Source organism: Nothoprocta perdicaria, unplaced genomic scaffold (genome assembly GCF_003342845.1).
Source record: "Nothoprocta perdicaria isolate Ctin4 unplaced genomic scaffold, notPer1 scaffold_228, whole genome shotgun sequence".
NCBI classification, from domain to species: domain Eukaryota; kingdom Metazoa; phylum Chordata; class Aves; order Tinamiformes; family Tinamidae; genus Nothoprocta; species Nothoprocta perdicaria.
In genome coordinates this window covers 217,787-287,091 of record NW_020455450.1, presented here as the reverse complement: position 1 = coordinate 287,091, position 69,305 = coordinate 217,787, and the positions used below count along the sequence as shown (strand labels likewise).

The window sequence follows — 69,305 nt, the reverse complement described above, 5'->3', positions numbered from 1 at the left end:
GCCGCCGGCTACCAGGCCCTGCTGGCGTCCGCGCTGGACGAGGCGCCGCCGCCGCCGCCACCACCGCCCAAGCTGGCATCGCTGCAGCCCGTCTACATCCCGCACGCCAAGCCCGAGAGCGCTGCCGAGGTGCCCGCCGCCTACGCGCCGCACAAGTACCGGCCCGAGGGCGCCGCGCCGCACGCCTACGCGGCCCAGGCCGAGCCGCCCGCGCGCTACCACACGTACACGGGCCAAGGCAAGAGCGCCGGCACCCTCGCCGCCCGGCCCCGCGGCCGCACTGCCGCCCCGCCGTGCGCTGCCTACGCCGACGAGGCGCCCCCGTACCCCTCCATCCGCAGGGTGCAGTCGCTGCACGCGCCGCCGCCGCCTCCGCCCGCCGCCGCCATCCGCTCCGTGCCCATCTCGCGCACCGAGGTGCCCCCGGACGACGAGCCCCTCTACTGCCCGCGGCCCCTCTACCAGTACAAAGCCTACGCGCCCCACTGCGACTACCACGTGACGCAGCTGCAGCCCTACTTCGAGAACGGGCGCGTGCATTACCGCTACAGCCCTTACTCCAGCTCCTCCTCTTCCTCCTATTACGCCGCCGCCGACGGCGCTTTCTACGAGCTGGAGCCCTACAGCACCATGCGGGCCCGGCCCTGGCACCCCCTGCCCAGCCGCGACGCCGCCTCCTACCCGGCGCGCCTGCCCAGCCGTGGCCTCTACCGCTACGCCGGCCTCCCCGCCTACCCGCGCGGCGCCGGCGGGCACCTCGTGGGCAAGGAGCACAGCTTCGTGAGCCGCGACGTGCCGCCCGCCGCCGACGCCAAGCCCCCGTACGCCTCGTGGGACCTGGAGGACATGGACAGGTACCGGCTGCAGTCGCTGCGGCGCGAGAGCCGCGCGCGCCAGAAGGCCAAGGGCCCCGTCACGTCGCAGTACGACAACGTGGCGCCGCTGCTGCCACCCATGGAGGAGCTGCCCGGCGGCCTCGACGTCGTCCACCTGCGCAGCAAGTCGGACCCGGGCAAGAGCGGCCTCCTCGCCGTGGCCGAGGCCAAGGAGGGCAGGTACGTGGCCAAGGCGCCCGACGGCGACGAGCGCTACTACGCACCGCTGCCCGGCGAGCCGGAGCCCGACCGGGGCCACTACCCGGGCGCCTTCGGCAACGGGCAGCCCGAGAAGCCGTCGCTGCCGCAGAAGCAGAGCGGCGCGCGCGGCCGCAAGGCGCACGAGGCGCCCGAGCCCGCCAAGAACGGCGGCCCCTACGCCGAGTACCGGCCCAAGGCGGCGCCCGAGCCCGCCAAGTACCTCCCGGCGGCCGCCGAGAGCCTCCGCCACAGCGCCAAGGAGAAGCACTCGCGGGACTGCTACGAGGAGCACGCGGCGCCGCCCAAGCCCGAGCGCAGCCACAGCCTGCGCGCGCCGGCCGCCGAGAGGGACTCGGCGCCGCTCTACGCGCCCTACCAGACGCTGGGCAAGCGGCACGTGACGCTGCTGGCCCACTACGAGGGCGCCGAGCAGCACCCCAGGGCCTTCGCCCACGCGCACGGCCGGACTTACGCCACGGCCCTGGGCCAGGGCGCCTTCCTGCCCGCCGAGCTGTGCTTGCAGCGGCCCGACGCCGAGGTGCACGTCGAGTGAGCGGCCGCGCGCCGCGGGGGGACCCGGGGGATAGAGCCTAAGCAGCCTCTGCTGGACAGCGGACTGTTTTATTTTTTCAGATAAAAAATAGAAAAAAAAAAAAAAAAAAACACAAAAAGAGACACGTCCCCACCCCAAGGAGCAAAGCGAACCCCTCCACGCGGGTCCCTCCCAGGCCATCATCACTCAGTGTTTTGATGTAGGCGAAATTTAGCTGGCCGAGGCGCTCGGCGAGGTTTGGAGATAAGCAGGGAAGAGAAACAGGCAGCAGGGAAGGAAAAGAGGAATTATTTCCCTTCCCCAGCTGCCTCGTACGGCCGTTCCCACCACGGGCTTCCAAGGACGGGTCCCCATGCCACCCCCGGCGGGGAACCTCTGCTCGGCCTCCCCTGGAGGTTACACAGAAGGAGCTGGGCGGAAAGACACCAGGATTTTTCCCCTAGGTGAATGCCGAGGTCCTGCCTCCCTCCCTAAGGAATCCAGAGTGGCGGAAGAGCCTTTGGAAGCGGTGCCCAAACCGCCTCCGTCCCGAGGCTCTCTCGAGAAGCCAAGTCAGGCAGGCTTCCTCATTCCCAAAGAGAGTAAAAAGGCCCTGGGAGCAGCACCCCCATTTCCCACCAATTCCCCCCTTCTCCTGCCGAGCTCTTACACCCAACATCCCGTCACAAGTGGCTGCCCTTGCTCCCCACAGCCTCACCATAGTGGTACAGCCACCTCCTAAAGCCGAGCACAAATTCCCAGCCCAATTTCCCTTCCCCACGTGCCCTCGGCCGCATCCCGCTGCCCGGAGCTGGGGCGACCGCGGCCTCCCAGCCTGGCGCAGAGGAGGAGCCCCTGGAATCACTTGGCCTCCCGTAGGAGCCAGAAATGTCCACTGGGAAACACCAAGGCCCTTCCCTCTTCTCTGTGCTCCGAGACCTTTTTCCACCTGCTTGGAATTAACCCGGAGAGCCCCAGGGAGCTTCTCCCCCGTGAACCCAAAGCTTCACGGCCATTTAGGGGCTTTGAAAGCGTGAGGAAAACCTGCTTCCCGGCGCTTGTTTGGGGTTTTTTTCCCCATTTTTGTTTTATTTTAGGGCTCCCCCGTCATAGCACAGTCTGCCCCCGGTCCCTGCTGAGGCCGCCGCTAGAGCCAGGGCCGCGCGTTCGCTTCGGGATTCAGGTAACGAGAGCTGGAGGTGAAGCCTCTCTCTCCACGAAAGCCTTAACTGCCCCCTCCTGCTGCCCAGCGAATCCTCCTCCTCCTCCTCCTCCTCAGCCCCAGTTTTGGCCTTACGTTAACCAGGACCATCTTCCTCCCCAGGGGCTCCCCCCCGCTGCAGACGCCTCCGTTCCTGCCCAAAGCCACCAGCCATTCCCGGCTCATTCCTCTTCCTTCCAGCCTCCTGCTGCCCAAGCCTGGGGGCTCCTCAGCTCCCACGTGCCACCAAGTGCCCCCCAGGACACAACCCCAGGGCACAACAGGACCCATGAAGTCACCCCAAGCCCCCCAGCTAACTCCCCTACCCCCAGGCACCACCAGGCTACGGCAGCAGGTGACACAACCCACCCCGTCTCTCGGTGTCCAGGTCCCCCACGTCCACCCCACGAAAGCCATATAGTGAACTATGCAGTTCTGCTCTTGCACTGTGGTCAAGCCGATGCTCGATAGCCAGGCAGGTTCCCCATCCCTGGAGTCAAGGATAGCCGGAATCCCGGCCCAGGGGGGCAGGTGGCACCGGGCGATTAACCCCGATGGGTGACGCAGAGGGAGAGCAGGAGGTGGGTCCTTCGCGAGGAAGAGGAGCGAGGGCAGAGCCAGGCAAGCACCAGCGTTGACCACAAGGCCAGTTCTGCTCAGGTTGAGTCATCTGCTGCCTGACCCCATCCCCTGCAAGGTGACCAGTCTTATGCTCTTAAATAATTCCCTTACCCTCGCCAGGAGCTACCTGTGATTTACAAATTGCTGCTTCCTGAAGCTGCCAGCTGCGTTGTTCCCTAGCGCCTCCAGGGTTCCATATTCCACCTCGGAGCAGGACACGTAGGAGACCTTTGCTGGAGAAGGGGGAGCGCAGGCATTAGGTGAGTCCCTGTGAAGTCTTAAAGCATTAATTGACAATTAACTAGGAGTCTCATCAGGTGAAATCCATGTGAACATGACTGAACACCCACAACTTCGTGCCTATGTCTTCCCAGAGAGCCCCGTCTTGTGGTCCTCGTATGGAGAGGGTCCCTCAGAGGAACCAAAACCCCCTTCCAAACACGTCGCTCCTCCCAAACCTCAGGCCGAGAGCGCCCCGAGGGCCCCAGGTCCTTGTCCAGGGGGGCATTGTCCAAGGGACATTGTCCAGGGAATGCCCAGGTCATGGGAAGGTGGGGAGAAAAGGGCAGTTTTGCAGTTCATTTTCCTGCTGTAGAAGACTTGAGTTTTTCTTCTTTCCCTGAGCTGCATGAGAGAAGCGTCCCAGAAAGTCTTGGGTTACCCTCAGAGTTCCCTTCTCTTTAATTTATATAGTGTCCTTTTTTTTTTTTTTTTTTTTTTTTTGAACTGGTGTAAAATGTATATGCCGACAAGCTCCTGTATTTTTATGTAAATATTTTTTGTGGTTTCCCCACTCCCCCTCTGTAAATATTTAGACTTCTCCTCACCTTGTAAGATGCAGACGTGGGTTTGTTTCCGTTCTTTTTTTTTTTTATTTGTACTGTAATGCAACAATCCAGACTGAAGTGTCTTGTGGTATTAAACAAAAGCAACAGCCCCACTGAGCCCACGCTCAGATGTACAACTTGACAGCGTTAATTAAGCCAGGTTAAAAACTGCTCCTTTGTGTCCGCCTGCGTTTGTGCCTCTGCCTCCTTAATTAATAGCGTGGTAAGGACCGGCCGGGAGCGGAGGAGCTGGAATCCCTGCAGATCCAGGATGGGTAAGTGGGATTTCAGGTGCTAAATCCATCACAGAATTGCTCCCCAAAGGCCTCTCCTGCTCCTTAGCCATCCAGTTCTATGCGAGGAGGAACCACTTCATAAAATGAGGAAGAAAAACACACCCAACGAACCAAGTGAGCAACGGAAGCGCCGTGACTTCCCTCTCCCGCAGGATCCCATGCGGGATACCGAGCTTGGACCAGCAAATGGCACCGACCGCCCCAGCCTCAGGCACCCAGCGCGGGATCCCAGCCCTGCAGAAGCATTATTAGGAGTTAATTAATGTTGGAATAGGAGCAGTAATCAAGATATTGGTGCAATCTGCTCCTTTGGACAGCCCCAAGGCGCTGCGCTACCTGCTCTGCTGCCCAGGGCCGCTGCAGGCTTGCTTGCAGACACCCACTTTCATAGGGTGTTTGGCAGCACCCCTTCCTGCACCCTGTGTTCACCTCAGGGCCACGATTAAACCACCAAGACTCCAGTTTCTGCACAAGGAAAGAGCAGAGACCCAAATGCAGGGTCCCCTTGCAGCCTTTTAGCCGAAAAAGAAGCAAACCAGACCCTACCCCTCCTCCTGACAGCCCTCCACGTGGACATCTGCTTCCAAAATAGGCTAACCAAGTAAGAAAAGAGCCATTTTAAAGCATCAATAAAACCAAATTCGGGAGGTTTCCTTTGCCTGAAGAGCCGTCTCCACCAGGTAGCGCTGTGCAGCAGCGTTTGCTGGCAAAATCCAGCTTTTTTTTAAAAGGATTATGCTCATTTCTAACACACAAATAGCAGGGCTGCTTTTCTTGCACCGAGGCAGCCTCTCCTAGGCTCCAAAGGGAGATCAAAGGCAAAACACAGCAGCAAGGCTCCCAAATCCAAACAGTGCTTCCCTGCCTCTCGCCCATCCCACCAGGATGAGCACGGTGCTCTGGAGAAGCACCTGGAATTGCTTCCCAAATCTGCCTGGAAATGCAGACGGAAGCCGCGTAACTTTGCCCTGTTGGGTTCCCGCCATCCATGGCTTAATTTACCCGGGTAATTTTCACATTAGGCTCAGAGCCTCAGACGGATCATTAGGAGAACGGAGAAATGCCCCTTCTGAGAGCCAGGGACGTTAATTACTGCTTGGGAGACATGGAGATACCAAAGCAATCGACACCACAGACCAGGGAGGACATCAACCGCTCCCTGAATAGAGCTGAGGAGAAACATCAAGCCAGGCTAGCAAAATGCAGAGCAATGAACCCGAGCTCCACGGAGAGGACAGCGTGGCTGCAAGTAAAGACTATATCAAAACACATATACATGACAGGGCAAACGGAGGGTGACCAGAGACCTCTTCTCTAGTATCTCCAGCTTTTAAGTGCTTCACTCTGGCATTTTAATGGCTTTTTTTTGTGGGTTTCTCTTAGAGCTGCAACCTCTGGGCACGCATTAGCGCGCGTTGCACGTTCTTGCACAGAGCACGGTGCTCTCCCGACCTCGAATTTAGCATCCTGGCATCGTTTCCATGGCTTGATCCTCATATCCCGGAGGAAGGATAACAGAGCAGGGAAGAGGAGGAGAAGGGAGTACATGGACCCCTTTGGACACTCACACCAGAGCCTTGGAAGTCAAGAACACCAACCTTGCTGCCTTGATGCAAGGAAATAAGTTCAAAAAAAAAAGAAAAAAAAACACTTAAAAGTGGGATTTATTTTATTTCATAGCACAGCCCTGTGTTTCTCCCCTTGTTATGTAGGGAGCTGAACCTTGGTGCAAACCTGAGACACGCTGGCAGAGCAGATCCGCCCTCTTTATTCCCCGGAGTATCCCGCTCCCCGGAGGCTTCTTTCCATGTGGATGCTCAGGGCAGTTAATCGGAATAAGATTTGGAGAGATAAACTGAATTGAATCCCCACGCGGACACATTTCCCCCAGAATTACGAGCAGGCTTCATTTAATTTAGCTTTGAAGTAAACAATCAAATTAAGGGCACTTTAATTCCGAGCAAGAGCATCCACAGGCCAGCGCAGCTTAATCCACTTGGAATTCATGCCGTTGGTTAATTGGGATTAATTTGCACCCGAGTATCCCTGTCTAAATGAGCACGAATATGCCCGGGCCTGCTTGAACTCCTTCCTCTGGATGATTTGAGGGCAACCAACACGATCCAACAGGATCCTCCTCCAGCAAGCAGTGACATTGGGCCACTTGGGAGAACTATTTTAACTCCATCCGTGACCAAGAGAGGTGACTTTTTTACCTCTTTTTTTTGCCTCCATTCCATAAACACAAATACCAACCCATGTGAGTATGAGACAGCTTTTACCCTTCCCTTTAAAATGAGGAAAAGAACAAAAAAAAACAAAAAAACCCACAGATATATTAACATTTTTAACCACAAGAATCCAAGCTTCACTGCTCCTGCTACTCACAAGACAGCTTGTTTAGAAACTCCTGTCCTACATCATGTGCAAATCCTTATTACTACACGTGCAATCAGTTTATATAAACCGGGATTAAACCTGCGCCTACAGTAGAAACTTCTGGTTAATGAATGAGCCCAACTTTTGGGCCAGTGTGGCTAAACGAGCACTTATTTCCAAGCATAAACAAGGCCGTAGGTTAAGCACAGCTGTTCCATCAAGTACAAGCATTAAAAAAACCCTGCCTATTAGTGTCTGAGCTAAGAGAATAATTAGTTTTACCTTTTTTCTGCTCACAAATGCTTGGCAGGAGCTTAGAATTTTCTCGGATTTATTTATGAGGGAAAATTTGCACAATTATTCCTGCAAATAATTAGTTATTGATCCTCAGGTTCACTCAGGGAAAAGCATTCGGAAATAAATCCATCCATTATCTGAGCAGGATTTGGTGCTGGGGGATTCGTGGCAGTGGAGCCACAGTTTCAGTCAACTATTCACTGAACAAAACTCTGCAAATCAGTAACTTTTCCTCCCCATCCAGAAACCTTTTACAGAAGGACTCAAAACTTTTGTTTTCCAACATTTCAGCGAATGTTTTTTCCTGTATTAGCTTAAAAGGTTCTTTCCTGGCAAAAAAAAAAAATGCAGTAATTTTATAAATATTCATAGGAGCATTTTCCCAGCATTTGATTGTTTTTAACCAATATAACTGCAGTAAGAGAGACCTTGATTTCTTCCCGAACCTGCCGAACACAAGGACGACTTCAGATTCATGCCCCTATTTCAAGGAGTGCTTAAATGCAACCCCGAGACAGCCAGACTTCCAGTCTGCAGTAATTATAAAGCAATAATTAAACAAATGAGGTGCCAGGTCTTTGCTTGGTGCTTCCCCACCCTTTATCTAGAAGGAACTACCAGCATCTGCTGCAAGAGCTTGTGATTTAATAGAAATGAGCTCTGCTTCCAGCAACTCCCTGTCTAACATGGAAGAAAGAGATGTCAAAAAGGGAAAATCCGCCCCAAAAGTCATCCAAAGACCCCTGCCCTTGCTGGCAGCGCAAGCAGCTTCGCAAATCCAAGCTTAATTACGCCAGCAGTTTAGCCTTAGGTTAGTACGAGCCCGAAGCTGAGCTTTAGTGAACAAGGAACACAGAACTAGTGTATTAATAGGAGCAAATTGCATCAAATGGTGTATTTGATGTAATTAATTATATCTTACAAGGTGCCTCTGTGTAATTTAGGCAGGCACCATTAGTTCTGCTATACAGGAGGGGGAAATTGGGACACAGATGTCCCCGAGGCCACAGGACAACCTGTAGCAGGGGAAGGTAACAGCGCTCAGGGCTCAGGATTTTCTTCCAGATCCCAATTTCCCTCCGTGTCAACCAACAGCGAGGAAAAACTGAACCTAAAACTGAACAAATCCAACAAATCTGCACGTCTAGAAACACTAAATCACAGAGGCGCCCGAGTAAGGAACATCCCAAACCCAGTTAAGTCATAACCTGGGTGCTCTACAGCGAGACGATACTTTATAATCCTTAATAAACTCCCAAAACCTGCTCTGCTGAATTCCCCACTAAATTAACCGGCCTCATCGCCTCGCTATCAGAGCAGATAGCCGGGATTGCTGCAAAATTACCCTGCTGTTCTGCCCCAGATAAGCTCATCACCAGCGAATCCTTCCACCCTTGCTCATATTAACACTCTCCATCATCGTAAGGATTCTTCCCCGCTGCCCAAACTCAATTTTCACTATTTACTTTAATGACTTCATTTGTCATCTTCGCATGCGGAGCCACCTCTGGGACTGCGGCCCGTCAGTCTGCCAGAAGGCCTCATTTACAGTTTGCTCTTTCATTATTATTTTTAAAGATTAAATTGCTTCCCTTTCAAGGCAAACAGGCTGGAAGGCTCCCACAGCCCGGAGCTTATCAAGAAACACTCATACATTTGATCAATATGTTTTAGCCTTACATACATCTCTGCCCCCGCCACGCCACCATCCATCTATTTCCATCACCTTTCACTTCGTTATTCCTTTTAATCTCCGGAAAAAAAAGATGCTAGTCGTGACATTTAAATATTGCCTCAACATTTCAAGTTGTGGGAGGAATTTTTAAATTTGTAATTTCTTAATTTTTGAGGGGAAGAAGAGCGTGGAAATTTCCCTCCCCATTGCCTTGAGCTTCGTTTGCCTGTTCCAAGCCACATTTTTGACTTCACAGCTTGACTCTTCCTCAGAGGTGAATCCCTTCCTATTAGATTATATTTCTCTCTTACGGTGTGTCTCAAATTCTGGCATGCTCGGGAAAATCCAGTGTTAATTAAGGCATTTAAATAGGTTAGGGAAGAACATAATACTTCATGTTTCATTATCCTACACATTAGATGCAAGCAGCAGTACCCAAGAGCTGAACACAGAGGAAGGCTCCAAAATGTAGAGCCAGCATCAAACCCCAAAGCACAATCTGCCATTGGAAACGAGCAGAGACTCACAGCAAACCATTCCTGAGCTCATTGCCAAATCTTTAAAAGAAAATTATTATAAACCATATTTTTGCCTTGCTTGTTAGTAACCGCTCCATCCATTTGCCTCCTGCTTCGGCCTCCAACACCCAGCTGGGATGAGTCCAGTTTAAAACACTCCTTAAAGCCTCCTCTGGCTGACAGTGACCTCTCTTTTCACCCAAAAAAAGCAAAATGTGAACTCCCACAGCACAAATTCCTTAATATCAAAGTTCTTTCAAAGCTACTGAGCAGCCATCCCACTTTTTGCAGCCCACACAACTCCCAAACCCGTCTTCTTTCTTGCTTTCCTCGCGCTGCGAGCGTTTGTCTCAAGTAAATCCCAGCAAACATTACAGCAACATCTTTTATGTGTCCCCATTAGGGATTCCCAGTAAACTGGTGCTTCTTCAGAAGCTCTTTCGCTGAACAAATTGCTCCGAAACTAACAGTATTTTTATATAAAGATACATCCATGCTTGAGACTCCCTCTAAAAGCTTTTAAGCGGAGTTGAAGACAAAAAACCACCATCTTCTCCACATATATTTGAGGTCTAAGGAAAAACAGTTGACACCATCAGAGCAGCAGGAACACGTAGAAGATTTGCTAGGACGGTCCAAGATCGCTCCCTAACCGGGTGTCATCAGAACCACTGGGAACACCAGCAGGTATTGCCAGAGATGCAGCTATTTTGGAGGCCGTGCATGACTTTTACCCCAATTTCTTTGCCCCCAATTTCTCCCCCATTTTCTTTTGCACCTTTTTTTGCTATGTCTGGGAAGGACAAGGGGTTTTTTAGCCAAAAAAAGCCCTTTGCAAAAGCCCTTTTCCAAAGGGCACCAGCCTCTCCTGCTCACCAGGTTCTTACACCTCTTCTAACCGTATAGGAGAATATTTGTAGTCGCAGCAGGTAAACGAGCTGTGGACAGGGAACACAACTAATTTAATAGCATGAATTATTTACAGATACATTCAGAAAAGCCATCTTGCTACACAGCAGGCCCAGCAGCGGGGATTATTAATTTATAACCCAACTGCAGCTACATTAAACACAACGAGGCTTCCACAAAGCCCTAGCCATGGAGGCGTGTGGGAAAACAGAGCCCAGCTCATCCAGGGAGTGGTGGAGAAAGACTGGGAATGTCTGAGGTTCGGGGAGGAATTGGGGAATGTCATGGGGGGAGCAAGGCAAGGATAAGGAAATAGGGCAAAGCAGAGCTAGCACGGAGCCAACAGAAGTGGCATCAGCAACAAGGAAGTCACCAACACAGGGAATCCGGGCAGGAGGGGCAAAGGAAAACAGAGTCAGATCTTACCTCCTTTCTCATCCATGGCTCTTGCTCTTTTTCCTTGAAGAAGCAGGACGGAAGGGCACCAAAAACCCCAAGCTGAGCAGCAGGGAAGCCGAGGAGCACATCCCATGCCCATGGCCAAAGCTGCTTCCTTCTCAACTCAACTCTCAGCAGCATAGACCAAAAAACATCCTCAGGTCCCCTTTGCTCTTGACCTTGCCATCCTTCCCATCACAGAAAGTGGACAACAACCCACACCTCCTGCTCCTTCATTAGCGATCAGGAGCATTAAGAGGTTCCTCCTGGGGGCCTGGGAGGAGTAACGTGGTTCTCCTGCCAACCCAACCAGTGCCTCACTTACCCCTGAGTGCCCTGCGGAGTTGAGGTCCTCCCAAATAATTCACCAGGAGTTTGGATTAATCAGGAGAACAGCAATCAAGTTCCTAGCACTTCAGGAACAGCAGCACAAATAAATTTTCCCTGTTCTTCTCCCCAGTGCCTGCACTTGCAATGGGAAAGTTTCCTGGCGATGCTTTTCAGTTAGCAGCGGTGCCACTGAAGTACCAACGTGTTGTGGTACACCAGGGACTCGCTCATTTTTCTCTTCTCCTCTGAAATCCCTCTTGTAAAAATTTATGCACTTAGAGCTGACGCCTTGTTAGGAAGAAAAGCAAGGAAAAAAACCCTTTTTTTTTGGCAAATAGGCTGTATTTTGGATTTACAGCCGCGCTTTCAACACTGAGCCCTGGTCAAAAGGGAGCTGGGGGTTTCTGCCTTATTCAGCAAAGAATGCCGACCTGTGATCCTGCCTACTGTGATTCCTGCCCTTTTGCCAAAGAGGGAATTAGTGTATCAAATTAGGGAATTAATGCATCCAATCTTGACTGTTCTCACGGCGGCCGTGCAGAAAGAAGCCTGGAAAAATCTGTATTTAGCTGCTTCTGTCAAGCTCAAGCCAATACAATCGTGACAGGGAGTGAGGGTGGACAAGCACATTGCAGAGTCCTTGTGTGTGTCCAAGCAGATCCGGACGTGTTTGTCTCTGGAACAGCGGGAAACCCACGGGAACCCATGCCCTTCACAGCGAGTATTAATGGGGGCCACGCGGAGCATCTGTCCGACTCCTCGTGGACATTGCTCCAGGCAGCTGGTGATGGAGGTAATTAAAGCTGGTCCCCAAATACATAAATCAAAGACAGAAAGACCTTGAAAGGAGGAGCAAAAAAAGAGGAAAAAAAGGTCAGAGAACCCAGAGAGGTTTTTCCAGACAGAGCAGTGTTTCAGCACCATGCCCAGACCGTGCAAGCTACCTGGCCATCCAAGAGGGAAGGGAGGCATTAAATCCCCGGGTGTTTTGGGACTCTGGGAGCTTTGCTGTTGAAGCACAGCCCTTCCTTCCCACGTGGCATTCCAGGAAAAAAGAAAGCAGACGACGATGGTTCCCCAAGGAAAAGCTGCTGAGACGGGAGGACGTGACAGGCTGTGAGGAAACGTCTAGGGAGATGTTTCCTTGCAGCCCAGCTGCACAAGGGAAAACATTTAATCCCACCAGTTGTACAAGTGGATCCACCGCTGCTGGGTGGATGGTGGCTCACACTGATGAACTGCGTCAACGGGTGATGTCCAAGAAGAAGGGACGCTCTTGTATCCTTGGGAATTTCAGATTAATTGTAGGTGGCTCCATGTCCAAGAGGTGCTGGAATTAATCATGTCTTATAAGACGAGGCATCGTGCTTTATTTTTCCCTCCCCAAGACCTTTTCTCCTGCTCTCTCCCAGTGCAGAGCTGAGGAGCTTTATTCTGTTAACTATTTCCTACTCCAGTTTCCATGGAAAATGGGAAGTCACGTGCAGCATCGCCCGTGAGATCATAGAAATGCCTCTAGTCTTAACGATCCTACTGGCCCTTAACAAATGTGGCCAGAAAAACAACAACACAAAAAGGAGCAAGATGCAAAATAGGGATTTCAAGCCCATCTGTTCAAGTTCATCCTGAGCAGAAAAGTGACATATAATGTCTGCCAAAAGCAACAGATTTTAGAAAATACTGGTGGAAAAGATGGTAGACATTTTAAAAATAATAAAAGGCTGAAAAAGATTGCAGGTGTTGATGGAGGTCCATACTGAGGTATATTTTAACAAAGAAGGGCAAAACCGCACATTTTTAACATTCTCTGTTACTGGAATACTTTGGGGAAGTTTAATATAGTGTAATTTAAAGCTTTTGATCCTGTTTTTCCCTAGTGCCAGCCCTGGAAAGGCAGGGTCCTCTATTTACAGCTGCAGGAATCATTTCTTCCTCTCCCAAAGATCTTGCCTTTTGGGTGCTGAAAATAATGGATTCTCTTTGAAGGCTGTAGCGTTTCTGTGCACTTTTCTACTAAAAACACTGCCCGAATTTCAAAGGTTTGGGTCAGGATCTCAGCGGTGACACTAGTACCTGGCCTTTCTAAAGCCTAGCTTTTCCCTGGAGGCACCTGCAGATTCTCCTATAACATACGAACATCAGAAAGACACTTGATGGCCTCTGAACTCCTAGAAATATAAACATAAATATTATCTGCAGACTGCTATGCAATTCCTTTCTTTGCAGGCAGCTAGTCGGGGTTTCATTATTCGGTTTTAGGCTAAAATCAGCTCTCTTTTTGGTAGTCCCACCCAACATTTACCCTATGTCCTATAAAGCCAGAGGGTTTAACGAGAACAAAAGCAGCGAAGACGCCAAGGTTCGAGCAGCTGCAGGTTAGACGAGGCCGTTTTAAAAATAAAAGCTGTTTTTCTGTGCGCCAGGCAGCGTGGGGCTTGGCTGGGGACGCGTTCCGGGGAGTCTATCCGGAATCAAAGCAGAATCCTTAATGAAACAGAAATACGGCGGCTCTAAATTTAGCTGCGCTACGAACGCTTTTAAATTTTAAGTGCATCCATAGCCATGGGGTGTCTGGAGGGTCCCGCGCTCCCAGCGGGCCCAAGCTGGTGGCCAAAACGCTGCTGATTTTGCATGGCCCGAGGCCTGATGCTCCTCTCGTGGTCTGGGTGCCCGCTCAGCAGCGCTCGCCCACGTGGCGAGCTCTGTTTTTATCACTTGTCATTTCCTTTTGCTCTTCCTTGGCAGGAAAGGAGGAAGGTTGGAGCTCGCCCGGTGGTTGCCTGGATGAGACAGCAAAACACGGAGCAGGCCAAGGAGTGTAGATCCAAAGGAGCTGTTCATCTTCTCCCTGTCAGGTCTGGTAGTCTGATACTCCTTGTTTGCCTTGCAAGACAGGCTTCCTGATTGCCCTGCAGCTACCTTTACATTGCACGTGCCATATATCACACCTAATAACAACAAGGCAGCAAGCACGACTTGCCTTGCCGTATATCACACCTAATAATAATGCAGCCTTGCCTGCAAAGCCTCTTCGTGCGTGTAACACGCCGATCTCCATGGGATGTGAACGGCTGAGGAGCGGGGATTGAAGGCACCCTTGCAATCTGTAGTGTGACGGATACACACGAGTGTTGCTCCTATCAGAATCAGGCAGCTATTTGCCATTTATTCCACATAAGGCCCAATTTCTAAGGGTTTCACCCCAGAAAAATGCTCCCCCACAACAAGCCCACCGAATCCAAGGGGGAAGAGACTGTTAATAAAACACAAGCCCAACACTTGTCAGTCACTGCAGGGCTTATCTGCTAGAGACACCTCTCTCTGCCAAAGCCCTGGGGCTATTTTTATTGAGCAAATGCTTTCACACCTCCACTGGTGCCCACTCCATGTGGTGTTCACACCTAGTTTGCTCTTAGCACCTCTCAAGAACCTTGCGGAGAGGTGGGGAAGGATCCCTCCTTTGGACATCTCCGATAAGGAAGGGGGGAAGCAACGGGAACCAGAGTTGCTGTCAGCACTTTCTAAACAGCTTGGAGTTACAGCCCTCCAAACAGGGCATTATCTTAGCCAAGGACTCCAATTTTTTTGAATTTAATCCATCCAAATTGTGACTTTCCAGCAATTTGCTGCATTCTACTACAGTGGGAGCACAACCTTCCAGCAAGGGGTCCACGGTGCCAACCGCTGGTACGTGAGCAGCTGGGCTAGGAACCGGGTTTAAGGCTCACAGTGCCAAGCTGTGCCTGCAATTTAGGACTGCAAAATTGCAAAGTTGCAATTGAATTTCTGAGGAATCTTTCCTGCATCGCTGCAGATTCAGTGAGCAGAGGGCCTGACTGTGTCAGGTCAGCCTTGCAGGACATAATCGGGCATCACTCCTATCCTGCATCAATCACTATGAGTTTTGTCTGCTCCATTCAATGGACAGCTACTCACCCAAATGCGGTCTTGGAAACATTCCTAAAGCATCCAGAGGACAATTAGGTCTGAAATCGGAATGCTCCTGATGTCACTTTAGCCTCTTGCAGCAGCTTCTTCATCTTGAGATCACCCACTGTGAGAGAAAGAGGACCATGCACTTAATTAGAACAAAAATAAATGCCCGCGTCAAATATTATCTGACCTTAAAGAATGATCCTAGCGTTTGAAAACTCTCACTTTCCCCCTTCCACCCTGGATATTAATAGCAGAGGTGCAAAATAAAGCAGGCGTTTTTCCCGGGATGAGCCGTGCCAAGGGAGGGCTGGCCGGCTGGCACCCTGTGGTGCCCTTGAAGGGCATCTGGATGTCTGCAGATGACAATGTCACCTACAAATGGGCCTACATTGGCCCTAGCACTTCTAAGTACAAACACTTCCCCAAAATAGACCTCACCTTCCCTAGTTTTCTATTCATCTACCTTCTTTTTTTGTCTTTGGGGTGGATTTAATACTCCAAAACTCATCTCTTTGGCATTTTTAAATTGGTTTGTAAACAGGGAGATGCTAAATGGACTGTTGGTAGCTTACAAAACAGACATACATTTTGGCAATGCAGCCTGACACGCTTCAAATAAGCCCCGTTTTTGTCAGAAAAGTGTTCTTATCTTGCCTCTTTTCCCCCCAATTCCATTCTTTCCTGCTGCAACGGGTGCATGAGGAAATCCTCTCTGAAATGTATTATTTCACCGCAAGTTTCCAGCTAGGCTACGTTTTTTATGGTCTTTATTTGCAGCAATCACTTTAAAGAGCTGATGTTGCATTATTTAGTCTTTGACAGGCGTGGAATTAAGGTGCAGGTTTATTCACTCACAGAAAATGTCAGACTAGAATTAGACAATCATTTCAGGAGAGCTCTATCTCCAGATAAATTTATTTCCAAGTAGCAAATGTTAAATTTTTTTGCTGTATTTTTTTTTAAATAAACTTGTGTTTTCATGTCAAGAGAATGACATTTACTAGCACCTGTAGTGAGCTCCTGGAAGCACCATCCCGTTCTTTTCTTCCATGCAAACAACTTTGAAGTGAAAATTCCCTCCCCAACCTGATTCCCATGGCTTTGGTGCCAACAGACTAGAAAGCCCTTGGATACTGTAGGCTCAAACATGAATTTGAAGGACTTAACGCCTGAGGAGAAATCAGATTGTCTCCCACAGGCTACAGCCTCGTCTGGCTTCAGACAGTTCTATAAAGCTACGATGATTTACAATAGCCAGGACATTTCCTCCTGCAACTTGAATTTTCCACATACAAAGCAAAGCTCAGTTACCCAAAGGCCACAATCGGATAGCAGAGGCTCCAAGGACGGCACAATTTCCTGGAGGAGCCCAGGCTGTCCGTGAAACCTTCCTCCTGTTGATAGATTCACCCTGGGTCAACGCACGGGTTGAGCTGTATCCTCAAATGCAGTTTAAAGCATCTCAATAAGGAATAAAGCAACTACTTCATAGCCCTGCAGTGTGTAAATTCACCACTTGGCCGAGTTAAATACGTGGGTGTTTAATTCCAAAACATTCCAAAATTCCCAAAACCTTGGAATATCCATTTGACAGTAACACGCTCTGCTTTCTCTTCTCTTCAAGAAGCTTTTTGCAAGCAGCAACGTGCCCTGACAAGGAGCAGGTTAATAAGCAGCTATCCAAATTCTCCGTGGTTGGGTTATGCCACAATGAAGGCAACAACCTGTTTTTCCAACCAGGTTCTACCTCCCAACCCGGGAGGTCGCAGATGGGCAGCCTGGTTTTAATGAGCTGTGTCCTGTGGATTTCACAGTCACTTCGGGTCTAATAAAGGAGCCCACGGGGGCAGTGGTTTCAATTCGCTCCTCTTTCCCGGCGAGTTTGTACCACGCGTCACGTGGAGCGGCTCACAGCTGGCGAAAAAGGAAAGAATTGGCTCATATTCCCTCTGCAGGGCCTTTGCAGTGCAATATTTATGAAGATTGGGGGTCCTTTTCAGCTGAAAGGCCAAACAGATTGTTTTACTGTGTATGGGATATATTGCATTAATATAGGGAACAACTGCTCCAAAGAACTAATCTGGGGACGGTGCTGGAAAGCCATGAACACTATAGAAAAATGAAGATCAAGGAAGAATCCTTAATACTTTTGCTAACCAAGCCCTGAGCCTACAAATTAAACGTGATTGCAATCCCTGTTTTCCCCCATCAGAACTAAGGGCTGCTTAACAATCCGAATGACCCCAAAACCGTCATATTTTAATTTCAAATTCACTCCATAAAAGCAGAGCCTGGTTGTTTGCCTCCTTTTTAAAGAAGGTTTCTGAAAAAGGAGGAAACCTGCGCTTTATTTAAACATGTGTGGATGAATACAGCTGTTAGCTGAAGATCACTGCAAAGCAGCACTCCTTAGATGGGCATTAATTCTTCCAGACGTTGGATATTCCCTTGTACACAGAGTGGCAAATACTCATCAAATAATACCACGAGAAATGGGAAAGAGAAAATTGAATCTATGCTGTGACCTCCTGGAAAACTTGGGCAAAGGAATGAACTATATAAAATGTGGCCCCGTTCTTTGGAAATACCAAATACCATCGGAAATACCATGGAAATACCAATACCGTAGTGGAAATACCACTCAGGCAAAAGCTAAACACAAAATACAGACCCCCAAAACCACCTGGTATGGAAAGAGAAGGGGACTCCTCTGATTTAACTTGTGTTTCAGCAGATTGAGCTTTTTTCCCTTTGATTTTTTCATTTCTATCGCCCATAAATATTCCTGTGTGTCTCTTCTGGACGTGGTTATGAATAAGTGCCTTTACTTGTATCCCTGCTTAACGTGGTATGAATTAATGCGATTTTTCAGCTAAATGGGTGACAAAAAGAGATTCCTTATTTAAGGAAGTGGCAAATCTGCTAACCATGGTCTGGGAAACTTCCCCCTCTGCCTCTCCAGCATTCCCAAAGGAAAACCAGGTGCTCCGAATATTGCACAAGGCAATACCTCTACTGCTTAGAGGGCAAAAGAACATGGTGTGGATAAGGCAGAGCAACAGCTTTGCCTACTTGGCAGTTAATAAAAATTAAATGTCAAACAGGACAAGAAAAAACGCTGTGATAACACAGGGAGGACAGGATCCTTGAGAGACTTAGAGGAATGAAAAGGTCGGGAGAGTCACAAATAAAGCTTGGAAGAGACAAGGACTGGGAGGCAGGAAAGCCCATCAGAAGGGTACAACTGCTCGGGCAGCTTAATGACTATATGTTGGATGGAAATGGAGCAATTATCGTTTTAGCTACAGAAACTGTGATGATCACCACGCACAGCCCGTGTCACCCATCAAAACAAGGCGCAAGCTGCACTGTCCCTCTCACTATTGCCTGGAATAGCATTCCCACTCGGAGCCACGGCTTACATAACCTCACTCCAAGGGGCTGGAATTGTCTCTGCCTTGCACAGACCCGCAGCAGGTTTTCACATAAAACATGGAATGAAACACTCTACAAAAACCACTTTGACGTGATTCCCTGGCAGAGAGAGAGAGCAAGAAATGAGGGTCTGAGAAAAAGCAAAAATTTGTGCTGAAAACAAGTAAATCCAGCTGAAGAGAAGTCAACACTGCAGGGCCGACCCGTGTGTTTGCACCAGTCTGCTCAGAAAATTGCAATTATGTCAGTGCGTGTTCCCAATAGCTAATATAGTTCTTAGAGACTTAGATGCTGATGTTCTGTTTTAAATACCTGCAGAGAGTTTTATAAAGAGCTGCTCAACCAGTCCACCTCCCCCTGGGACTCTGTCTGGAATTCCAGGGATTCAGACTCCGGGATGGCTACTTTATTTGAAAGCATTGCTCTATATCATTAACTGGAACGGAAACTGGGACATCCAGGCGGGAAGAAAATTCCATTACAAGATCTAAACTCTTCCTAATCATTGACATCCTATGAAGAGTTTCCAGGAGAAGATGGCACGTGTGCATGTATGCAACGTGGGTCTGCAGGAAAGTTGTCCTCGTCATGTCAGAGATTTCAACGTGTGGGAAATAAATCACAATGAGCCCCATCCTAGAGGTAAGCACTAAAATTGTGTAAAAATCCTGTAGGCAAAACACTCCACTACATACTAAGGACTTTGCTTTTTCTTCTTTTTATTTAGCAATAATGTTTACAATACATTGACTCACAAATTAAGTGACGCTTTGAAACCACATTCGTCTTACTGTGATGGGAGCTTCTAGATTTTTAAATACCCTCGCAACGGGGGATTATTTGGGCTGTCCAAAGAAGGTCTTTTGAAACAACCAGTGGCTTAATTTTCAGTTTTAACAGTGATCACAGTTTTGTCTGTAGAAATCGAGCGCTTTGCCAATGAGCGCAAAGCTTGGAACCTGTAGAGATAAAAGGAGGGAAACTGAGGCACGGTGATGTGCAGCGACTCGCCAGTCGGCAGAAATCTGGGCATAAATCTCAGGTCTTTCACTCTCAGTCCAATTCCGTCTCCTTAGGCCAGTTTCCCAGTTAGTTTATGTCGGTATCCACTGTCCAGCTGAGTTTCTATGTTATACAGACACATCTTCCTTCCCTTCTCCTGCTCTTCCATTGGCTCCACTCAATCCCGCTGCCTCCCTCTCTTGTTCCTCCTCCTCCTCCTCCTCCTCCTCCTTTGCTGTCCCTGCTTCTCTACCCCTGCTGAGGAGGGTGGCACTGGAGAGGTGGCCCAGGAGGTGGCCGTCCCGGCGGGACTCGGCCAGCTCTTTGGCGCAGCACACCGGCGTGTTGGTCTCGTAGGTGCTATGGAAGCTGTTGTAGTCGACTTCGTAAAAATCCTTCTCCAGCGTGAGGACGGGGGTGAAGCGATGGCCCCACAGCACCTCGGTGTCCATGTAGGAGCTGCGAGCCTGGCAAGTCATCCCTGGGCAGGAAGAGAGGGATGTTAAACGCTAAGCTTCATTACGCGCGCACCCCAGCACTCCTCTCCTTTAAAAGCACTTCTGTGTTAGTTCCGTACCTGATTGCTCGGGGACACAGAAAAGTTCTTCGCTTAATAAGCCTCACAAAAGCCTCTCCTGAACAAGCTGAGCACTCAAAGGAGAAGGGGTGGACTCATCTCCGCGTCTTCCGAGCGCTTCCCGAGCCTTGCGCTTATGCAACTGGGGTCTGGTGCCTCTAAGCAAGTTCTCTCTGGCCTCACAGTGCTCTGTTGAGGTGGTGTCTGCGTGGCTGCCTCTAACTAATGACACTTGTGGTTAATCACGTGCTATGACACCATCCAACCCTTCCAACGCACCTCAAGTCCTGACCCATGTGCCCCCTAAATAAATCCATCCCAATTCCCTACCAAAGCACCTGGTTCCCTTCCCTGACCCCGGATTCCAAGTCAGCTCCAGCAGTGCCATTGGTCCCATGGGTCAGGTGCAAGATAGTCTACCCTACCTAGCTGAGCCCGACTAAGTGAATGAAGTCCCAAGATAACGAGCAAATCTGCACCTTTGTGCAGAGATGAATATTTCCTTCTCGTAATTGCTACTATCCATTAGAAGACACCCACGCTACTAAGATTTCCTGAAGGCTTTACTTCCCTCCTGTTACTTTCCTTAATACCTAGTTGCTTTCAGTCCTTGAAAGCAGAAACGAGGGACAATGAGACACGCAACGTTTCGGGAAATTTCCAGTTCTCTTCTGCAGGCTGACAAGCCAATTTTTTCTCCCCCCAAGGTGGATTTGCAGCAGTATTTGCTTCTGGGCAGGAACAGCAAGTACGGAGTTAGTCATGGTGTTCTAGCGTGTCTGCTTCCTGCACTGGCAGCAACCGGGAAGAGCAGAGGCTGCTATGAAAAATAAAATCCTGGAAGAGGAAAATTACCCCGGCTGTCCTTGCCTTGAGCTATTCTGAGCTTCTCAGGAAACTGTCAGCTGCGTATGAGGAGAAGACACCCAGGGATGGCTTTGCTATCTGCTTCAGGTGACACCACAGCGCTCGCCTTCATGCAGAGCTCCCTCGCGAAGGCAGCTCAGTCCTGGACTACCATGGATGGATACTATGGAAAGGAGCTGGTTTTGTCCCAGAATTCACAAAGGTCTTGGTGCCTCTCACAGTCTCCGAGTGCTTTGAAAGCGTGGCAGGAAAGGAGGTCACTCGGTACTCGTAGTACTGAGATCAGGCTCATCTTAGCATGGCCTTAAAGCACCTGTACCAGCTCCCTAATGACACATGAAGGTCTGGGGCATCCAAAGGGAACCCCTACTGTGTAATCCTGACCTGAAACAGCTCCTTTACTTGGGAGCAGCACTAAACTGCATAGTCCCAATCCCAGTTACCTCCCGTGATGGGTTTCCAGTCAGGAAGGGAAGGACACGAAGCCTCCATCAATCAAGCACTGGCAGCCTCCTGCAGTAGCTGCTTTTTGCAGCCCCAGGGCTCCAGGGAGCCAGCACAATGAGACAACCTGTAATTGCTCCACAATCCCATTCAAATAGCGCTCTCCAGCACATGGGCAGTGGTGTTTTAATTGCTCGGAGACACGCCGCTCGGGCAGCTCCCACACCGCCCAGCAAACAACGGCACCGGCCCCGCTGCAAATTCCATTCATTTGCACACTGCCCTGGGCTCTCCAGCCTGGTTAATTAAGGCATCTGTAATGACACCGGCTAATTATTGCCTCTGCGACTGGAAAAAGACGACCGAGGAGGTGTGGAAACAATAAACCTTGCTTTTATTAAGAGCACATGGATGCTCGAACGCAGCAAGCGCTCGGCGCTCTGTGCTCCGAACGCCTAAGTTGCAACTTGCACTGGGGTAGAGTAATTCAGGAGACTAATATCTTTCATATATCGCTGTGGGCTCCCTGTAAAAATCCGCAATTTCATTTCATGAGCTTTATAGTAGAGATCCAAGCCCACGGGATGTGTTGGGTGCAGCGAATCCTTAGGTAGGTCCGTCCAGGACCATGGCAACGCTGCCCTTGTAGAGCAGCCAGGAGAGTGCAAGAAATTGAGGGTGATTTCAAATTGTCAGAGTTTCCTGGAAAAAAAATCCCCATATTATCATCGGTTCTGATAGAAGCTGCTCATCCTTTTGTTAAAATGGAGAGAGCTACAAGTTCTGGGTTTAAAAATGCAGATGTTTGGTACTATTACGGAGAAGGTAAGAGCTATGAAGTACAAGATGCCTTTTGGTGTCTTGGGCTTCATTTAAATACAGAAAAGAATATCCCCGTTTGTCTTTGTAAGTTGAAGTAGAAATGCCTCAAAACTCATTTGTTGCCAACTAAAAATACACTTTGTATTTCAAGTGTATAGATTTTTCCATATAGGACCACTATAAAATTGTACTTACTCCTAAAGAGTCCAATTTTAAAATGAAAAAGCTTAATGTAAAAGTACATTGTGTCAATTTAAAAAAAAATATGATATTATATTTGAAATCTTCAACTTTTAACTTTTAGTTACAGCCTTTGAATTCGTCAGTTTGACTTGCAGACACAAACAGATTTTAATTTTAATTGAAACCAGGATGAAGTGCCCAACGTTGTAAGCAGATGCACCAGGTTTTCAATAAACCTGGAGCCACTTCCAGGTTCTTTTAGCAGCAAAGCTGCAGACCACAGGGCTGTCTCCCGGTTTCAAGTTCTGCAATAAACCCTCTGCAGAGTTTTAATGATAATTTACTTAGAGCAGAATCCTAAGTGGGTATTTGGGCTGCTGGCTGGAGTCACTTCAACCCAGGATCAATAACAGAGTCTGTGCATGTTCCTATTTAAGGCAGCAAGAGATGCCTCCGTAAACTGCTCAGCTCTAGTTTCCAGCAGATGAAAAGATGTGAAATATATTGCTGTGTGTATAAATCCAGGCATTTCATTACATTCAAGCACAGGCACCGAGGAAAGACTGATGTGTAAAATAGGTGTCAGGGAATTATACCAATAAGACACTTTCTGTCATCAAAATGAGCTGAGATCAAGCAGCTTACATTTTCTCAGAGACAAAGGGATGTTAATACGTACCAAAGAAAAGCAGTTATTTGATGGCTCGCTCAGGAAGGAGCCTATTTTTCCTCCTCAATGGGAGCTGCAGCTTTCAGACCCTTTTGCTGCTCGCAATGCCACTGATTATACAACTGGAACAGACGCTCCTGGCTCTGCCACAGCGCTAAGAAATGGAAAAATTCCGCAGGAGATTGCTCCCGATTTCCAGGCCTTTTCTACCCTGAGGTTACCAGTTCAAAATCAACCTTGGTTATCACAGGGCAAACCTAATTGCATCTTGCAGCTCTTGGTTGTCCGGAGCCGATGTGACAGATGCTTTCCAGCTGTTGGAGGACACGGATTTTCCCCAAAAGTACCCGCAAAACCAGTGCTCCCGTTGGCAGTTTTGCAGGAGAGGACATGGGCAGTAGGGACCATGCAGCGTGATCTACCAACCCAATGAATTGCCACCAGGTTTATCTCTCAGTGCTGTTATGCAGCCGGCATTTTCTCCGTGGGCAGAGATATCCCGACCCCTGGGGCTGTCAAGACAACATTTTTCATCAGCCTAAAATTAACTGCACTCATTTAAATGCCACAGAGCTCAGCTCTAAGTGCTTATCTGCTGGCAGAGCAGCGTGTGGATGCTGATGGAGCGTTTGCCGTAGTTGCGAGGCTCTCCGTGCTGCTTAGACAGATCTTGCTGGAAGAGATTTCCCTTCTCTGCCCTTGTTTCCGTGCATTATTGTATGCGGGGTGACATTTTCCCTCGTCGAGGATGCTCCAAAGCTGCATAATCTACATTCTGCTCCCAGAGCTGAATTCCACCTACACCACAGAACTACAAAGTACTGCCGGGCTCAGAGGTATAGCAGCAGCCCCATGCAAGTTAGGCTGGCAAAGAGTAGTTATAAAAATTTTAAGTTCTATCCGTCTAATTAAGCAATACATGTCTTTAGATTAGCATCAACATTTGGATAGTTACAAAATTCATTAGTCCCTCTGCATTAATTAGAGCAAGGAACGCTGTAACCTCCGAAAAGTTAATATTCCTGCAACTTCAAAAGGAATATTAGAAGGTAGGAACATGGTTCTCCAATTATTTATGCTTGTCTCCTTTAGAGGAGGACACGTCTGGGCTTGATTCACTTTGATTTTGATGTCAGAGGACAGTAATGGGATTTTAATTTTTCTGAATGTTCTCCGGGCATGGGAGAGCTCGTAGGCACTGGAAATGAAAAAATGCAAGGGGGCAGCGGAACAGAACAGAAAACGCAAAGAAGTTGGGCGAGATTCATCAGAATTAGTGAAGCAAACAGGTTAAAAAGCGAGAATGCAAATATATACTCATATTGAAGCCTAATTTGAATCTCTACAGCTCTCATCTATTACTCCTACTTTATACCAGGAATATCAGTATTGCCATGGGTATTTAAAATATTGTGTGGCACCTCATAGTGGCAGTGATGGCCATAAAGGCACCTTAAATAGTTGTGCAAGGCCCTTCCTTTCAGGTTGGATTGGTCTACGTCCATACCTTTAGTGCAGAATAATGATAAGCATCACAACTTCTATTTGTGGTGTGCAATAAAACACCAATCCAACACATGCAATGCTTTAAAAACAAAAGAACACTTATTTATATGCAAGATACAAAGCAAAGCAACTAGACGACCTAAGCCAGATGCTAAATGCACCCCAATTTCCTGTATTAATTTCACCTCTCCCTTTTTCTCTCTCTAGGTTCTGGGCCAACAGCAGCCTAGCACGATTCTGTCAAGTGGCTGCCTCCGATTTTTCTCCTACCATCGCGGGAAAGGCACTGAAAGCAAAAAAATACATTCGCTTTGCAGAGAGATTTTCCACCTGCACTGTCTTCTCTTCCACTGGAGGTCAAATAGAGACCGGCTGGTCTAGAAAACGTCCCTTTAAGGTAAGTTGGAAGAGAATTAATTCCCTAAAATGATCTCTGTGACCGATTCATTAAGCAGGAGCTCTGAGCAATTCTGCTGCTTTCAAGGTGCCCAAAAAGAGCAAGCTTGTGGTCGCTATTGATTTTGCCTTCACCATGGTCACTTCATTCAGGAATAATCACTGCGTATCTCCCCAGAAACCGAGGTCCCCTTTGGTGCCTTTAACCTCCCGATGAGTCACGTTGCCAAAGCCCTGCTAAAATACTGATTGCAAAGACCCCTGTCAGGGAGCCTTGTGCCACTGCTGGCCTTGTGAGTGAGCAAATGCAATAGCTGGGGGCCTCTGGAGAGCTGTTGCTACACTAATAAAATGCTTATTTTCTTTTTTGGGGCCAAATCAGAACATTTCAGACTTCCTGCTACGCTTCTTTTTTTGTCTGCTGTTATTTACCCTTTCAGAAAATCGAGTCAGTTGGAAACAAAAACACTATTTTAAACAATAGCTTGTAGCACTTTTTTTTTTAAAGAAAAAGACTTGAAGCTTTTCAAGTCTGCAGAATTTCTTGCTCATTTTTCATTGGAAACTATTTATCATCTTTTCCTTCAACTGCATCAGGACCTTAGCCAGAGTTCCTTATCGGAGAGGAGACAACACATCTCATTTCCAATATTTGCATAATTGATTAAAACAATTAGAAATAGCTATAAATTTCTGTCTCAAATGCTTCAGCAAAAAATGACCATCTTAATCAGAGATTGCTGGTGCTTACGTTCTTCAGTCATTTATATGTTGTCAACCATCGCAGCGCATTCAGGTTTGACCTGCTTTCATCCTATGAAAAATGTAGCTGCCTCTTTCCTCACCGGCACAGGGTGTATTCGGAGTTTGATTTGTTGCTGTCTGTAAAGTCGGGGTAAGTTTCCATCACTTTTTATCCCTGAGCCGCTCGGGGAGAGCAAGGAGGACTCGCTTCCCTCTTGTGCATCAGGAATGGAGCTGTATAAATGGATCCGTTTTCCTCTCTCCATAGGGGATGGTGTTTCCCTGTTTTTCATAGGGTTTTTTTAAGGGATTACCTATTACATTTTGATGCTGTCCTGGCTCCCAGCAGCTTGAAACGGTGTCGTGATGTAACAGGAGCCCCCCTTGCAATAAATGATGCCATTCCCAAAAGCAGATGGTTTTGGGAGAAGGAGAAGGAGAGAACGTGAAGAATTCGCTTGGAGCAAAGGGAGCAATCCATATATCCCAACTGGGTTGTCACCCTTAGGAGGTTTAAGGACAAAGCAGAAATACTGTGTTCTGTACATTGCTTTTTCTCATCTTTTCTGGCAAAATATCAGCCTCCCCGATCCCTCCCCACCTCCCTCTCTGTTGCACGCACGTCATTCAGCAAAGCAAAGCTTCTGAATCAGGGAATGGCATCATCCGAGGTCCACTCTGCTCGGAGCTCAGTGCAAACCGGCTCCTTCCTGCCTCGCTTTGGAATTTCACAGCCTGCCTTCCGAGGCCAGGATAATTCATTCCCACAGATGTATTCTCCTTAACATCATTACGCGCTGGCCTGTACAATCCCTCCGGGACGGCAGCCCATTTAGAAAGCAATATGATTCCTATGCCCTGCTTTTAATTTTGAGGCTGTTATTGATAATGACTTCCTCTCACACATCTCCAGCGGAGGCTGAGCTTTTCTAAGAGGAAGGCAGAAATTTGGCAGTGTTATCTTGCGATAAGGGAAGAGGCTTTGGCCAAACAACAAACTGCACTCCCTGCTCGGATTAGGAAGTTCTTGCCTCGAGTAATTGTTTAAGCAACAAATTAAGCTTCCTTTACAAATCCTGCCCTTTGAAAGCTTTGTCACCCACCTCTGCTGCAGCTTAAGGCTCCCCTAGCCGCCTACCCAGAGAAATAAGCCGTTATCAGCACCCTTATTTTCCATCTATTGACGATGAAGGAGACTGCAGTTTACCCACGTGGGTTAATGTGACAACAGAGTCTTGTAATGAGCAACCTGGGAACGAAACACCACTATTAAACGAGCAGGATTTTGGCATAATGAGACATATTGTTTCCTGGTCAAACTTTTGTGAGCTGTTGACGTGCTCAGCTCTGGCTTTGCTAGGAAAGAATATTGCCCTAGGAGCTCCCTTAGCAGCTCCGAATTCATTTCACTTGTGCAGTACATTGCTCCAATCTAGGTCTAATTTAATCTCCGCATAACCCCCCGTTATCTCTGGAAAATTCAGTTACCACGATACATCTAACAACGAAAAGGAAGGAGCAGGAAACTGAATTAGCTCTCTGAAGAGCTGTCTTGAAGAGTGAAGACCTGCGATGCCGGAGTCTGAGAGCCCATTTCCTCTTAGGTCTGACAATTAGGAGACTAACAAGGATAAACCACAAAGAAGCAGCGCTATTAATAGTAAGCAAGGGCTAAAATGCAGCGGCACCAGTGAGTACTCGCATCCAACAGAAAGACCACGCTAGTATTTCATCTGGATGAAAAGAAAATACTACCACCATCAAAGTAATCTTGGTTTCACAACCCTGTCTTGTAACTAAAATCCTTGAGCGCCACAGGGCAAAATTACTTAAAAAAGCTCTTTTTGCCTCTATGAGTCTTTCTAGGCTTTCTCATCTCTAGATTGTGGTTTGCTCCTCACTGCTGCCAGCAGCCCCATCCCCTTCCAGGTCCTGGAGCCACCAAGGCAGCCTGACAACCCTCGGGTGCACAAAGTCTGCCCAAGGGGAGCACCCACTTCTCAGGGTGCTTAACGTGGGTGCTGGGCTAGAACCGAGCCTGCCCGTCCTCTCCTTGATGCTGAGAATAAACGAATGAAGTGTAAGCAGCAACAGGAGCCCTTGGTGCCATGGCTTTTAGGTGAGAAAGCAGAGCATAAGGTGCAAAACTCAGCCTAGAGGTCCATGGATCCAATCATTTGATCATCCTGAGAGGCTTCTCCTGCACTTTGGTCCTTTCCAGATTTACCCAATACAGATACAGGCTTCTAACATACCCTGTCAGGAAATGGGAATCAGCTAAATCTATCTCCTAACCCATCCATGACCCAGCATTGTTTTATGCCATTAAACAGCTACTCCATCCCACCAGAGACACAAAAGTGTTTTCTGCATTTCTCCTCCCTGAGCTTCTTCTGAAAATACATGTCCTGCAGGCAGGTCGAGCCGTTTTCTCACACGTGGTTTTATGGGATACAGGAATATACGGGCACGTTCTTCCCAGGCTCTATTAAACCACACTTCCCCAGCAATATCTAAAGCAGCACTGTTACTGCCAATTTTAAATACAGAGGAGAAATGGAAAAAGAGTTAAGCCATGAATTTTGATTACAGAAAACAGGGTGGCGAGACACCTCATGAATTCCTTTAGCTCATTGCCTTTTTTTTTTTCCCCACAGATCAATTCTGGTTAGGGACAGATCCTTGTCTAGCCTGTCTGTCTAAATCCAGGTCCTAAAAGAGTGGGGGACATGAGCATCATGACCTAAAGCACCTTAGAATTGCTACCTGTATGATACCATTATATCCCATATGAACGAGTCACTAGAAAAAGAACAAAACCCCAATATGTTCCCAGTCCAGGGGACATTAATGTGACATCCTAATGCCAAACTAGCCTCTATTCTTTCCCTTTCTCCCCTCAAAGTTTTGGGTAATTCTGGCAAGTTTTTACCTGTGGCTTCCACCATTCCTTCCAGGATGACCACGATTTCAAACTCCTCTTTCTCCAGCTGGGTGCGGGACATCTCCCAGAAGGGGCTTTTCTCATTGATTTCATGCGAGATGATGAGGGGGGAGACCAGGAAGAGTCTGTCATCTCCAGTGTCAAATCCCACGTTGATGTCCGTTTGGTTCAAGGGGATGAACTCTCCCTCTTTGGTCTGTTTGGACTTGATCAGTTTGGCTCTGATGGAAGCCTCAACAATGTGGGAATTGCGGAGGTCCCCAACTCGGAACATTAGACAGAGCTTCTCATCCCTCATTGAAATCACCGCGTTGTTAGAAAACATGAGGGTTTCAGCTCTTTTCTTTGGTTGGCTGATCTTGACGAACATGCATCCCACCATGAATGCATTGACGATGGAGCCCAGAATAGCCTGAATCAGGAGCAACACGATGCCCTCCGGGCACTTCTCCGTTATGACCCTATAGCCGTACCCGATGGTTGTCTCGGTCTCGATAGAAAATAGAAACGCAGAAACAAACCCACTGAGATTTTCAACGCAGGGGATCCAGTTCTCATCTTCAAGATGGTCCAGGTCTCCTCGGATATAGGCAATGAGCCACCATATGAACCCAAAGAAGAGCCAAGTGATGGTGTAGACCATGGTGAAGACAAGGAGATTAAAGCGCCACTTGAGGTCCACCAGCGTAGTGAAGAGGTCACTAAGGTACCGGTAGGTCTCCTGAACGTTCCCGTGGTGCACGTTGCACTTGCCACTTTTCTCCATGTAACGCTGCCGGGGCTTCTTCCCTTCCACTGATATTAGCCGGGTTCGGTCAGTGGCGATGGGAACATCATCCCGAGCCTGCTTGGGAATCTTCTTAGGCTCCCTGGATGTAACTCCAATGTCCATGTCCTGGTTCATGAAGATCCTAGAATCTCCGGCCATGGCTGGGCTGGACAGAACAGAGAAATAAAGTCTAAGGCATCAAGGAAAGAGGAAAAGATTTTCTATTTACATCAGAAATTTACCTGAGAGAATGAATGGGAGCAAAATAAAGATATATGAGCAAGTATTTTCAAATGGGACTTGAGGGGGATTTTTGCCTCAATTCTTGGGTGCATACCGAGATAAAACTTAGAAATTAATAGAAAACACTGAGCGCTAACCACCGCCTATCTAAACCCTACGCAAGTCTAAATGATGTGCAAAGGTTTCCCTCACAGTCAGCAGCAAAGACGTCTCCTGGGATAATTCACGTCGGATGTGCTGAATCATCTTCTGGAGGTACCCACCTCTCTCCACTAATTATTCAGGGAGTTTGGGCCCCACAGCTGAGATAGGCTTTTCACTTGGCATCTGCATTTATATGGCTGAGGATATGATGAGTCCGGGTCTACTCTTAAGCAGATGTATCACAAATCCTTTGCTGTGGATGTCATTAGACACCCAGAACTAGAAATGTAGTAGGCAGCTGTTAAAAAAGTCCGCTCTCTAAGTCCATAACTGAGCCTAACAAGTTCGAAATAGCTGCGCTGATTTTGGGAAATTGCGATTTAACATCCAGTTTACTGAGATGTTCAATTAGGTGCTGTTCTGAAAAAGAAAAATACCTTCCCTATTGAAAAATGAGAGCCTTGGCTTTGAATGCAGGACACGGAGGCTGTATGAACGACTACCTAAGACGCCTTAGGGATATCAAAGAGCAGCAGTATTCTCTATGGCATTCAAACTCTGCATTGTCCTCTGCAAATCCTATTAAAATCTAACCCAATCTATTACTGCATCCTCTCCCTCTAATCTTCTTACGCATCTGTGAAGCAGAAAAGGTGCCGCGAGACAATTAGCAGTATCTTGGGAAGGACAATTTCAAGACCGAGCAGAGCAGTTGCATCTTTTCAATATTAAAAAACACACAGGGGTGGGTGGAAAGGAAGCAGAGGCAGATGAAGAAACGAAGCAACCAATTTCCCCTTCCATTCCCCTGTAGCCGAGCCTGGTTTCCAGCAAAGAATTACGTTTAGTCCTCGTAGAAGTCACCATCACTCGCTGCTCCGTTCCTGGATCGGTACCCGCGGGCTCCGGGCACCAGGGAGCCCGGCCATCTGCCCAGGCCTGAAGCTTCCCAATGCCACCAAATTTCTCTCCATCCTGAGGAAAGAGTTAGGCCAGGGCTGGTCTAGCCAAAGGCCTGGGCGAGGAATTAATGGGGGAATGCATGGTTGCTGGAGAGAAAGCCAGGGAAAACCAGGATTGCCATTCCCACTGCCTACAAATAGCACAGGTTGACCCTCACTTCAGGAAATATGGACACATAAACCAAGCACAAGTCGGAGCGATCACACACCAAGGAAAGAAGCATCCCATCTTTTGAGGGCAACAGGTTCAGAAGAACCTCCTTGCTTCCTCCAAATGAAGTTACTTTTGATCTTTGATTGCCTTTTTTAATAACTCTGAAATTAATCCACTTGGGCTCAAAAGCTTTTGATCAACTTCTCTCTGTTTAAAGATGTAAAAATAATAAATAGGCAAGGATATCTTTTCATTTATTTTTTTAATTAAAATAATAAATAGGCAAGAGTATCTTCTCATTATTTTTTTGTAAAGAGTTGCATTAAGAACAGAATAGTGTTATTATAGTTATATTTGAAGACAAATTTCCCTGACACTCAGTATGACAGAACAGTTCATTACAAGACAGTCACATACGGGTGCAACGTTCCCCATACTTCATCTCCACACCAAAGAGCCTGCAAGGATCTTGCAATGTATTAAAAGGATCAGAATGGAATACAAATAATCAGAAAGCCCAAATCCTTAGAAATACCACTCAGGTGAAGCAGGCTAGAGGGGCTCTCCATTAATGAAAATGCAGGGAAATCTGCTTTAAGTGAAGCACTCAGGGGCCTGGCAACCTCCCTTTCCTAATGCTACTGATCTTTAGCAATAGGTCAAGTGAAATCTTTCTGGAAACCTTTAGGAACACTTTGCAAGTGGCCCATTAATGCAGAAAAAAAGTCCTATTACACATGAACTTTACTGACAGCTTCACTGGCATTACAGCTTCTCCTAATATTTCATCTGAAAACACTCTCCTCACAGTGGGAGCATATGGGGTTATTGAAAATAATTAAGGCTATGACTCTTTGTAGTAGATTCTTAAAAAAGGAGCAAAATTATCTAGTAGTTTGAGCACAAGTCTGGATGTTCAAGTCTAGACAAATGCTTTCATTATTTTTGCTCTCATTCTGAGCAAATCATTGCTTTTCTCTCTGTGGAGGTACAAAATCCTTCCCAAACAGTAAAATCTGTGATGCTGGTATTAACAATCTGTTACATCCTAGGCACAAAAATCTAAGAAATTTGCTATTTCTCCCTCGGATATATCATTGCTCTGGGACACTTAGCATAGATGACAAGATAGCAAGAGGGGAGCACTCTACTAATGCAAGGACTCGGTTTACTCCCTTATTTTAGAATACACCGGCACCCTTGTTAAGGATACACATCTTTCCCAGATAATAATAATCTGCAAGTATCTCACAAGGATTTGGACTTCAGTTTGTAACTCACTGCTCTCTCCAGCACAGAGCTCTGCAAAATGAAATTTCTCTTGTGGTCACACTCACCCCTACCGCCTCATTGGCATTTTCCATCCTTGCTGAAACAAGGGCAGGATAATAAAAATGTCACTTTTCCCACTTCAGTGGGAATAGGATTTGTCCCTTGACGAGTTCAAACTGGCAGGCAACAAGAGTGTGGAGACCCACATTTCATATCAAGTTAGTTCCTTTTGTTTGCTTGAAACCTGATGTTTGTGTGGTCTTACACGGTAAGAATTATTATCTGTTCCCAAATTAACCCCTGCAAGTCAGGATTTTGTATGATTTTCATCTCTTTTGCACCCCATCAATATCTGATTGGCAGATGGGGCTTTGATTTCCCGCAGAAAATCACCTTTCCCATTATCCATTTATTTATTGAGTGTACAAAACTAGGACTAAACACCCAGCAGTGCCAGGGTTGAGATTACCTTCCAAGGAGGACGTAGGATGTACAAGAGAAAGACAAACAGATGCTGAGCACATCATGTCACCCTTCAGTTTTCCGCCCTATAAATAGAGATAAGGACGGCTGGGTCTTTGGAAAGTGCTTGGAAAGCCATAGGTGAAGGGAACCAGGCAACAGTTGTTATTCTTAAACAATGCTGCTCTGAAGCAATTCTTGCAACGTTATTCAAACAATTGAAGGAAACGGCGTTAAAAAAAGGAGCCCCACAGCACTCCACTGAAAACATGTGGTTTGAAAGCTCCCCGTCTCAATAACTGCCTTTCAAAGTGCAGTCTCAGTACCAAAGCAGTAAGATTCCTTGCATTTCTGCTCTGGGTTTTCATTAAGTCACAGCATCACCTTTCTAACCCACTGGCAAGCCTGATTTTACGATGGGATTTACAATAGGGTTCCTCAGGAGATGATTGATTCCTACCAAAGGAGGCGAGAGGACTTTGTTGCTTGTTATAGAGCTGGGCTCACGACAGCCTGTCTGCTTGCAGGGCATGAGGCTCAGAAATACCCTATCACAAGGTGATATCCTTGTAAAATCCTTATTTTTGGAGATTAAAATCCACAGAATGCAACTTTTCTTTTTCTTTCCAGGCAACTTTTCTAAGTATTTGACATTTACATTAGTTTCTGCTTAACTCAACTGCCAAACCTGTAACTAGGGAGAACATTTCTTTTACCCTCAACTTCAAGGGAGCTGCAGCCATACACTGAAACAAAGAAATAGCTTAGCCCCTTTATTTTCCCACCAGCAAGAAAAAGCCAGGGCAGATTATCTCTAACGGTGTAAAAGAATATTTCTGTCTTCACCGAGAAATTTTCCAAGCCAATAATGAGTCGCAAAAAGAAAAGAGGGGAGAAAAAGGGGCTGGTTTACCCCAATGTGCAGGCTACAAAAATGTGCTCTAAAATGATGCCTAGAGGACTTGCAGTTTCCACTTGCAATTTCCACAACAGGATTGGTATCTGTTACTTGATAGAAACCGGTTCGAATGCATGGAGTGCACAGGAGAACATCATCCAGGCAGCTCTCCAGTTAATTTCTTTAGTCTTTGGGGAATTACAAAAAGGGAAGACAAATACAATTTTGTGGACAAAGGATGCACACAAAAGATGATGCTGTTTTTCTCAATCAGTCTCTAGCAGGCGAATGATAATGGCTTCCCCAACAAAAAAATCCTGAAACGAAACCAGTTGCATCCCTTCCCTTCCAAGGAAGTGACTCTGCCCGAGGCTCTCTGCAGCCTCTCCGTCCCCGTACTTTTCCCCCAGCCTCTATTTTTAGGAAGACCTTTGGGCGTCATTGCAAATTTGCCCCTTATCTTCTAACCAACCCAAGTGAACAAAGAGAAAGAGCCCCCCTTGTCCTGGTCACAAGACACTCTCCTGCTGCTCACTGTTTACGTGCAGAACACACAGAGTACGCAGGACCACAGCCCTAAGAGAAAACCCTGGCCCCAAAGCACTAATATTTCCATTACTTATTTTGTAGATATTGTGCTATATTTGCCACGGAGAGTCAGTATGGAATCCTGCAGCTGGATTTTTTTTTGTTTTAAGTCAAAAAGATAAAACAAAATCAAAGGATATTGATACCACTTCACACTTTTGCAGCAACTGCAAATAGCTCAATGCTGAGCTGACCAAGTACAGGTTCTTCCTGCCCTGCAAAGTGCTCCAAGGAGAGATGAGCCATAGAAAATCAAAGTGCATGACTCCGAAGTCCTTACAATTTATTTTATTTCATTTTTTACAGAGGGTGGAAATAATTTGGAAGCTTCCAGAGATAAAGTCTTTTCCCTAATGGAAATGAAAATGTGATCCTGCTCCTTTATCTGTGCCTGAAGAACAGTAAGGAGGAAAGGAACTAGTCCCCAGAAGTGAAGAAACTCCCTCAAAACAAAACCAGGCATATTTCCCACATGATATGGAAGATATTGTTTGCTGGACTGGCCAGGGAACTAGCAGGTAAGGCCCCGGTTTTGGATCTCTGAAATCAAACAGGTCCTTCCTTCCTACATTTCCACTTGTAGACCTGTAGTGGAGTAACTTAGAGGAAAACAAAAGTCAGATTGTGAGCTATCTAGGAGAGGGATCGTTTCTGTCAGTCCTTCATGGGGCGCATAAAACCCTCAGGTTTAAAGCAAATGATACATAATACACATAAAAGTTACCTTGTTACTCTCAGGCAGCATGCACTAATATAAATAGAAGGACTATGAGTGTCTTTCTAAACCCTTTGGGGTGGCATTTAGTACAAAGGAGAGTCAGGTTTTTACTTCCAGAGCCAGAAATACCCCTGCTGATTCCCAACATGTTACAGTCTGTCCTCTCCGTGACAATTCATCACCTGGAGAATAAGCTGGAGAGAATCCTTAAGCTATTAAGCAGCCTAATATGAAACAATCTTTTTTTCCTGCACAATGTTTCTCTTATGTCTAACGGTGTTTTTGCCTGAGATCAACAACAAGTCCCCAGCTTCCCAAAGAGTTCCCAGGTGGATAATAAGTTGGACAAGAGCAGCTCTCCGGCTGTCACTGTGCCAGGATTCAGCCTGGAAACCTGGCGATAACTCAGCCCCTTGTCCTGCCTTCTGAGCCATCCTTAGGGGCCGGAGAGGAAAGCCAGGGAATTGGGAAAGAAACAGCAATATAACTTACTTGCTGAGAGCGGCTGGGCATCGGTCGAGCGTGTGGGCACCTCAAGGATGCTGGATGGTGACTGGGAGGCAACCCAACGGCTGGAAAAGTGTCCATCCATCACCAGGGAGCTCGGCTCCTCTTCCTATCCCTGGGCGCTCTCTTCCCTTCTTCTCCCTGCCGGGTAGGATGAGACATCGAGGTGGCCCTATGGATTTCAACGCCCGCGCGTCGAAATGGTTCAATTGGAATTGGTATCCCCGACTCGCCCTGCTCCCGACGCTCGCTCCCCACTGCTGCAGTGCCACTTTCCCTTCCCCTGCTCCAGCACCACTGAATCCCTGGCGGTATCAAGCTATTTAAAGGGCTGGGGCCGAGGGGAGGGAAGAGAGAGGAGTGCCTAGGATGAGGAGCATCATCTGTTCTGAATGAAGAAGGATGCGAAAGGTGGCGGGAGTGGAAGCAGAGACGGAGAGGAGGGGTTTAAGCTGCTGCTTTGCACAGAAAGGGCTGGCGAGGGAGGGGGAACAGAGGCGTAGCCAGCCGGGAACGTGCCGGATGCTGCGCTCCCCTGCCAGCCGCGCGCTCCTTGCCCTCCTCGCCGCTCCCCCGAGCGCTGTGTGGTTCATTCCCACTCCTCTCGCAAGCGTCTCACCTCTCCCCTCGCCCTGGATTCTCCTACTGGATGGTCGTTCGTATTTTTAAGAGGCGGGGGCTGCGGTGTTGTCCTAAACCCCCCAAAAACCACGCAGTTCTTAAAAAAAAGGAGGGCGGGGAGAATTCGGCAGCTGTGCATTTAATAGGGAGCACGTGTGTGTGTGCATTAGCAGCATTGCAAGAGGTCTCTGCTCCAGGTTCCAAATTCCCAGGGATTTGGGACAAGCGGGGAGCACGATTCCCCCGGAGCCCTTTCCCAGAACATCACCCCCCCAAACGCTGGAACGGTGTTTGCTGAGTGAGTTGCCTTGTTTGCCCATGATCCAGCTAGTCCCGGGAAAGGTTCTCAAAGCTCCTCAATGCTTTGCTTTTTTTTGTGTGTGTATATTTAATTTTTCCCCCCTTTTTATCACCAGTAATATCACACGCCGCCTCCTCAGCTTAGTAGAATATTTCTTCTGAAAAGCAAATGTCAGGTCAGCAGAACGTGAGAGATCGACGTGCCTGCAAAGCGCAGGTTACCTGCAGGCTTAGCTGCCCTCCTCCCTAATCCTCACCCACAGTCCTGCCTAATTTTCTATTCCAGGGGCAACGTGCAATAGAGCCCATCAGAAATCCTTTCATAGCAAATTTTCCAGGAAGGAAATGAGAGCTTCAGAGCAAACAACCAAATAATAAAACATCATTCCTAACAGTATCAAATTCTGGGAATGCTTTTTCCAGAAAAACCTTATTTTACATTCCAGGGCTATGTCTATGACACAGGAAGTCTCTTCATAAAACTGTGGTTTGGGGAGTACATTAACAGCATCTTTTTTCTTTTTTTTTTTAAGCGTTCATATTTACTAAAAAAGCACGAAACAGTAATTCATAGAGCACTATTAAATTACAACATTGGGGGGATATAAAAATGCTCATTGAAAAAGCAGCTTACGGAGAAGAAGGGAAGGTTGGACTAGATGATCTCTAGAGGTCCCTTCCAACCTTGAATATTCTGTGATTCTGTGAAGTCTTGAGGGAAAGTTTAAGAGAAATTAGGCTCAAACCAAGGGGCCAAAGGAGTCTGGCTGGAGGAGATCTTGACATTGATGCTAGTTGACATCCCCCTCCTCTGAGGTCATCTGCAAGCAGCCTCTTGAAAGGATCCACAGCCTCTGGATACCCAAAGAGCCAGTGCTATGAAAATGTCCTGTCCCATCTCCATCTGGCCAGAGCACTGGTGACAGAGCCTAACCTAAGCCTGGAGGTTGCAAGTGTAGATTGCCACCGTTCATCACGACACTGCAGCGCTCAAGGCATAATGACAAGCACTTTCAAAAAGTGATAGCCACCAAGACCATGTTTACAGAAAAATTGTTAAAGGAGAGTTATGAGATTCCACTTTCAGAACTTTGCATGAGAGGGGCAAAAATTAAGTAAAGGAGATGCGCTGAGATGTCAGGAATATACGTGGGAAACAGATACCTAAGAATAGCCTAAGAACAGCCTAAGATACCTAAAAACAGAGAATATCCTGCAGCCATCTAGAAGAGCTCATGCTGCCTAGAGAAACTTGCAGAAGCCAAAGACTTATCTACAAGCAGGGGCAAATAAATACAGCAGACATACTAATAGAGCAGGCAGCAAAACTAGGCTTTTTTATGCAAGAAAAAGCAGCCCAGCCAGCAGGGCTGCAGGAACAGAAGCTCTGTGAGCCTGCAAAGCTGGTATGAGAAAGGTGACCTCAGGAGAAGCCTACATGCCATACATGCAGTGCTCCAATGCATCCCAACTGCGATCCCAATGCATCCCAAAGGAGAGTCTCCAAGAGGACACGGCTCTCCCAGACCTACGTAAGAGCGGGCTCACAGTGTGGTCACTTCTGTGATGAGCATTTGCCCACCTTGAGCTGCACGTTGGCACCATGATCACCATGAGAACCATAAGAAGCGGTGAGTAAATGAAAACCCTTTCTCATCTTGAGCCATTTCTCCCAAGCAGTGGGAAACTCAGCTGGCAGCCACTGCCATCTGCTGGCATCATCTGCTTTCACCCATTTCCCTACAAATCCTGTCAAAACGGGCAAAGAGAGGGTTGAAAGAGCCTCAGTGCGCTCACACCTCTGCCTAGATGGAAAGAAAGGGAAGGGGCTGCAATGCCCACGTTTCAAAACACAGCAAAGGCCACAGAAAACACTTTAGAGCTGTGCACTTCAATCAATTATTAAGTCTTGAATAAAGGGACACCTTTAATCATCTCTGGAGAGGTTGTGCGTTTTGTAGATGTTCGTCTAAGTGCAGACATCTCAGCAGATAAGCAAGGAAATGTGGATAGATTGCTCCTCTAAGAGAACACTCAAGTTTTCCAAGTCTTTTGACTTAGAAATTAGCTGGGATTCACCTCAGCTAATGCCATTGGGATGTGCTGGTCCAAGTCTAAACAGCCGTGCAATTGCCTTCCTAAACGATGCGGAGAGACAGGTAGCACGAGAAAGCATCTAAATTAGACCACTGTGTTAGAATGGGATGAATCATTTAATTCTTGGAGCTCATGGACACAAACACCACCTCAGTGCAGCATCCTGGTTTTACTGGGGGTGTTCCCAATCCCCAGCAGGTGTTCCAAGCACCTAGGGAGATATTTACGGGGGTGAAGTTATGGAATCTGGGGGAAAGCTCCTGGATTTTGCCATTAGAACAACAGGACGTGGAAGAACAAACTTCAACCTCATTCTGGTATAACTAGATAGCTCTCCGAGGAAATTATGCACACGAAAAGCTCTCGTAAAGCAAACATTACTTTGGATTTTTGCTAGTCCTCGTAGAATTCAACAGCACGGGCCAATTTTTTAACTTGCATGGACCAAGTGGGGAGTGAGCTCCGTTTCCCTGTGCTTTCAATGCACATAAAGGAGCAGAGGAGCCCCTGACGTGCATAACCCAAAGGGACAGGCTTCAATCTCTCTCCTCATGAGCACCAGCGACAGAACGTGTAGGTTGCTCTGGAATCAGTGGTGCCTGTCTGCGGTTTTACACATGCAGCAAAAGGCGAGCGAGCAGCGGTACCTTCGGGGAGTATTTTAATTTGCTCCGCAATTTGATCCCTGCAACGAGACGTGTCGCTTCCCATTTGTCAAGCGCAACCCTCCCGTCCCACCAGGAGAAAAGGAGGTTGTAAGAACCCAGGGCTGCAAAGGGCTTCTGATCATCTCATCCACCTCCAGTCTTCCCCCGTGTGCTTGGCTGTACCAGAGCAGGGCTTTCAAGTAAAGAATCTGGATTGAAATGAAGTGACAGTTGCCTGCGCCGTCTCCAGCTCCCTTTGTGTTTTGGGCGTTTTGAAGCCCCCAAACTCCAAATGAAACTCGGGAAACGGAGGCAGATGAAGGGAAGAAAAAGTTTCTGCAATAAACCCAAACTCTCCTGCCTCTGCTGGGCATGTGTGGAGGAGTCTGCTTGCCGTTCCCGTTGATGTGAAAATGGGGAGAAAGAAATCCTGGACTGTCTCCCTCTGTGAAATAAAGATTCGCTGAACCTCACGGATGCGGGCAGCTAAAAACCGTCACTCCCAGCACATTTTGTGGTTGCTTAACAGGAAGCAAAAGCTGGGGTGCCAAAAATAATGCCCCGCAGACAGATTTTATGCAGTGCACACCAGCATGTCTTTCTTGTTTAGCTCTCGTATTTAAACACTATTTGCAATTGAAAGCAAGTCAGCACTGGTTTAGTAGGTCCAATATGTTGTTGCTTCGAGTTTCTTTTTGGCTATTTTCACTGCAGAAAAGGAGTGACCCCCACTGACTCTAATAAAGTCTCGTTATTACTGCTTAATCTCATGTGTGTGCGCCTGGCACCACAAAAAAAACAGCTAAATAGCAGCCCTTGGGGACAAAAGGCCTCTATTTAGCCACAAAACGGGTGCTATACGGGCCGAGTTTCCCCCGTGCTGCCCTTTTTCATTTGTGAATATGAATTCCCCTGTTTATTTGTTATTAATATGTTGTTATTAATATGTTAATATGTTATATTATATTATTAATATGTTAATATGTTATTATTCCCCAATTTATTTGTGAATATATGAATTCCCCTGAAATTCCAGGGGAATTTCACATAATTTGCAGGCAGTAGGGAGATACACAGCAGTTTTCCCATCATTTTGCAACTCAAGGGAACTCTTTGGAGAATCTTTTCCAGCCCTTGCTGCAGCGCTCGATATTTATAAAGGAATTCCCTGCCTTGCTAGCAACGGTTTGGAAAAATGAGTACACTACAAAATGCATTCATATTTTAAGTCTTCCAAATGCTGCTAGATGGAGGCATTTTCAGCTTTTACCTGATTGTCTGACATATAATAAGTAATAAATCAATAGGAGAATAAGGAAGAGAAGCAAGATCATACCGGTTTCTCCTCCAGCCACTTATTCAGGGAATCGTGTATCTGTTCTAAGCCACAGGATTCTACAGCACACGACTAAAACCCTGCCCACCCCACGAGCGAAATCCCGAGATTGTGCTGAATCCCGACTTTTCCGCCAAAATGGAAGCAACTCTCCCGTTTAATGAGGAGAGAGAAGATGCAGCCTGCTATCGCTGTAATAAAATGCCTTTTGATGAACCCCGCCGCGTGCTCTGTGCCTGGCAATCCTGGACCGGGTCCAGCCTGTTTACAGCGCCAGCGTGTCTGTGTCCCCGGCTCCTGGCACATCTGCACAGTTTGTTCCCTGCATATTTGTATCTGTGGAGCCAGCTGACCTTGAAGCTCTCATCAGAGCGAGAGAAGAAAAAAAAAACTCAGCAGCCTGAAAGCCTAGCACCCCACTCCTATAATTCATGGTTATTATCAGAAATATTTTTCCTCCGCTCCGTTTGCACAGAGATGACATTCAATAACACTGGAAATGTTCTGACTGTCCCTAGAGAGGCCCGTTGGGAGGAAAACCGAAGGAAATTAAAGACCTATCGAGCAATCCCCCAATACAGGTTCATAAATATAAAATCGCTGGCTAAAATGTTAAGGACAAAATGCGCTCTTTGACTTGGGTCCCTCTGTTTCTGCCTCCCCCATATTCCCTCCTCTGGGAGAAGACAGGGAAGGACGTTCCCTGCCGCTCATTTCCACGGCATGTTCGCCTGAAACGGGAACGATGATGATGCATATGCTCCAGGACTAACATTACAAGCCTCGGTGACAGAAGGATTTGCAGCCTCCTCTAAAAATAGGCACCTTCTCCAGACTGCAGCCTGCTGTGAGACATCTCCTTTCCCTCAGGTAGTGGTTGGCGTCCTCCACGACCGAGCAATGCAGACCCTTGATATTCAATCCTGCCAGCTCCTGTCCCCTTACACAGTGTGTAAATGGGTTTGCATGCCCCAAACACAAGCTGCATGATGGTTTTGGGGGCCTTTTGCCACCCCAAATTCTCGTAAAGTGTGTTCTCCGTCCTTGGGAAGAGTAAATCTATGTGAGTTTTGCTCTGACCTGCTTTCCCTGAGGGAAACCCTCATGCAGAGCTGTGCCAAGGACCTCTCAGGTGGTCTGCAGGAAGAGACTTTGATGCTGGAAGACAAACTGGGTCCTCCGCAACCTCCAAACTCCGATTTGCCGAGAAGTCTGCTCGCTTCAATTACATTACTGTGCTCACTGGAGTGTTCCCCTACACGCTCTCATTTGTGCAGCAACAGCTCGCTAAGGTTGGGAGGAAATTGTTGAATTTACCCCGAAGTCATTCATTTCTTCCTGGTTAGATGTGTCTGGAGCTTACTCCTTTGCTACTCCAAGCACAACCTCCAAATTCAGATCTGTCTAGCGTTAAAAATCACACACAAAAAGAAGCTGCTTCACCCGACTGGATGAAATTTCCTTTTCTCTTAGTCATGAAAGGCACCCACTATTTTATATGCCTCAGCAGAAGATTAAAACCATAAATGGAACCTCAGACCATTATAAATAACTGAAAATGAGTCTGCGATTCACGCTGTACTTTGGTGGAACTTCAGACTAAAGGTATTAGCAAGAAGACTTAACCAAACTCTACCAGCCTAAGCCAGGTACAACACCAAAACCAAAGGAACATCACAAAAAGGAAGCTTTCCTAGAAAAAACGTAGTGCCATATGGACACAACAAATCCTAAAGCTGGGTGATTTATTGGGGGCTTAGCACTCGGAGCCAATACCAGGAGAATTCCCTCGTGTACCTGCAGCAGATGTTGTTCTCATCTGAACTACGTGAGATCCAAGATAAAACTACTGAGGACAACTGATGTGTTGTGCTACTGTCACCCTTGCTTCAGCTCAGAATTACCCTTCTTTCCGTGATTCCTCCTCCTAAAACCTGCAAAACAACCTAAGTCTATCTGTTTGGTGTGCAAATTCATCCTGACATATAAGAAGATTTTGATTTTATTTTATTTTTTACTGGAGATGCTGGCTCTAAATTTGATATGAAAGATGGAGTTTTGGGGTGCTCAGCTGAACAGGATGTGGAAGAGCGAACTGAAGCACTTTCTCCCAAGAGTTTCACCTTCCTTTCTCCCCGATTTTAAGACCTTTTCCCATCACCTACAGAGCAAGCAGTTCTCTCCAGCAGTGCCTGCACAGGCCAGAAGAGGGTGATGAGAAGCCACATTGATTCTTTACTCCCCTACACTGATTCTTTGCTCTCCGGACAACTTCTCAAGGACATCTCTCCCAATGAAAGAGACATCTCAGCTTATGGATGTACTGAGCAAGGATGGACAGAGGACTGTCCTCAGCTATTTTAAATTAGAACAGTGACTGTTACGGCTTTTCAGGTCAACAGAGCTAAGGAGTAAACCTGATCTGAAGCTGACTAAATCCTTGCTTTCTATTTGAGAGCCTCTCTTGAAGGCACCTGCTTATGAACCAAGGCAACTTGTCCAAAATCTAGCCAACTAGGTACAGACCAACGAGAGCTATGCCCACAGTAGTTTATTGCCCCTATATGTTTTTTCAGGCCTGCAATATTAAGCCTTGCACACATGAAGACCAACCACTGCCCAACACTCATGGAGAACACGAGGCTACAGCTGGTACTTGAGCCCACTGTCTACTGCCAAACGTGGCAGCAGCTCTGCTATCAAGCCTGTTATTACTGGCCTCTCTGGTGACTCATTCGGAGGGGTTCACTCAGCTGTAAAACAGTCCTTTTTTACGTGGCTCTTTCTTATGTTCTGACCTTCACCAGGGAGGTCCGCAATGCTTCGTGAGATCATCTACTAAATGTACTACCCAACAGGGACAAGGTAAAAGGAGGATCCGACGTTCTCCGCTGGGAAAACAACAGCAGCAGCAACAAAAACAGGAAAAAAGATGCTCCTTTTTTTTTTATTTTAGGTTTTAGTAACCACACACAAAGTCAATGCCATTTTTTTATACAAGCAATATAATTTTACTGCCCTTGGAAACTAAGACAAAGCTACTACCTAGCTCTGTTACTACACCTATTAAGATGGCAAGCTGTGGCTACCCAGGAGGAGGGCAGGGGTTACAGTTTGCATTATCACTACCTACATATCATATATAGTCCCCCAGTCATGCTTATGGCTCCACAAACTCACCTCCTCTCTCCAGCTCTTTCTATAGAGGGATTTCATAATAAGGCCGGGACTAAACTCAGACAATAATGAACATTAACCCCTTTCCAAGTGGAAGGACAGAACATTATACACATAAAGAGGATATTTTGGGGCTTTTTTTTTAACTATCCTGGTACCTAGACCTGGAAGTGACTGTGTTTTATAATAAATTGCATTTATTAATGCTGATAGAGTGCACCAAGACCTGCAGATAAAGGGCTCGGTTTGAAGCTGAATATTATGTTCCATCTTGCAGAAAGCTTATGCTTTACTATTTATTTTCCAAGCACCTACTGACATTGCTAGGCAACTGGGATGATGGCCAAAATAAAAACAGTAATAATAATGAAAGAAACAAACAGTGTATAAAATACAGCCGAGTGCTGTCCAGACAAAGAATGGACTGAATGCCTAAAGCTGGACTAAGATGGTCAAAATGGTCCATTTAGGGTTGATGTAAAAAGTAACCCTAGGGATACATCCCAAAGGAACAGACGGCCTCCTTACAGGAGGTCCTGCCTCAAAGAAAGTCAGAAATACGGTAAAAATTGGGGATTTGATGAATCATAAGATCAACTCTTGGATTGTCAAGGGACTTCAAAGAATGATGGCATGAGGGACAGTAAATTGTGTAAAGTATAATGTGCAGGGTTGTATTTATATAGACATATTTACGTCTTCCTTCATCTGCCAAGTGCATGGAAAACATGAGGCACAAACTACAGACTTGTCCAAAGTTCATATTCTGCTCCTCAGAACATCAGAAAATGGTTTTTTTTTGGTGATATCTAGCACAGCCCCAGAAAGGCAACTGCAAGTAAGCACATATATTCCCACGTGCTTGTTCCTACCAAATTAGTAAGGATTGTCGCTGAATTTCAACTAGCTACTCACTTTAATACGTTCCTAAGTAACAGTGATGGGAGCTCCAGCAGCTACTTCTGGCATGTTACTACAAGACATGAAAACTAATGAAAATCTAGAAAAAAAAACAGATGTTAACTGATGAAAATGGTTGTTGAGTGATATCAGAGGTGTATTTCTCCTTATGTGGCATTTAACCAGGTTTGTGGCATCAGATACGTGTATTTTCAACCTAGATTGTTTGACTTAGGAGTACAGAAGAGCAGCGATAAGGCCATGTGGGCTATAGATCCTGCTTTTTCCATTCTATACTTAGCTTTTTTTCCAACAGGACATTAAGTAACTGGATTATTATAGTCCCTAAACCCAGCTGAAGGCTCTATGGTGGTGGAGTTAAAGTCCCTGCATGGCTCCATGTATTGCACCGTGCCAGCAGCCATCCCTGTGCTAAAGCCCAGCTTACTACAGGGCAAGGAAAGAAGAGCCTTTGTTACAGCCCACCCATGCCCTACATTTGCAGGGGCACGAAGGGGTTCTCTGGCAAGCAGCTCAATTTCTCTGAAGTAAGCGTTAAGTAATGAGCTTTACTCCTTCTAGCTCGAATTTGCCTTTATTTCCGTCGCGAACAGAGCTGAATGAAAAAGGCTTTTCCCATATGGCATTCCCAAGGACTTCACCAACTGCCTGTTGCCTCCAAACAAGGAAGGCTAAAGCTATTAGGGGTCTTTTACCCTCTTTAATAACAACCAAGAAGCTGCAGTAAGGGATGAGCATGCAACAACCTTCATCCGTTCTGCCATTCCAGACGCACTTTGCTTGCCCTTCCAGAGCACTATCCATTCCTCAAGCTTATCTGCACGCTAGCATGTGGGGCTATTTATTTAAGGCTGTGGGAGAGCAGCGTGCCCTTTGCAAAGAAGAGCAAAAAGGCCACCACTTCTCATATTTCTCTTTCAATTTTCTTTTGCAGGAACGCAAGTTTTGGGAAGGCATCACTACTGTATATTTGCAGTAGAGTGAATATCCAGCCCCTCGTTATCTACACCCACTGCCAAGCTATGTGAAAAATGCTCAGCGTTTTACAGATACCAAATGAGACATAACTGGAAGGACGTAGTCATATCTCTTGGGACCCAGAATGAAATTGCAGTGGAAATCCCTCCCCATGGTAAGCACTAAGTAAATTAGTACTGGGAAGCTGCCAGTCGAGCTGCACTGAGGTTAATGAATAAACAAGTGCCTGTAGCACTGACTTTCCTACTATATTTAAAATATGCATCTTTGATAACATCATAGGGGAATCTTCTTCTATAAATAATCATTCATAAAGATAAAGCCTTTGCATTAAGCCTTTGCATTAAGCCTTTGACAAAATGCATAAAGACTATCAACATTTTTACATAAAAATTGCCACTAGGAAAACTTACGTTTTTTCACAGAGTACTTGCTTTCTACAGAAAATAGTAACTTCATATAGAAAAGCAGAATACTGAAGAATAAGAAAAATTATTTGGAAATATAGCAGGGTACTTTCTGGGAACCTTAGTTCAATCATCAGTTATTTCCCACTTCCTTATGGGAGAAGCTCCCAAAAAGTACATTTCCAAAAAAAACAACGCGGTAACTCTGAAAAGGGGGAAATCTGGTGCATTATTGCTGGCTGCTGGAAACAAATGCTTCTGAATATTTAGACCACTTCTGGCATTTAATTCTGTGATCATGGATGCACTTTGGAAAGCTTCTCCCTGGACAAATAACATCAGCAGCCTAACGAACACAATAGCTTAAATTTGGCAGAGTGTCTTGGGCGATTCAGAAGGTCCAACGTGAGAGACAACAGAGTCATTTTGCAGCATAACTGCTTAATCTTTTATGGGAATTGCTGTGATTTAAGGGGTCTCAGACAGAGCACCTAGAAGTCATTTGTCAGTTGTGAAAATCTAGGTCATTTACTCCCCTCCTTCTGCTCTGTCTTTTCTGTGCCAAATATAGAAAGAATTTTCTGGCTTCAGACTAAATAAAGTTGCTAATTACACTCTTTCCTTAAAAAACCTGCAATTGAATTCACTTGGGGAGTCTCCGAAAGCTGTGAAAACCTATTCATTCTTATAATATCCTTTTGACATGTCTTAAAGGGAGAAGAAAGCTTTTAATTCCTTGGTTTTGGGGATAATATTTAACAGAAGTCAGTGCCTTCAAGGGCTCAGCTATGCTCTTTGAAGCTAGTGGAAAAAAAATTCCTGTTGAGTTTCATTGCAGAAGAACTAGCTCCTTTCTTTGAAAAATTAAGTTAAACAAGGCACAATGTGTTGTGTGATGCAAGGAAATTAATTTGCGTCATTAAGATGTGAAAATTCTCACAAATATTAGGTATGGCATAAAACATAACCAGATTAATTATTCCCTCATAAAACACATCAATTACCTCTCAGGAAAGGTATCTGGATCAAGTCTATCTGCATATATTTGGGCACAACAAAAGCCTATATGCTGTTAATGATGTAAATGGTACCTGCCTCAGAGGGACTTTAAGAGGTGTAACCAATGGATTAATATGCTTTGAAGAAGAGAAATACTGCACAGGCATTACTGGATGTATTTTTAAAGACTAAGCTGGTCTTAGTCTTTAGATGGCTCCAAGCATTCAAATCTTCTGTGGTGATGAAGGAGGATGGACGTCTCGAGAAGGTAACACATCCTTAGAAGGCTGCCGTACACTATGAGGAAATTGTGAATTGTAGGGGTAATCCCAAGTTTTACCTTAACCAGATAATTCTGGGGTCCTTACAGGTAAGAAAGCTAATTCCACGCTTAAAGCACTCAATGTCTTATCAATGCGAAGATATTCTTTCAATCAAGGGACTGAGAAATGGATCCGAGTGGCATCCAGCAGCCACTCCTCTGCCTTGCCCACAGAATACATCAGTGGCCCACGACGTTAATGAGCTGTTGCATATAGATGAGCAGGCAACCAGTCCGAGCTAACACGGCCATACATAAATAGCAAAGGGGCCTTTGGGCTCTCTTCCTTCCATGCAGAAGCTGTTGCACCAAGGCACGGGGAAAATCTCATGGTCTAAAGAGGAGAAGAAGCCGGGCAGCTATTTTCACCCCTCTTTCTTCTGCAGTCATTCCTACTGCTTAACACCCAAGGTAAGAAGTTCAGTGCTGTATTTTTTCTTGAAACATCAGCAGGGAAAAAAATATGCACTAATATTAGTAGTATATTTAACAATCAGGACATAGTACTTAAGGGCTGACTTGTCAGAAAGTGGTAATTCCAATTTTTCCAGCTCACAGTGCCCCTTTAATGAATTATTAGTAATGTTTTCTGAGAGCATTTGATGAAAGACACCAAGAGTTCTTTACTTAAACAAACCAATTTTCTGCATGGTGCAACCTCAGCCCACAAGAGGGGAAAAATCTCCCGCTACAGAATCAAATTAAGAAAAGAAGTAAGAGTTCGAATGATCAGGAAGCAACAGGTGCCCTCTGCAACTATTGCCTTAAATTCTGTTCTCAAAGCCCAACAAGGTATAAAACCTAAGTGTAATAGTGGTTTTGGTCATCCATTTCTAGCTGTTAATAAGCATTTTATTTATATATATATATATAAACATACACAATTGTGTATATATATATATATATATATACACAATAGTAATTGATAATCTTTGCAACTGGATGCAGGCATAACTCATCTGACTGCAACAGAATCAGCCTCGTGCCCAATTGGCTTAAAGTTGTGAATCAGAAACAAAGATTCATTTAATTCCTTTAGTTTAATTCTCACTTCTTAAACTCTTTCCTTTATTGGTGATGTTGTGTCACTCTTCTTTCTCTGAAACACCTGCAACTTTAGGCTAAGGTCACTAAGGGAATACTTATTATTCGCTCTAACAAACCAATTCCCCAGCATGTCTGCAACTCCTGCTGAAATTAAATCCGGATCCCTTTGAGGGATACGTTGGCTCCCTACCAATTACTTCTGTCTTTGAAAGGGAGCTGGCAAAGTTTGCTTTTCCACCCCTCCAAATCTTCTCTCATTATGGAGGAAGACAACAGAATTTCCTCTGTTATCTCACACCCGTTCTGGCCTTGCTCACCTGCCTTTCCCCATGCTCCTTCTCTCCCACTAGTCCATTCTGCCTTTCCAGAAACAGGCAGCTGATTTCCCATGCCCACATGCATGAATTGACACATAAGGCAAGCTCCTCCTTGACTTTCCCTAGAAAACACATGCTGATGCCACCGTTCTTCTAGATGTCTCTTCATTACCATGCTCATGCTGATGTCTCATGCCCCAGTACTATTTATCTTGGTGTCCATTCGCTTGCTGCAGATGGGTCTGAGTTTGCAAAGGGCCAACTGCAGTGCTACCAAGCACGAGCTGACCTTGCTTTCCGAATTCATGCAGAACAAGCAGGTGACCCTCCCTCCGCCACTCTGCAAGGTGGCCGGGGGGTCAGGAGACAGCGAGGGCCAAGAGGCTTTCATGCCTCATTTCCCTTCATGGAGTTTCTTGCTGCTTTCCAGCTTCATTCGGACCTGTCATTTGTCCTTGACTGTTTTAGGAGAAAAGTAGCTAGGAGCAGTTGCAGGAATTCGCAGTTCTTGGCTGAAGTTCTGTGGAGCTACCCCAGTAATTGGTAAGTCAAGAGAGGACCCCAAGAAGTCCTTGGAAAGGGATGGTTGGGGTGAAAACCCTTCCAGCAATTCAGCTCTGTCCATCCTACACCTGAACACAGAGATGGTTTGTTGAGATTGAGATAGAAACAGCAGCTCGGCTTAACACTCCTGTGGTTAAAGTGCACCCTTAAATCTCTGGATTATGAAGGGAACTCAAAGGTGAGTTTTCTGTCCCAAAAAGTAAAGCACGATGTAGCACCAATAACGTTTGCATCACCTGTACAGTTAATGTTGAACAGTTACCTCCTATCTGAATGTTTCCCAACCTCAAGAGATGCAACAGAGAACTTCATCTCAGGACTGACTTCCTCAAATTTGTAGGTTAATTCTAATCTCGTCACGTCAATGCCCCATGCAGTCAACAATGAGATAAGACAACCTGAAGAGAAGTTCAACCTGTCTTCATATATTCTCTGCTAACTTTAGCCCCTCTTTAAACTACCTAGAATTTTCTAACATGTTCTGGGGTGAAGTGTGGCAAGAAAAATCCCACTTTTCAAGCCATTTCACTAGGAATTGGGAAATCTCAAATGACTGAATTGTGTGTGAACTAGAACGACTAGGAATGACTTAGTGCCAAGACCAAAATTAGGGACCGTGAATAGGAGTCTTGTTACCCCTGGTACTTCTTCTCCCTTTTATTGTCTGCAATAAAAGCACCTCTTGCAGAATATGCATTAGATGTTAAACAGTGAGAGGCAGATTGGGCCGCTCTATTTAACTTACAATATCACTAAGTGCCCAAAGACTTGCACAGTGTGGGCTCTCATAGAAAATCTAAAATCAAGACTTCCATTTGTAAAAAAAATTCTTCAAATCAGCTTAATATCTGTCCAGGTGAAAAAGCCACTATATATTCCTCTGTTATTTCACTCCTTGCTGAGAATATTAAGATATGCACACAACAGCTTTTCATCTCCTTAGACTGTGTGCAGTTCGTACTGAGATGGCAATCAGGCATCTCTTGTCTTGGTTTTTCTCCCCAAAATCTCCATTTTATTAGAATTCCAACTACAACAGGCTGCTGGTATTCTGGCAGTCCACAGCAACACACGGTTTGGGAAGGAAGGAGCTCAAAGCTTTGTGCACTTCTTGGACACATCCACACAACGCCTTAGTTCCCCCTCCACGTTACAAGTAGATGGGAAAACAAACAAGGAGGAGAAGGGTTGCCTCACAGTACATGAAAATATGAAAAGTCAGGAACTGAGATTAAATATTTATGCTGTCTAGGCAACATTTTATCACTTGTACTCCCCAAGTCTTGCAGTGAAGAAGTCTTCTCATGAGGACAACTTAGCTTTGTTTATGGGCTGAGACACAATCTGCTCGAGAAGTTTACTCTTTGCTGCACAGTAGCAAAGAATGAAGCGTACTGAATACTGGTCTCTGACCTTGATAATAAGTTGATTTAATTGGGTTTGATTTTTCAAATGTAACATCTCAAGTCAGCCATAAACTCCGAAATTAGCATATCGCAGCTCCACGCAGGAGAGATTTTAAAGCAGCAAAAAGAGATGAAGTCCATGACCAATGAATTTCAAATGACGCTTAGGAGGAACTCAGCCATATGCATGTTAAGCCAAAATTGTGCAGGATTTGAGTGCACCAAGCAGCAAAATTATTAATGACTTGCTTTTGCTATTAAGAATGCAAAGTAGCTGCTTTGCACCCAGTCTGCTCATATGTCTCTTCACATCAATGACCCATGTGATGGGTCAATAATTCACTCAGGGCATACTGAAAGCTATAAACATCTTGCAAGTCAATTACTTACGTAAATAGGAACACCAAAGTAAATGACTGAAAAATAAGGCTCTGCTGGTGAAATACTGGAGTCTAGAAATAGCAGACAGGGTCTCTGCCTTTGGACTTTGCAGATGGTGCTCCAAAATACCTTAGAAGGGCATTGTGTACACCCTCAAAAGCCAAAATTAGCCTTATTGTGGGCAACGTTGAGTTATAACAGGGAATAATCAGATAATGTTGAAACTAGAAATTTCATTTTTGCAGAAGTGGCCAAAAGATCAACAGTAGTAGGCAAATAACGGCATAATGAGATTTGGTTCTCAAAATTTGCTTCTGAGTTTTGTTTAGTCCTCATGACATTCACTTCTAATAAATCGCAGGAGCATCTCAGCCAATCTCCTAGCCACAAACAGGCTCTGACTCCCTAACTTCAATAGCTAGAGCTTGCTTTAGTGAACCTCATATGAAAGAGCACCAGGTGTCTTTAATACTTCTGCCTTCAGCTGAAAGTCCCTAAAATTAGGCTTTGCTTCCCTTTATCTTGGGACCATAAAATGACTTTGAAAGCCATGGCAAGGGCTGCAGACTGGGCTACCTGCTCCTGTAGAAGGTGCTAGAACAACCAAAGCTGTTGCCTACCTCATGATGCAGCACCTAAAGACGGTTCAAGAAAGGAGCCAAGGGAGAGGAGACTGTAATGGGACAAGATGCACCCGGACAGCTTGGTTGAACCTTGCAGAAACCAGGAATAAGGAGGTAGGACAAAATCTGTCGCTAAATATTTGCAGTGCTACTAAAACTTGTGATTGGAGTGCTAAATCATGGAAGTCTTCCCAACTTCTGGTGTGTGTTATTGAACCTTAACTGATTAAACAACCAGTATAAGCTAGAAAGTGCCAATCTACTTTGCAGCTGCTGTGACAGGCTTGCAGGCCCGCTGAACAGCAAAAAAATGTGCTGCAAAATAAACTCAATTAACAATTGAATTAACAATTCTATGGTTTCATCACTGGTTTCTTTCTAGGCTTATAGTTAGAAAAGCTAGAAAACATATTATCCCTTGTAGATATTCCCATTCCCTGTGTTACCAGTTGTAACCTATCCTAAATTTTAGCAGGGTGGAGGTCAGAGTAGTTTTTTTGTATCTCCAGGTGGAGGAAAAGGGCAAGCTCGGGGAAATAATCCCAAACTGCCTCTTAATGGCAACAAGACTAGAATGCCACCCCTTAAACATCTGCTGGGAAGCTTCTTAATCTCAGATGAGACACAGACCTTCAGAAGAACCTAGAAATTGCTCATTAAAGGGATGGTCTATTGATACTCCTGGCTAAGAAAAATTATAATTACAATATTTAGCACTATGCAACTTATGTTCTATGTAGCATGCCTTAACCTCTGACAGCTGAGTGGTGCAAAGATGAGAAACTACATACATTTCAGTAATATAACTAAGGAGAATAACACATGTACCTTAATCTTAAGAGAAGTTCTTCCTCTGCTTTCTTAATTTGAGAAGATGACAGAAGAAATATGGAAGAGCTGCCTTATATCTGACAGAAAATAGCTATCATTTGAATTTGCAGGACACCTTTATTTCTGAAAGACCCTCAAATATTTTATAGATGACAGCTGGATTCAGGAATCACTTCAATTACTGCTGAAATAACATGCAACTCTAACAGCTCAGGGCAGCCCAAAAGCTGCTTTGAAATAATATGAGTCTACATCATGAAAAATCATTGTAGACTTTGAAATAGCCTCATAGTCCTGTGTAAAATAGTAGAATTACTCTTATTATTTCCTTTTGCAGACCGAGAGCATGAGTAAGAAAGCAGTGGAAATAGCCCGAGACCACACAGACAGGACTGCAGCTCAAAAAATGCCTGTTTCCAAAGCAATGCATCCAATTTTCTCCTCTTTATGTCCTTAGTTCTTTCAGCTTAAAACTGCGGGTTACTGCTGCAGAGCAGAGTAGGGTCTATCATACTACTTAGCACATATTTCTTTTTCCCCACAATCCTGCCATGTGAGCAATGATCAATTAGAAACACACAGCAAGTGCCTTGGATTTCCAGGGTGAATCTAGCAAAGCGGGGATTTGAACCTCTCTCAAGCTCATCACATTGGTCTCTATCTCTGGTGCTAGGCTTGGCTTATTGGCAGCAAACCAACTCGGCACAGTGATTTTTTTTTTAGGTTTAGAAATGTTAAAGTCACCTTGATAAACACAGAAGATTGGGATGCAGAATTTACAGCCTAGCTAAAGGCAAGGACTGTAAAAGGACAGCAGTCTTGAAAGTGCATGAAAATATTCCAGAACTGCTCATTTGGCCTAAGATAAGCACCTGCTATTCTCCATACAGCTGTGCTGTGAGCAGGTGGAAGACTGCAATAGAGCAATGCTGCTGCATGCAATTCATGCAAGAAGGAGCATGAAGTGTAAATATTTGGTTGCAGTATTAGACAAACTATATATAATCTCCATCAAAAAGCAAAGCAAAACTCAAGGGAACCCTTCCTGCTGGAGGTAACCCAGGTTAGCCACTCAGCAGCCTTTCCCTCGTGTGCAATATCGTGGAGCTGCTGACTTGCAGACCAAGACTAACATTTGAACGCAGCTGAAGAGACATAAACCAAAACCTGTCTGTGTGCCTGGCTTGGTGGGCAGTGTAGAGCAAGGGTGGTGCTTTCTGTCCAGGCTTCTTGCTGTGCCCCTACCCTGGGCTGCAAGTGCCTATCTCCTGTGATATTGCTATGACAAGGCTGTATATTATAGCAACACTGGCTTTCTTGCTTTTGCTCTTTTTTTTTGTTGAATGCAAAAAGAACTATTTTGTTGTTTCCCCGTGTGTGGAATAAGCACAAGCTTTCTTCCACCTCCAGAAAAAGCTGTTACAGCAACATTAACCATTTTCAGTGAGTGACCCTTCCCACGCTCGGGACCCTTCTTGGGGTGGTATGAAGCCATCCTCAACTCACCAGTTCTTTGGGAAGCAAGTTTGAGTATGGAAGCTTGGAATACAGGACTACCATTGTGCATTTAGCTACCTTGACGTTGGATGTTGAGGCAAGGCCACAAGGGCCAGTGCTGGAAGGCAGTTTTATCTCAGAACGGCTGCGTTGCTGATGACTAAGCCACCTGCCTCCCCGTCTTCAGGGTTTCTGCTGCAAGACCTTTGGCTGCATCATTCTGGTGACGGGGCCTTGGCTTTGCCCCACCTGCAGAAACATATTGCAAGTTAATGATTCATCCCCTTGAACACTCCAGCAGAGAATAACAAAATGAGAAAGGGTGCAAAAGCAGCTCATGTGACTCTGTCCCTTTTCCCCTGTGACTTTTGTGGTTAGTGTTTAGGTAGTGCTGCCTTCCCCACTTGCATCTTGCTGCTCTCTAGTTCTTTCTTTATATTTGGCTTCTGCTTTCAGTCCTACAGGAGACCTTATAGGTTTCCTTCACCTTGAGTTCCTCCATGCTTTTAGGCTAAAACACCTTTTTCTGGAAACCACAAGTGTCTAGAACAATATTTACCTTTGTTTGCAAAACAGTTAATTTTCAAGGCTTCTCAGTAAATCAGCATGAATTCCCTCAAAGGGGATTACACATCTAGCAGAACACTTCCAGTGAATTAATTCCCCCCCTTTTTTCCTCTTGCATCCACAGTGACGCCTCACAAATCCATTGCAAGGAGGATTTTCTTGTTTTCGATTAAAGCAGAAATACCAAAAGATATAATTGCACTGGAGAGTGCTAGCAATTTCTTTTTATCTAGACAAAACTCTTTTGCAAACCCTGTTTAGACATAGGAGGCACAACAGCCTGTCCACTTGCTTCCACTCCTTAGATTCCCAGCAAATGGGAGAGCGGGATTAAACTTGTCTGCAGTACTATCTACAATAAATATTAATTGCTAATGAGAGCAATGACTTTACTGCTGTAGATTCTTTATTTAGACTCCTGCATGTAAATATTTCAGCCTTTGAGACCCACCAATGAGCAGTCCTAAGCGTTCAGAAAACAAGCTTTTCCTGCCTTGCGATTGCCCCTCTTCCATTCAGTCGCCTCCCTGTATCCTCATGGATGAGTTATCCCTTGGGCTTGGCCTGGTGGCAGGAAATTGCAGCCTATTTCTTCAAGCATTGCTGTAATTAAGGATTACATTACAGCAGTAAGGACCTTAGTCCCTTACAGGGGAAAAAGCAGGTGACTTTGATGATTTCCAAGGGGTTCCTCTGCCTTGGGGTTTCAAGGGCATCCACTTCTCCCTGCTGGATAAGAAGCCTGGGCTGTGGGATGGGTATTTTGCACAGTGCATTTTGCCATGCTTGTCCCCAGATGATCCGAATGAGACCTCGCCAGTGCATGATGTGGCTCTTGTCAGTCCTGAGAGGTTTCCTTATCTTAAAAACCCCAGCAGGAGAGAGGCAAGATATGTAACTGGATGAAAAGGAGAGGTTCTAAGGATAGCACTTTATGTTCCCAGTGTATATTATAAACAACCTACAGACAAGTGGGTACCGTTTCGCCTCCTCTGCTGCAATATGGAAAGAGGCAGCTCAAACATCTTACCATTAATCTGCCCAGCAAGAGGATGGACCAGCAGATCTGTTAGCGTACCCACCACAAATTGCACTGGGAATTTGGGCTGGCCCAACGTAGTCGCTTTAGCTAATTGTGCCTGGCCTCAGATTAGCTGAAGGATCGTTTTTTGGCTACACTTGGGCTTCTAGAATTGGGATATATGTGGTAAGGAGAGAGGGAATGCTGCCGTTTCCATCCCATCATATTGGGTAAATTCCTCTCCTCAGTGCAGCTAGGAAGGAGTAAAGGAGCTGTGCTCTCCAAAGGTCTCAGCAGCAAAGCAGCTGTGTTACTGCACCCTTTTCTAACCAAAAGGGTTTTGCAAGGCATTAGAAATGTAGTATGTCAGATAGTTTGCACCCAGAAAGTTCAGCAAAAGAAAAGAGGAAAAAAAGGAAAGATCTGGTTTTTGAGAAGACCTGAACAGGACTGAAAAAAAAAAAAATCCCTTAACGCTGTATTTCCCTTTCTTCTACCTAAGCTTCTTAGTACTTCATCCGAATCCATAAAAGATGTTTTTCTGATGAAGGCCACAGGTTCTTCCCCATTGCTGGGCCACTTTACACTCCTGTTGTCTCCTCCTAATGACTCCTTTTTCCTACGTGTGCTGCTGTGAGTGAAGATACAGTTTTGAAGCCATGGATATCAACGCTGTAAAGCGTCAGCCCCCCACCAAACCTGCAGCACCTTCCCCTTCCTTCACTCATGGATCTGCTCAAGTGCTGCATGTGGCTGCGATTAAAGCCCTTTTCCTGGATTAATGTGCTCCGCACACGGTGTCGTACAAAGGATTTATCCCGGGAACCATTAAAGCGCCTGGTCATTATCCCCCACTTTCAAAATTCTTCCCAAGGACACGAGCAAGAGCAGAGAGGAAAACTCGGCCACGTTTTGGGGTGAGCAGAGGACCTCTGGTATGTAGAAATCAGGAATTCGGATAGACTTTCTTATCTACTTACAGGAATGCAGGGAAAGGAAAAGGCAGAAATGCATCTAAGAACTCTACTTTTATGACATATTTTATGAAATATTCCGCGGAAAACGATGGAAGATTGAGACCGATGAGGACTTTGAGAACAGAAATCCAGCAGTTTGTTACTCTAGAGATGGGAAATAGGAAGGGGAAAGGGGCAAGGAGCCTCATTTTGGTAGCTAACCCCATCTAACTGTGATTGACTGTCATCTTTATTCATGGAAGGGTTTTATTCGGAAATATCCCAAAGCTTTAAATGCAAGTGGTGCACTGCACATCTTAAAAACATATTCTGCCTGGGGGCCAGGAGCAACACTGCTGACTCCTGCAACTAGGAATTTAACATGCAAAAGAAATATAGACAGCGATACCCTGTTTATTCTGGCCAAGCAGGAAACGTATCCTGGTAAATATTAGCTAAGACATAGCTGGGTTACCTTTGCTGATTTAAACTGAAAGGGCTTTAAGTGCTGTATTATACAACTTGCTTTATATAACCTCCTCTAGACAGTCTGTGATGTATACGTGTAGTATGCTTGTACAGAAGGGGATTTTTAGTCCCGTTGAAGCAAATCAGTGTATTTCAGTTGTGTGTGGGAGCAGGAAAGATGTGTTGACGGGAGAATTCCCTATGTTATCCTGCTTAAAAACAGATATAATTCTTTTGACTTTGACCTACCTGGGGGTAGCGTAAACAGGGCTTGTAAAACAGTCTGTGAAGAGGACGTGGGAGACTTGAAGAGCTAGAAAAAGAATGGGAAAGTAGATTTGGGACCTATTTGCAATGTCGCAGTCATCCCATCAACCCTAATCAATAGCTATTGGATTGCCTCGACAAATCCATGGTCACATTTCTGGAGATTCCCATGTGGTTAGTAACTGAAGAGCCACAGGCACAAGAATTTTCCTTCATATTTCTTCATATTTTCTTCATATTTCTCAGTGCTCACATTCCTTCAGAAAAAGAGAAACTACAGGACAGCACATTTCCGTGCAGTGAAAGAAATACAGGAGGCAAACCTTAAATATCAGAAAAGTTCCGGGAATGGCCTGGAATAATCCTTTTGCTCAAACTATATGTTAACACAAACACATTAAAAGCGCATCAAGAAATCAGAATTTGAGGATTGTTTAGAAAATGACCTCATTTCCCCCTTCCTCAAATATCTGCTTAAAGTTTAACCTTCGTCAGCACCATTCACAGCCAATAAATTCAGCAGCAAAAGTTTAAAACAGTGCAAAGCCGCATTACACAAGTGACCTTCGATATTTTACTTCCTAATTTGAACTGAAAGCAGGAGGAAGGTGGATTCATTGTAAGAGCAGAAAGAATACAACTTTGCACTTAATTGCAAAGTGCAATTTATTCATATTTATATTCTTTCAACTCTAATGATTTCCTATTTCTCCTTTGTTACTGTTTACTGTAGGGGAGGCACATATGAAACAGCCTTAAAGGAACCAAAAAATTGTGCCACAGGGTATTTGAGCACATCCTTCTTAGGAAAATCAGTGAGAACTGGTCAGTTTTGTAGTGATTTGTGCCCAAGTGTTTTTCTTGTTAACATGATATGGGATTTCACGTTAGTGTTGTAGTATCTTTCTCTCCTTTCTAATTCTGCCAGGAAAAAAGGGAAGTTATTTGAATTTCTGAATGTGTCACTACAGTCAGACTGCCAGTTTTTGCTCAAGCTTCTGCACTAACCCCTTTCATACCCTGCATTACTCCATAATGAAAAATAAAAAATAAAAAATAAAGAAAGCCTATGGGCTTTCTTTTTTCAGCAGACTTTCAGGAATAGGAGGGCTTCCCAGCTCTCAGGTTGCTAAAACCGAATTTCATCTCCAGGCACAAGTTGGAAAAGAGAATTACAAATTAAGCACTTTAACAGAATTATCATACGTAAGGATTAGGTGTGAGATCCAATTAGTTGGCCTCTGGTGCCAGTGTTCCTAAGGTGAAAAACCTGACAGCAGCCCCAGGCTCTTGTAATTCCATGCCCAGCAATGCCCTGCCCTTGCTGGAGACCTAGTCTTTGTTCTTTAAGTCAATGATAAAGCCTCTGCAGGCTTGTGATCAAGACTGAACCCTAGGGAGGGAGACCTAAGTGGTCTTCTCCTCCAACAGAGCTCCAAAGTGTCAACACCTGAGCAAAAAAACCATTCCCAATAAGTTCTTTTTTGTGTCACCTCCTATAACAGTAAAGGAAGAGCAACAATTACAAGTGTCCTGGTGTCTCCACTACTGAGATGTTCATGTGACAGCTCTTTGGAAAGAGACCATCATCCACAGAAGTTGCAGCTCCCTGAAACACATGGGGCTCTGCATGACTGGGGTCACAATGTCCTTCTAGATGCAGTAAATTCAGAGTAGCCTGTGAGTCACCGGTAGGACTATTTTCCTGCAAGTTCTTTCCTTAATTTATTGGTTTGCAAGCATTCTGCCCCCAAGAAATGTGATTATAGGACACAGTGAAATTTAGCTGCACGAGAAGAATCTTATTCAAAGGCAGAATAAATAAGCATAGCGTGTACATTTTGCGGGCAAGTGAGTGCTGTGTGCTAATTTAACATGTCCTTTCTGGCCCCAGAACATTTCTTATGCTTGAAGGGTGACCAACTCTGCAAGGAATTATTTTCTCCTTGAAGAACATTCCTAAACTCTGGGTCAAAATCTGACCCTGGATCTGTCTGTGAACATAGCAGGCAATCTTTAACTTGGATTCCATCAGCCTCTCCCTACACTTGCCTGTTTTGCTCCAAACCTGGTTTCCAAGGCAAGAACTTGTTAGTTCCCTCAGATACGCACTGAAATTTTTGCCCACTTGCTGAGGGAAAAAATGCAAATGATCTCCCTTTGTTCCTAAACCAGTGTCTTGAGACTCGAGCAGAGTTTATTCCTTGCCTGCAGGAACAAATGCAACCTGTATTACCCTTAATTGTTATTATTTCTCATTCTCCAGAACACCATCAGCAGGAGGAATGTTCAACTACCTTCGGAAACGCTTTGCCAGGCACCTCACAGAGCGGAGCCGGCGAAGAGCAAGGCTTGTCTCCAAAGATGGAAGGTGTAACATAGAGTTTGGCAATGTAGAGGAGCAGTCAAGGTTTGTCTTTTTGATTGACATATGGACAACAATCCTGGATCTCAAGTGGAGATACAAAATGACTATCTTTATTTCAGCATTCTTAGGTAGCTGGTTTCTCTTTGGTCTCCTCTGGTATGTTGTGGCGTACGTACACCAAGATCTTCCAGAATTCAACCCTTCCATAAATCATACCCCTTGCGTTGAGAACATCAACGGCTTGACTTCAGCTTTCCTGTTCTCCTTAGAGACTCAGGTGACCATTGGTTATGGCTTCAGATGCGTCACAGAGCAGTGCGTCACAGCCATTTTCCTGCTGATTTTCCAGTCCATCCTAGGGGTAATCATCAATTCCTTCATGTGTGGAGCCATCTTGGCCAAGATATCCAGATCCAAAAATCGGGCTAAGACCATCACCTTCAGCAAGCATGCTGTCATCAGCAAGCGTGCTGGCAAGCTGTGCCTCCTCATCCGTGTGGCAAACCTCAGGAAGAGCCTGCTGATTGGAAGCCACATCTATGGAAAACTGCTCAGGACCACCATCACCCCTGAAGGAGAAACAATCATCCTGGACCAGGTCAACATAGACTTTGTAGTTGATGCTGGCAATGAGAACCTCTTCTTCATCTCCCCTTTAACTATTTATCATGTCATAGATAAGAACAGCCCCTTTTTCCACATGGCAGCAGAAACGATTCTGCAGCAGGATTTTGAACTGGTGGTGTTTCTGGATGGCACTGTGGAAGCCACTAGTGCTACCTGTCAGGTAAGGACATCCTACATACCAGAAGAGGTGCTTTGGGGTTACCGCTTTGCTCCCATTGTGTCCAAGACCAAAGAAGGGAAATACAGAGTAGATTTCCAGAACTTCAGCAAGACAGTGGCTGTGGAGACTCCCCACTGCGCCTTCTGTCTCTACAACGAGAAAGAAACCAAAGCCAAAGAGAGGAAAGGTTACGATAACTATGGCTTTGTAATGTCCGAAGCCAGTGAAACTAGTGACACACAGATGTAGCTCCGAATATTCGTGGGATTTAACTTTCTCCATAAGGAAATCAATCTGGACAGGCTTAATAAATTAGTAAAACAGCAGAAAGCCTTAAATCAGAGGACCAGCACAGTGATCTCCAGAATGCTATTGAACTATGCTCTGTATATATTTCATAGTATTTATATTTTTGTACCTGTGGGACATTTTGTGAAGCTGCTAAGTTGGAATGTCCAACTCATTTAAGTTTCCAGAGGCATGCGAGTTTGTTATAAAGCCTGAAGAGACAGGAAAAAAAGGACATATTCCAACACAGCTGTTGGAACGAAAGAATGAGCCATGAATAGAAGTCAAAATTTTCAAAAAATCTAAGGGATTTAGGAGCCAAAACCAGAAAAAAAAAGTATGTTTCTAATTGCCTAAAATCATCTCTACAAGCAGATACTCTGGCTCCAGAACACTTAAGCACTTTGGAACATTTCAAAATCATCTCTTTGCGAGGCAGGTATAGCTAGAGAAATGGAGCATTACTGGATGGTACTTGCTTAGAAAACTGGTGGAAAAGACAAGTTCAGTCATATTGCTGCACGCAAAGCTGGGTGAAACACTATTCTGTGAGATGTTTTGATTCCGTTTATGAAGGAAAGAAGCAAATGGAAAATGAGAAAGAGCAAAGAGAGGCACAAGGAGACCCACTATGAGAAAAGAAGAATTTTGTAGCTTCTCGCCTTCTGGGTACTCTTGTGACCACTTCTCCAGAGGCTGGCGACCTGTCAAAGCTGGAAGTGTCCAAAACCAGCTGTCCAGATGATGAAGATGAGCCACAGTATGGTTCATCTTCATTCATGAAGATGATGATGGGCCACACTGTGGAGAACCAAAAAACAGCAGTTCTGGTATGCGTGACAAGAAAGCCATCTACTGGAAGAAGGGAGGAAATTCCCTGGATGCACCTTCAGGAAAAAAAAAGTCAGTCCAAACTGCAACAAGACTACTACTTTGTGAATGAATGGAATGTGTGTTGAAAGCAAAATCTGGGAAGCAGGAGTGCTCAGGTCTCAGCCCAGGGTGACCCCCTTGGTTGGTTCAGAAGAGATGGTTATATTTATCAGATTTGCTGTCTATAACACAGAACATATCAAGATCAATGGTAAGAACAACCATGTCTCTAAAGCACTTTAAAAGCCAACTATCAACAGCATCAATCTTTCCTTCTCAATGCATCGCTGCTATGCACTTCTTCACGTGTAGATGGAAAGGTCAGCAAAGTTTTGTTCTCATCTTGTTGCATCAATTACCAAAATGAACAACCTACAGTTGATTGCATGGGAGGCGAATATTCAAGGTAATTCATAGACATTGCCCAATAAATCAAGCGTACTCTTTTTGCAGCCGTGCAAGTAACACTGCAATCTGCAGATACCTTCATAGCCCCAATCATCGGGGCATCGGAGGCTCTCCAACCAGTAGTGGATCTCAGATTGTCTGGTTGAAAGGACAGGTTTATTGTCTTCTTCTTACAGATGATGTACCAGGGTAGACAGTGATTGATTTCATGGTCACCCACAGACCTGGGAGGGTGCAAGATGGTGAAATAACATCTGAGTCATCCCTGGTTTATCTGAACCAAGTTCTCCCTCTGATGCTGCTCATTCCCTTTATGGAGCTTCCTTTACAGATGCTGTTTATCATATCGATGGAAACCTGAGTAATCAAATAAAAATTACACCTCTTCCCCTAGGAAGAGAAGCAAGAGGATGTCGTCTTAACCTTGATGAGGAGACAACCTCCACAACAAGAAGGGCACATCTCTAGCAAATCCATTTAGCACCTTAAGCCCTCTGGGCTTTTGTGCGGCCTCCCCGGGCCTCCATGCGTGGCTGGCCCTCCAGGCCGTCCGGGCTTTCGTGCGGCCTCCCTGGGCCTCCAGGCCTTTGTGCGGCCTCCAGGCCTTCATGCGGCCTCCATGCGCCCCCCTGGGCCTTTGTGGCCAACAGAATTGGCATTTCCTCCTTCTGTCCAGGGAGGCCTGTTTGTCACCAGAGAGATAAGGTTCCCTGGCCGGGATAAAGTTTTATCGGGATATATGCTGCATGCTGTGCCACTCTGGACGGAGTCCTTGGGAAATCTATTTTGAGGCCTGTCACTCCTCTTGCCATTAAGACAAAGTTCAGTTAAGAGGATGAAAATAAATCTAATCTCTTCGAGCAGAAGTGGCTGGAGCGAGCCTGCAGAGCTGATACTAGAAACCAAAGGTTTTTTCTTGATGTTCCCCTGACAGTGCTTTGCTTCTACATCTCCTCAGCTTTCTTGAGGCCTTTTGGTTCCCTCTCCCATCTGCCCGTTCTGTGGCATCCACAACTAGTGCTTTTCATGGTATGGAATGCACAGGAGCTAAGAACCTCGCCAAAAAAATAGCATGAAACCACTGCAGAATTCAACTTGTGTTCAGCCCAAGTACTATTGCACATCCAGGCTCCTTTTTTTTCCACTACCAGCTCATAAAAGTACCTTGGAAGATCAGTGATGTCCCCAGCAGCCTAACCAACACACACAGACAACTTGAGACTCAGCAGATTTGAACACGAAGAGAAGTCATTGCAGGATTAAGGCCTTGAAGGACTTAGCTCTGGAGGACCGAGACCAGCCACCAGGCCTGGAAATCGCGTGTCTACCCTCAATTTTTATCTTCTCATTTCACAAACGGCATGTTTCTTCTCCTGTATTTATTTTAAACGTCCATTCAAGCTGTGCATAATCTTTCAAGCATTTTGAAATACATTTTCCCTCCTGCTGGCAAATGAATAAGACATCCTGCTGCCTGCTCCAGAGCACGCCATGCATTGAAATAACTGCTTTTAGTGAGCTGACATATGCTAGTTAGCCCTCTCCACAAAGTCTTTGCTAGTAACGGGCTAAAGAAAGGCACTCCTAAAGAATAATATAAACTCGGGCAAACTGTTTAGATGCTCCCACTGAGTCGCACTGCAGGAATGTGGCTGCGGAGCAGCACGCACGGGGCGCTCCCGCGTGCGTGTCCGTCTTGTGAAGCCAGCGGGGCTCAACGCGCCCGTACGGACCAGAGCAGACGAGGTGGCGCGTCCTCCTTGCTCTCACCAGGCAAGGTGGTTACCCCGATGTGGATCAGCTGGGAAGTGCCCTTCTCCCCACCTTTTATCTTGCCCCCTTCCCCTCAGCCCTGCCACCAACCCCAAGTGGAGCCTAACCCGGTGACAATTTTGCTGGGAACACGACTGAGGAAGGCTCAAGCCCTCTCTCCGCAGCTGCTGGAGTACACAGCGTGTTCCCTCGTCCAAGTTGACATTCCTGTGGTGGGAGCATCTGCCTGGGGAAGCTGATGGCTTGAACAAACTCTGCTGCGCAAGGAACAAATAATTGTGTGTGTGTCCCCGCATCGCTCCAGGGAATGAACAAGCAAGGGGAGGCTGGAGCCTCACTTCCCACTGCAGTTGCACATTGCATTGCTAATTAACGTCCATCAGGAAGCATTGAGGCGCTCGCTCTCCCGCGTGACCGTGTCCCAAGCAGCTCAGAGGCAGCTCCTCGTGACAACCCACCACCGAGACGAGGATGCTGAAGGCCACGCAAGGAGTGTCAGCTGGGTTTGAGCGCTCCACCAGTGTCTTCTCTCTTGTTGCCACTGGATGGCACCCCTTACCTCCAGATAGCCCCAACCTCGCATCTCAGCAACCCTCAACTTGACCTTGGCAGTGCAGCAAGCCCAACAGCGCGAACTTCAGCAATCCCGAAAGAACAAAGCACAAACGTGGTGGGGACTGCTCCTTGTTTTACGGCACGGAGCTGAATGCATTTAGGGACTCGGTTGTGGCACGAGCCCTGCGCGCTGGAGACATTTAGCCACTTCACTGAAGTGCCGGGAGACTTAACTCACCGCAGGGAACTCCGGGGTGACTGTAAGTGGACAGTTGGGGGCTGTAAACATCACATCTGCAGCAGCATCTAAGGCACCCTTAACATCTGCAGTGGGTTGGCAGCACTGAGGTTGGGTCTGCGGAGACTTTTGTACCATTTGCAGCTCTGCTCTGCAGCTCCAGCTCCCTCGGGCACAGGCTTGGCGCAGAGAACTGGCACCTACCACCAACTCAGCACACCCTTCCAAGGGCTGGAGACTCCCCACGATGCCTGAGAGCACCTAAGAGGGAAAAAAAGGTGGAAAAAGGCCACAGACAGCAGGGAAAGCCACAGCCCACCCCACCACCTGCAGCATGAGGGTCATGAAAGCCCACAGGGCCCAGGGCAAATTCCCAAAGTGCTTGACTTCAGTCTACTTTGACCTCCTGGGAAAGGCAGCCCTTTAGTGCCGACGGATTCCATGTTTGTTTTCCCTCGGTTTGTCCCAGAAACGGGAGTCTGGGAGGGGGCGGCTGCCGCCGTGAGCATCCCTGGAGCTTTCACCACCAAAGAGTCAGAGAAATGCGCTGTTCCAAACTCAGCACATGTGCGTCGCCCGAGGAGTTGGAATTCACGTGTTAGGGAAATTCGAGGTGCCTGGAAGGCATCTCCCTGGTCATGGGTGCCTGGCACCCTGGTGTGCTCTCCCTGCTCCGCATTAGATCCCATGGGAAGGTGGCTTTCATGGGTGGCAAACTCCATCCAAAGCTACATATTGGCAGCAATTAAAATCACTGGGAAGGGAGAGTTCAACCCTGGGCTGAGGATGCCGCTGATGAGCTGCCATCTTCAAGATGCATGAAGATCTTTGGAGCTGGACAGTCGGAAATGGGAGCTTCTGCAATTGAGGTTTGTTCTCCAAGGATCCTCCTGGCCAAAGTGGTCAAAACCGTCTTGACAAGCTGAAGATTTGGCCTTAGTCAACTCAGTCTTCAGGTTCTCCTTGAAATCCCAGCAGCTAGGCAGGCACGTTGTATTAAAAAAAGCAAATATTCCATATTTCTAGGGATGAGGCATAACCGGAATGAATCCAGATTGTGCTACAGGGAAAAACAGTATTGAGGGATAAGCAACCAAACACTTAGGACTAAGCTGGAATATCCAAGGGGAAGAGACGTGGGAATGCGGGAGCGGAGGGAGCTGCTTTGCAGAGCAGTCGAGCCCAAGTCTCGTTAGTCCAAGCCTCGTTGCCGATTCTTGGCCAAGCCCCAAGAGCCGACCTGATAAACTCAGGCTCTGCTCCCTTGCAGTCGGAGGTCAATAATATTTGGCTGCTGCTTCTCTGTTTTCCTCGGAGCCCGGTGCAATTTAGACGCAAAGTTCCTGCGTTATCGGCAAGAGGGGAGGGAGAGAGCGGGACACCGGGATGCCTCAGAGAGGAAAACCACCATTTATTGGGCACATTGTTTTTACATCATACTCCTCATACAACAGCTTAATTGTAACAATACATTTGAAGAAAAAAAACCACCAAGATTACTTGCAAAATTATATATATTTTAATATCCCAAAAGTACATTGCATATATATAGTAGCAAAAGCCCCAGGTCCGTGGGTAATTTCTTCATCCTTCTTATTTTTGCGGTTATTGCAGTAATGTTACTTAGAAACACCCCAAAAGCACTAAGACCTAAACTTAGGATGGAGATTAGCTCCATTGTAATCTTTTTTCTTTCCCTTTCTGTTAAATAACGGCATCAGTGCTTCTGTTTAAAGTTATAAGCAGACTATAATGTCCTGGTTTTAGGCCATCCTGTTAAGTGGTTGCCAATTAATGCCAATTAGTTGAAGGGTTGTACGTGTAAGCCTGGCCCCCACCCCATAGACATCTGCTCCCAAAACCCAAATGTTTGTGCTTTACCCTTCTCCTCCTGGCACCAAACCAACATCTGCAAAATTCAGACATCTGAAAACTTCAAAATGTGTGAAATTTAAGTGTAAACTCTTAGGTTGCAGAGGCGGGACAAGACATTCCCCAAGTTTTAAAGATGTGATGAAAAACAAGCCCCAAATATTGCAAAGGTTGCTTTGAGATGGTGATGCATGTTTTTTCTTGGTTTTAATGCAATTTAAACCTAATGGAGTTAATTTGCAGATGGTTTTGACAGACTAATAGAAAAATCTCTACTCTAGACAAACCCAGAGAAGTCGGGAAGGTTTCTGGCTAGTTTGGGGGTCAGGTGGGGATCCACTTGCAGCACTGAGGCTATCTCCAGCAGATACATTACTCATGTCTTATTTTTTTCTTTTTTTTTCTTTTTTTTTTTTTGTTTTTTAGTAAAAAGTACAAAGCTACAGCCCAAATGTACAGATTGCAAAGATGTACAAATCACATAATTAAAAACAAAACCAACCCACAAACAACTGAGCTGACAGTAACGAAGAAAAACAAACCTGCATTTGTGACCGAGGTCAACTCGTTTTATTTAATCTTTCTCTTTTTAATACTGTGAGATATAGGGAAAAAAAAATAACTCTGCATAACTTATACAGTAATTTGCCTTCTGATTTGTTGACCCCCTTGGATGACGGGCTGACAAACGCACAGCGTTCGCGAATCGGTAGCACGTAGCAATCCCTTAAGCCCCTGGCAGAGCTCAAGGACCTGCTGTCATTTATTTTACTCCACTTCTGCTTCCAAGGAATGTCTTGGCGTTAGGTTGCTTCCTTCTGAGCGGGTCTCTGATGTGCCTGGAGTTAATACACAGTCTAACGAAGTTGTACAGTCTAGCAAACTTCCTTCAATGCCCTTTACTTCTTAAAATATACATGTACTATATATATATATGAATATATATATATATTTAATTTCCAGTTGGGTGAAACTCCTCGTTTGCCTTAAAGCTAAGATTCCAGTTGCAGTCCCCTGCAGCCCAAGGTCCTCCTGACTTATGGTCACATTGCCTGTCCTCTCCAAAGCGAGAAAATAACCCACGTGGTCATCTTTTCCTACGACCCACAGTTGGATCTATGTCTTCTACAAAGCCTTTGAATTCTTAAAAATTCTGTGATCAAAATGCTAATAATCATTCCAAGTCGTGGTGAACAATCTTCATAGTCAGCTCCTACAGAGGACATAAGCCTTAAAACCCAAAGAAAAGGCAGTACTGGCCCAAAGAAGCATCCATCTCTCAGTTGAAGACACAAGAGACAATGGTACAAAAGTAAAAGGTTTGGTCCAGGAATAACCAATCTCCAGTTTTAACTATCCCCCCAAAGGCCGCAATTCTCCATGAAGGGTTCCAGAAAAAAACAAAGAATTATCCCAGAAGTAAGGAAAGCGTCCAACCAAACTGATAGAGGCCTCTGGAAGGTCAGAGCCTCTAGTAATAGCTGCCCAAGTGTGGGGATACGTGGGCGTTGGGGTGGCGAGGGACGTTGGGGTTTGGGTAGATGCTTCCAGCAGGAGAGGTCCAATAAGGGGAGGCCGCTCCGAAGAAACTGGACGACGTGACCGGCATAGAGGACGGGTGCGGGGGGACAAAGTTCACCTTCTGCTGGTGGGCATGGTAGGAAGGCATGTAGGAGAGATCTGACGGATACTTGTACATGGAGGATTCGGTGGGATGAGGCTGAAGAGCCTGGGCAATGCCATGGAAGTCAAATTTGTAGGCATACCTCTTGCCATGCACCTTGGTCATAATGTTCTTGTCGTAGTAGTAGCGCAGGGCCCGGCTCAGCTTGTCGTAATTCATGTTGGGCTTGCTTTTGCGCTCGCCCCAGCGCCGGGCCACCTCGTCAGGGTCCGTCATCTTGAACTCGCCGTTGGTGCCTTCCCACGTGATGCAGCTGGCGTTGGAGCTGTCCGAGAGCAGCTCGAGGAGGAACTGCCACAGCTGGATCTGCCCGCTGCCTGCGAGGAGCAAGCCAAAGAGAGGACGGGAAGTGACACCGTGTTTCCTGCCCGAAAGCAAAGACAAAGGCAGGAAACAGAAGGACTAGCTCGATCTAGACTGGGAACGGCTCCTTCGAGCCTTCGAAACTCTTACGGAGGAACGGATAAACTATTCCCGTTAGTCAACCCTTTGTTCTGTTTATGAGTTGGAGGTCAGATTAGATTTCATAACGGTCGCCTTTGGCCTGAAAACTCTTCAGGCTGCCCATAAACAGGCTTTTTCCGAGCATACCCTTCTGCAAATTTTTTCACCCAATGGGCGACAGAGTGTGTTTTAACTCTTGCCTGCTTCCTGCCCACCATGGATATGGTCTTGGATACCTAGTTTCCCTTCCAGCTGATGGGGCTTACGTAGGATTATTTCTTCCCCAGCCTAGGTGCCTCCTGCTCTGTGGATGTTCTCTGTGGTTATGCTCTTAGCAAAGACAAAGAACCTTGTTAGGATGCTTCCTCACGAGCAGTCAAGCCCATTGCAGCAGGAAACACCTAGATCTGCAATCAGTGGCAGTGCCAAGTGCCTCCCTAGACAATTCCTAATGATGTAGTCCATTCTTTTGAATAGCCATGACTGCTTTGAGGATGCTGATTTTGGTCAGATAAAGACCTTTTCCTTGTTTACAGTAAGGATTTCAGTGCTAAAATCCCCAGCCCAGCAGAGGACAACAGCTACGCACCTAGTACAGTCGAACAGGAAAGAACAGGAAAAGAAACCCCTCTGAAAATGGATTATTGACTTCAAAACGCTGCTCTGAACTCACCTGGATTGGCAAGGCGGCTACTAGTGGGCCCCAGGATTTGATAGGGATCTGTGACAACAATAATAAAAGAACAAGAGCGGTTTGAACAAGTGCTTCATCAAAGGTAAAGCAACAAAATCTCCATTATTATTTACTCTAGAAACCGAACCAATTTTCCACTTTCTTTCTTCACTTGCGCTGCTTCTTTTTCTAGCAGGAGGGGCCTGGCACAGTCCCGTTGTCTCCCTCATTTCTCTCGAAGCAAACAACC

General features: G+C 46.1%; 4 protein-coding genes across 4 annotated transcripts in view; 2 read left to right on the top strand and 2 right to left on the bottom strand.

Moving 5' to 3' along the window:
* Nucleotides 1-1,685, top strand: part of ARHGAP32 (Rho GTPase activating protein 32) — a 90,189-nt gene extending 88,504 nt beyond the window's left edge. Inside the window, exon 26 of the mRNA XM_026039327.1 lies at nucleotides 16-1,685. Coding sequence (XP_025895112.1) covers nucleotides 16-1,629 — 1,614 coding nt within the window. The 3' untranslated portion in view covers nucleotides 1,630-1,685. The remainder of the gene's footprint in view (nucleotides 1-15) is intronic.
* A 17,513-nt stretch (nucleotides 1,686-19,198) lies between these two features.
* Nucleotides 19,199-29,553, bottom strand: KCNJ5 (potassium voltage-gated channel subfamily J member 5). The gene is made up of 2 exons (XM_026039304.1): nucleotides 28,614-29,553; nucleotides 19,199-19,953 (listed from the first exon to the last, which is right to left on the bottom strand). The coding sequence occupies exons 1-2, from the start codon at nucleotides 29,551-29,553 to the stop codon at nucleotides 19,601-19,603; spliced, it is 1,293 nt and encodes a 430-aa protein (XP_025895089.1). The 3' UTR covers nucleotides 19,199-19,600.
* Nucleotides 29,554-51,432: 21,879 nt separating this feature from the next.
* KCNJ1 (potassium voltage-gated channel subfamily J member 1) lies at nucleotides 51,433-60,820 on the top strand. The gene is made up of 2 exons (XM_026039340.1): nucleotides 51,433-51,599; nucleotides 59,359-60,820. The coding sequence occupies exon 2, from the start codon at nucleotides 59,378-59,380 to the stop codon at nucleotides 60,494-60,496; it is 1,119 nt and encodes a 372-aa protein (XP_025895125.1). The 5' UTR covers nucleotides 51,433-51,599; nucleotides 59,359-59,377; the 3' UTR covers nucleotides 60,497-60,820.
* A 5,719-nt stretch (nucleotides 60,821-66,539) lies between these two features.
* The window catches only part of FLI1 (Fli-1 proto-oncogene, ETS transcription factor), a 39,910-nt gene continuing 37,144 nt past the window's right edge, over nucleotides 66,540-69,305 (bottom strand). The window contains exons 7-8 of the mRNA XM_026039317.1: nucleotides 69,056-69,103; nucleotides 66,540-68,255 (exon numbers count right to left, since the gene is read on the bottom strand). Of these exons, the coding sequence (XP_025895102.1) occupies nucleotides 67,726-68,255; nucleotides 69,056-69,103 (578 nt within the window). The 3' untranslated portion in view covers nucleotides 66,540-67,725. The remainder of the gene's footprint in view (nucleotides 68,256-69,055; nucleotides 69,104-69,305) is intronic.

Coding starts and splice junctions, on each gene's coding strand:
- KCNJ5 (XM_026039304.1), bottom strand. CDS start 29,553: ATGGCCGGAGATTCTAGGATCTTCATGAACCAGGACATGGACATTGGA. Junction 19,954..28,613: donor AGGAATGGTGGAAGCCACAG/GTAAAAACTTGC, acceptor CTTCCTGCCCAG/GGATGACTTGCCAGGCTCGC.
- KCNJ1 (XM_026039340.1), top strand. CDS start 59,378: ATGTTCAACTACCTTCGGAAACGCTTTGCCAGGCACCTCACAGAGCGG.